Source organism: Nicotiana sylvestris, chromosome 12, assembly GCF_000393655.2.
Source record: "Nicotiana sylvestris chromosome 12, ASM39365v2, whole genome shotgun sequence".
Classification (NCBI taxonomy): Eukaryota; Viridiplantae; Streptophyta; class Magnoliopsida; order Solanales; family Solanaceae; genus Nicotiana; species Nicotiana sylvestris.
Window position 1 is genome coordinate 80,619,417 of NC_091068.1, and position 72,089 is coordinate 80,691,505.

Consider the following 72,089-nt stretch of genomic DNA (forward strand, 5'->3'; position numbering starts at 1 on the left):
CGTTTAGGAATCACCTATGTAAGTGTGAAGTGTTAGCCACTTCAAGGAGAATTTTGCAAAGCCAATTCTCTACGCAATTATGAAACCAGGCAGTGTTCATGGATGAAACGAACACAACAATGAGAACCAAAGACGGTTAAGGGATTGATTGTGTGACTTATGGTTGTCTAGGTATACACTAAAGTTCGACGGTTCAAAGATATCAAATCTACCAATTGACTGAGTATATCCGACATAAGTTCACTACGGAAAGTTCAAAGGGAAACCTACTTATCCAGATGCAATTAATTCTTGCTTGCAAATCACACAAGTTTTTCATGCATACTTCCATGATATAGCCATTCCCCATTCATGTGGGGGGTTGTTGAGTTTTTGTTTAAGATGAAATAGTCTTAAAATGAGAGTGAATGGGAAATGGGATTTGGATTTGGATTTGGATTCGGATTTGATCAAATGATCGATTGATTGATTAATTATTTGGGCCAAATTTATTTGTTAATAGTGAATATTAACGTGATACAATCTGTGTTTGTAACAGATGTTTTCCAATCCGTGTATTGTGTTGCACCAAGAAAGCAACAAGATGCCTAGTGCACCTCCCACCAAGTAAGTGTTCATTCCACCATGTAAGTGCTTCCTCCATGATATCCTAATGCTTGTTCCACCATGGAGGGGGCAGATTTCTCTCACATGACTGCTATAAATAGAGCAGAAGTTGTAGAGAAAGAAGAACACACCGGAAAAAACACTCAAAACACTCAGTATACAATTGATATACACTCTGTATATAATTGATATACACTCTGTATACTCAAACTACACTCTGTATACACTGTGTATACACTGGAAAAACGAATTGCAATTTGATATCCTCTTCAGTAAGAATTCAACATCGGCTATACATTGCATTCCTTCCTCTCAGAATTTCCATTCGACTTCTGAGTTCTCCTCCCTTGTTCTGCATTGTTTTAAAACTACAAACAAAGCAACTGTAAGTGTGATTTGCTGCCGAACTTTGCGTTCGCTGAAATACTAGGGTTTGAAGTACCGCTACACCAGTGTGTAATTCGTTCTATCCTGGGAGGAAATAATCCATAACCTTGGGTACTAGGAGGGGATTAAATTCCTTAAGGAAACACTGTGAATTCAGTGGGCTCGAATTAATTTTTGTTTCAGTTATATCATTTATATTTACGTATGTTACTGCTGTAGGTAGCTGATAAAGAGGATAATATATATCTAGGAGTGGAAAAGTTAAAACTTGATCTTCCATCATTCCATATTTATACCAGATAAGAAGTACTATAAGAATTCAACAACAACAGTAAATTCATATCCTTGAACAGATTAAAACATATATTTTTTAGAGGAGAGGCTTCACATCGGTGGTTTTCCGGCACGTGCGTCTCCTCCCAATAATCGAGGCTCAAAAACGACTGGCCCAAGTTTCTTGGATTGTCCCTCTCAGCCAGCTCATCACAATCCATCACCACCAGCCAGATTTCCATTAACTTTAAGGGCTGCAGTATAATCAAGGTTCTATTGTTCCTCTCTTATTTTGATATTTTAATAGTTTGATATTTTAGCATAATTGTAGCTCATTTTCTGCCTATTTGTTCTTGAATCTTTAATTAGTATTTGCCCTAGCATACTCAAATTAATTGCATTAGTGATAGTCTTGCCTACACTTTTATATTGTTATATACCTGTTTACATCTTTATTTTGAATCTTTATTTAATATATCCCCTAGTAGTTCTGCTCTAGTTTTGCACATTTCCTTTTGACCTTTAGTTGTATATTATACATCCTTTAGCTTTTTTATTGTATTTCTTCATCTGTTTTTCTGACCTTTAGTTGTAGATCAGAGTTCCCTTTAGTGTCTTTATTTTATTTCTTCACCTGTTTCTCTGACCTTTAGTTGTAGATTATAGTTTTCGTTACGTCCTTTATTTTAGTTCTTCACCTGTTTTGTGACCTTAGTGTTATATTATATTTCGGTTATTCATTTTATTTTTGTTGCTTGTTTTCGGGATAGTGCTTCCGTAGTGACTCCTAGATTATAGTGGCTTTGATGAATTATGGTAGGGTAAGGTCTTGTCCTCGGGGGTGTCATCGCGGGGGAGGGGGTGTGGGTGGTAAGGGGGTAAGAGGGCTGAGGGAGCTACTAGGCTGAGAGTGGGGTCTTGAAACATAGGAACTTTGACTAAAAAATCTGTAGAGTTAGCAACGATTCTCGAGAAAGGAAGATTAATATAGCTTGTGTACATGAGACTAGGTGGGTAGGAGATAAGGTGCAGGATGTGGACAGGTTAAAACTATGGCATTCTGGGAGGGTTGGGGACATGAACGGGGTAGGTATCTTGGTTGATAAGGACCTCCATGAACTAGTGGTGGAGGTTAGGAGGGTAAATGATAGGTTGATGACTATTAAGCTAGTTGTTGGAGGTTTTACTTTGAACATAATCAGTGCGCACGCACCCTAAGCATGTTTGGATGAGGAAGTTAAGAGACATTTCTGGAAGGATTTGAATGAAATGGTGCGTGATATTCCGTATACCGAGAAGCTTTTCGTATGAGGAGATTTCAACGGCCACATTGGAGCGACGTCTGGGGGGTATGATGATGTGCATGGTGGCTTTGGTATTGGAGATAGAAACAGAGGAGAAACGTCTCTGCTGGACTTTGCTAGAGCATTTTATTTGGCGATAGCTGATCGGCTCCAACCCTACACTACTATATAATGGCAAGGAGTGGTCGATGCAGCTTTTACCCGAAGGGTCGGGATCGATTTCTACAAGGAGTTAATATTGGTTGGGAGTTGGGTTTCTATCTAATCTAGCTATGGGTGTTGCTTTTAGTTGCACTTCTAACCATGTTTGGATTTGTTACTATTCTGCTTGTAATGCTATTGATTGTTGAAAATAAACTAAGTACAATATTTTTGTAAGAGTTTTCTCAATTGATAAAAGGCACTAGGGAAGTGACTGACACCTAGTTGAGTATCTAATGGGATCTAAACTTTAGGACAAACTTGTTATATTAGGGGTCGTGACATAACCATTACACATAATTACTCACTCTATACCTCTCAGTAGTTTGAGTGACTTTGTCCTAATTGGCTTTCTCAAGCCCAATTGGGTGTTCAAACAATACGAGTAAAATTGGCAAAGTCGGGTATTACTATCTCTAGGTTTAACCCTTTAATTGGGGCTATCAATCTCTTGAATTCACCCCAATTCCTTGTTAGCCTGAATTTCCTAGACTTAGTCCCTCTTTCTCAAGAAGAGTCTGAGTTATAAAGGCATGAATCAGTGTTTGCAACCACCAATTCTACAATTAAAGCATGAATCGAACTAAATAGCACTAACCCATAAACAATTAAGCCCTAAAATTGAAGACCCATTAAATACCCACACTAGGGTTGGGTCACAACTCTAGCTAATGGGTTTAGCTACTCATAATAAAGGTAGAAATCAAATATGAAGATGAAATATATGCCATAAAAGTTGATTACAAGAACAAAATCTAAGAAAATAGGCTAAAACTACTATAAAATTACTCAAAGTAGTAAAATATGGTTGTTCACGAGCTCCTCAAAGCAAAAGATGACCTAAAAATGTGAAAAAGATCTATTTACACATAGCTGAAATTACTGGACAAAAATACCCCTATGGATGTTCCGCTGCTAGCGCAATACTGAGCGCCTCAGCCTTGAACATTCGCGGCCGTGCAAAAGCAAGCGCGGACCGTGTTTCTTCCATTTTAGATTGGGGCTGGCTTGATTTCGTTGGGCGTGTAAAAGAGACTGCCTCAGCGTTGTCTTCAACCGCGACTGCGTAAAATGTTCGCAGACTGCGCTCTTCATTTAAGCTCAAATTTTCAGGCATCTGAATCTCTATTTCGCCCTCAGCGGAATTAGTACTGCGGCCGCGTTAGGTATTCCACGGCCGTGCTATTTCATCGCAATCAACAGTCCCTGTCTGCATCCAAAACACCTTCTCTGAACCTCAATTCCGCTGTCAGCGTAATTGTGGCCACCTCAGCGGTGAACCTTCCGTGGCCGCTCTTTTCCTTCACTGTCAGCGCTTTTATCTCTTCTTTGAACTTGTACAGGTTTAACTCCTTTATGAGCTGGTTATGAATTTCTTGCTTCATTTTGACCAAACCCTGCAAACAAGTACAATAAATTAGTTTTCGGGAATACTTTTACACATTTTTGGTCCAAAACCTAAGCAAAAGAGAGCATAAGATAGGCTAGAATCCGTAGTTATCAATAGCAAACTCGAGTTTCCCGAAGAAGAGAGAGCACTTGGTCACCTTCCGGAGTTCGGTGGTCGAGACTCAAATTGATTATTTACTCTGCAGGAAGTCAGATAGAGGAAGAAGATGACATCTAATGCTATTCAATATCTGATACCTCTAACATATTATTACATTTGATGCATTTAATGCTGGCGCATTAAATCCGTTTCTTCACTGCCCACTTTTTTTCATACCATTAATCTAAGATCTGTAGTTATTAACTTTAATTAGGATTAACTCCCCTTAATAACTGATTAATTAGTTTAACCAAAGATTATCATTTTCTGGTCAAACAAATATGAGCTATTATTTTGATTCCTCACTATTTTTAGAATCCAATGACACCAACGAGAATGGTACAAAAAAAATAGAATTACAACTGGGAGATTTGAGAAATCTTTTTCATGTAGTGTTTCTTAATTAATGTCCAATGATTATCTATATTTATCGAGAAGGTTTAAATCTAAAGATTATTTACAAAGCACGAAGGCCCTTAGCGAAATGTCGTTCGCCTTTTTTACCCTTTAAAAATAGAGGTTACACGGGATAATATAGTCATTTAATTATTCCCCTAATATTTAGCACTTTCAAGTTAACTAAAATTTTGCTTATTAAAGTTTACCTTATTTAAACTACTACATAGGAAATCCAAATATTTAGGATATCAAAATAAATGAAATTGAACAAATTATTAATAGAAACTAATTAGAAATGTACATAGTATCAGATTTCATTAAACATTTTATGGTTCCATGAAATGCATACGTTTCTCCCAAATTAAAGTATAGTCTATATAATTATTTTCTTGAAAAATATACTTATGTTATTAAAGTGTAATGTCACGTCCTTAGTCTTAAACTAAGCGCACGTGCGGCACTTGACAGCTTGCTCACGATCTTGCACAACTTGCTCACGTTCTTGCTATGCCAAGTCAGCCTTACTACACTCAAGATCGCCAAGAAATGTTAGAACACTTGAGAATTGCCAAAGGAAGCTTTTGTATTAGGGGGAACTTGATTGTTTTGCTTGGTTGATGAATTACAAATGAATGCCCCCTATTTATACTAATCACCTAGGGGCTAGTATGTAAATTATAATTGTTCTACAAGTTCTTTCATATTTACAACTAAGTCCCTTCTCTAGAATATTCTACACAGCTAGATTCTTCTAAGGACTTTCCTAACAATTCTATATGGTTTTAGGGTTTTCCTAAGGAAACCTCTATATTTCTCTAGAACCTTCCTACAAATGCATAAATATCTAGAACTTTTCTAAGGAAATTCTCCATAGTTCTAGAATATTCCACCAAGATTTTTTTCCCTAACTTATGTGACCCTTCCATATGGCAAAAATATATGCCAAGTGGCACCTATGTGGTATGATGATGTGGCGGGTCATGACACTCTCCCCCACCCAATTTTTTGCCGCCCTCGGCACAAAGCATCGACACATATGCGCACCTTGCCTTGACGTCGTCGGAGATCTTTGTCCATTACCCATGATGCTCTATGAAGCGGTTCGCTATCCCATTTCACAAGGTACTGGCTAGTAGCTACCTTTCTTCTTATGTGGTTGTACTTTGGATGGCTAGCAATGATGGCCTCCATCCTCCGCCCATCGGATGCCCCTCCTTGCTCTTGGCCTGAATCTTCCCATCACTCAACCAAGTCTAGCAGCTTCTTAAGCATCGAGTCCATGCTTCCACTCCCTATTTGGCTGCCCTGCGTGGTCCAGCCTTACTAGCAAACTTGAACCCTCTGCTTGGTGCATCGTCTGAGTCCGATAGTATGCCATCACTTTGTAACTCGTCATCCTCTTCAACTATGTCCGTCCAACTTTTCTTGCTGCCATTATGCTCCATTTGCATGGTGCCAAGATAGGCTTTGGAATCCTCTGCTTTCGGTTTAGATTCCAAGCGCATCCCTCCAATACAGGCGGTTCCCCCTGTGTCATCCTTATATGCTTGAGCAAAGTTCCCTATCATTGCTGCAAGCTTCCCAAGCTCTGAGCATTCACTTGCCCAATGTTATCTTTCACAGAAGTAGCACCCTCCCTTAGGCATGTACTCCCTACCATTTTCCGGCCCCTTGCCATTTCTCTTGGACCCATATCCGTTATGGGATGGCCCCTTACCATTACCCTTGTATACCTCGGCTATGCATTTCCCGTTGTCCTCATCATGATCTCCCTCATCCCTCTCGGCGTTGCCTTCTTTGGACTTGACAGGCTTTATCTTGAAGTCAACAAGTGACTAGGCTACTCCGATGGCCCCGTTCATGTTGGCTATTTGATGTCTTCTTAACTTATGCTTTGCCCAATTTTGCAACCCATCCATGAAGTAGAAGAGGAAATCTTCCTCGGACAATGACGAGATTTGCAACATTAAGGTAGTGAACTCGCGTACATACTCCCAAATTGTGGCCTCTATCGGAGCTCCCTTAGCTTCCGCCAATCTGCCACCTCGCGTGCAGCCCGTGCACCACCATACTGCTTTCGCTTAGGGACCTTCGCGTTGATCCCTTCTGCAAGTACCAAGCCCTTGGTAATTCCGGCCATGGTTCCCTACAAAACTTCCTTCTAGCAATCTCTTGTATTCTTTCTAACATTCCTTAGTCATAACCTTTGCTCTGATACCACGTTGTCACGTCCTTAGTTGTTAACTAAGTATACGTGCGGCACTTGACAACTCGCTCACGATCTTGCACAACTTGCTCACGTTCTTGCTATGCCAAGTCAGCCTTACTACCTTCAAGATCGCTAAGAGAATGAAAAAAAGAACACACGAGAATTGTTCAAGGTTTGTATTAGAGAAAACTTAATTGTTTTCTTGGTTGATGAATTACAAATGAATGCCCCTATTTATACTAATCACCTAGGGGCTAGTATGTAAATTATAATTGTTCTACAAGTTCTTTCATATTTACAACTAAATCCCTTCTCTAGAATATTCTACACATCTAGATTCTTCTAAGGACTTTCCTAACAATTCTAGGGTTCTAGGGTCTTCCTAAGGAAACCTCTATATTTCTCTAGAACCTTCCTACAAATACATAAATATCTAGAACTTTTCTAAGGAAATTCTCCATAGTTCTAGAATATTCCACCAAGATCTTTTCCCTAACTTATGTGACCCTTCCATATGACAAAAATATATGCCAAGTGACACCTAAGTGGCATGATGATGTGGCGGGTCATGACAGTAATCTATATTTTGACTACCTATAATCTTTAACCCATTCTGACCATCTAAAGTTATGAAAACCACAAAAAACTTAACAATCAAATTTTAACATAATGCGGGTGAAATATATAAAAAAGTAAAAAAAACATAAATATATAGCTCTTTATAGTTTGGAAACAACATAAACATAATCATTGGAAACAATTACTGTACTATTAAAATATGTAGAATTTTAAATTAGTTAAAACTTTGATTATTAAATATTTTTTATTTGAATTATGTAAAAAAATCTAATAATTAAAAGTTTAAATCAATAAAGATTTTACCTTCATTGCCAAAAAAAAAAGATTTTACCTTAAATAAAATTTTCCTTATTTGGAATATGAAACATAACTATAACATATTGCATGTTAATCTTAATAACAAAACTTTAAAATTCACTTAAACTGTATCTATTGAATTTTTGTATAATATTTAAAAATTACGATCAGTAATTATTTCAACTTGCAGAATCATAAAGAAAAATGTATTCTAAATGAATAGAATTTACACAATAATGGCTGAATATCATATACTCAATAATTATTTTTCTATTAATATTTGCAGACTTGAAGCAATAAGAATGAAATAGTAAAACAAAAAATATATTCTAAATGAGTTGTCATTAATTATTTTCTTTTTTTCATAAATATTCCAACAAAGGACAACTCCCTATATTATTATATATTATGTTATTTGTTATAAATTATTAATTAAATATTAGTCAACTTTTAAGTTTATAATGCCATTTATCAATTTGTATTATTTGAAAATTTATAGTAATAAAAGTATTTTTACTTGTTTGTTTCTATATTAGGATAAGAATTAACAATAATTTTTATAAGTTATTCTTATTATTCTTTGAAGACTTCTTTTTACAGGGTTTCATCCTATATTTTGCCTAGTAAATAGGATCGACATTTATATTTTTAGAAATTTATCTATTTCTTTTAAAATTCAATTATATTATTTAATAATATTGATTTATGTAATTTTAAAAAAAATATTTATTCATTAACATGGGAAAACGCCTAAAGCACCTATGGTAAGACTAGTATAATCCAAATAACTTAATGGCTAGTAGTAAAAAATAAAAAACCTGATTCGTCGTAATCGCAGTTCGACTAATATTTAGTAGGATGCGACTTATAATACGATAATGAGAGCTTGCATAGTTCCGAGGCCTCAACCCTATTTCGTTTCTGCCGCCATTCTGAGGCTCATTGGTCAGCTAGCTGCTCCGCTCTCCGCCACCGTCCACTTGCTCCCCCTCCGTTACCGCCGCCGCCGCCGCACTCTCTTCCTCTTTGCGTGATCCGAGTGATTCTCTCTCTTCCATCCCCTTTTTCTTACATTTTCTACCATTCTCTTTTTTTTAGCTTATTTTCTTGTCGAATATCTTTGTATTTTTTATTCACAGTAGTTCCTCAATAGTTGAGCTGGAACTATTTATTTGGTCGATGCTTTTATGTTATAAAGATCTTATCTTTGGTGTACAACTCTCCAGTTTTGCTTGTTAAATCACTTTGTCCTTGTTAGTTTCATGGTTTTTATTTAATATTACATTGTTATATTACAGAGAGAATCAGGGCAGCTTAACAGGAGAACACAATGAGATTGGAGAAATGTTGGTTTTGTTCCTCAACTATATATCCAGGCCATGGTATTCAGTTTGTTCGAAATGATGCAAAGGTTGGATATTAATCTTTCCTCCATTTTTACTTACTTTATGATATGCATACCTTAGTAATGGTTTTTAAAAAATTGGTTATTTGCTGGACTCAATATGTTTTCCGCTGGGAAATCATAGGATAAAGTGGAGCCCCAGATGCTCCGGTCTAGTGGTAAGAGTGCGATGCTGAATGTGGGGGTTAGGCGCACGTGATGGGTTCAACACTTACCATAGACAAACCCTAGTATTTAAGTGGAGAAGAGTAGAGGGGCGGCCCATTATCTAACGAGTTTTGAACCTATGCTGGCCCTTGGGAATATTTGGTTATGAAAAGATATCATAGATTACTTAGATTTTAAGTTTTGAGTATTGCTAAGGATCTTTGACTTAATATCGAGCTATAATGCATACTGCTTTACAGTCCGATTGCTGATTATCTGGTCTGAGACTAGCTTTGAGTTTGTAGAAGGTATACTCTAACTGTTCTGTGGCTATAAATTTAACTACTTTCATGTTTGAGCTGGGGTAAGGATGAACTTTCAGGCAGACCTGCACTAGGACCAAGAGTTCCAAATGTGCATCGCTAAATTGAGCTAAGCATTTCAATGTGCTATTACTATGCCCGAGCTCTTGTTTAGGAAAGCTTGAAAAACCGAAAAAAAAGTTAAATCTTCTTTGTGCTAAATCTAGGGGGAAATCCTAATTTAAAGTCTTGACCTTTTTATTCATGAAAAGGACACTAATTTAAATTGTACTCTCATGAAGCCAATTGAAACTCATTCATATAGGTCTCCAGTAAGAACGGTTCACTCCATCTAGCCTAACAGCAACAGGTTTTATTCCACATCACTATAGATCAGACATAAGTACCATTAACATTTAGATTTTTGTGACGAAGTAATAATTTATCGAATAAACAATTGAACTCTATAAAGGAAAAGAGGCAAACTAAGATTTAGGCATGTCTTATGAGCCAAGGGCATATTGGAAACAACCTCTCTACCGCTACAAGGTAGGGGTAAGGTCTGCGTATACACTACTCTTCCCATAACCCACCCATGGAATTATACTGGGTATGTTGTTATTGTTGTCGCATGTCTTATGAGAAGCTTAACATTCACACGCTGTAATCATCAACAATATAACATAATCTATAAATATTACATAAGGATCGTGGAACTATATGATTTTCATTGCCTGGGCACATAATCGGGAACTTAATCAAGAAAACATAGCTGACCAGCCTTGTTGGTCAAGTTCACTTCATTTCTCATTCAAAAAGTCACAAAAGGCTTCTTAGGGATGTAGGCGATATATTGGCCAATGCCGGATGTGAAGTAAGTATTTGTTGAAAAAGAGAATAGCATTCATGCTTTTTTCTCATGGATTCGAGATCCCTATTCTCGAACTCGATCAATTTGTTATATTCCTTTTGTGAAGAGCAATTGTTGAGGGAATATTTTACTTCTACCCAATAGACGTGCCTATATCCATCAAAAAATGCTATTGATATTTTTCATTGCCAATATTCTTTTTATCATCATTGACTCCAAAGCTATACTGTGAATCGGGGGTCAAGGCTCCAACAAGACCTGGAGACCAATAATCTTCCGACCACTAGTTTTCCTTGAGTTTTAATGATCCTAGATGCCTTTATTCTTTAAGTTGTGAGGAATTCTGGTTTCTCTTCCTTTCTGTTTTCTCTTACAATTAGCATTCAATGGCGCACAATAACCTGCTTTCTGGGCAACAAGAAGACTTTTTTTTCCAAAATTCCTTTTATTTCTCACATTCCATCACGTCAGAAAACACTTAAATATTATTTCAGAAAATAACCGCTCTAGGTTTAAGAATGAGCTTTTATTTGTTAATGCCAACTTCTGATCAGATTAAGATAGATTTAGTCCCACATGCCTTCTATAAAACTCATTACTTCATCAAAAAAAGAAGAAAATAGATTTAGTCCGAAAATAACTATCACGTCATGTGGGCTGCATCTTACGTGTTATTCCGTTAGTTATGCAGATTTTTCTTCTTCTTGAGCTTTTGCTATGGTAGCAGCCCTGCAATTTTTTCATTGTCATGGGTTTGATGGTGTTTCTCTAGTTTCTACCCAAGAAATAGAGTAGCAGGTGGCAGTGTTTTTAAAGGCAATCATGGGGCGAGTCTTAGAGCGCGCATCAGGGCGGGGCGGTCAAAAATCGCCTCGGAAGCGGAAATGGAAAGCGTAGTTCCATTAGGCGTACGTCTCAAATGATTAGGCATTCGCCCAGGCGCGCCTTGCGCCTTAAGAGAGAGACGCACGCCCAGGAGTTCAAGCAAATCTAGTGAGAAATCTAAAGAAGAAGAAGAATACCGCAACAGGGATCTATTTCTTCACCATAAACATACAAATATAACAATTTCAAAACTTGGAGACTGCCTGTTGCTGTTTAACAAATAATATAACTTGCTTTCTTGGTTGCTTGAGTGGAGTGGGCATGAACAGCGGGTAGCAGAGAAATAAGGGAAAAATAGGTACCATTGCTTCTTCATTCTCGGTTTCAGAAACTTGGATCTGGGTTTGGAACACAATTTAGGATAGAGGATTAATTCTCAAATGTTGGGGGTGGGTGGTGGGTGGAGGGAATTTAGGGGAAAATGGCAGGGGAGAGTAGCAAAGAAGATAATGGATTATTCTTGAACAATACCTTTTCTCTTCTTTCCAAAATAAGCTGACGGAGAATTCTGTGAAACACCGTTTGTTTCTCCTATTACGTATAAGATACAGAGTAAGTTCCTTTTTAAGTTCTTTTTTTTTCAACCTTGTTTAATTTCATAATTGGTTTTAAGTTTTTAACAGCATTTTCATTTATATTCCCAAAAGAGGTTTTTCTTTTTTCTTTTTAGTTTCTTAATTGGTACTGTTATTTTAAACTTTGCCAGATTATTTTCATCTCCTTACTAATTCATAATGCAAGATATTGATATATAAAGTTGTTTAAAGATATGAACAAAAACATTTAGCAACTCATTACAAATATGGATGTTGATGTATACGAGGATGAACATTGACACTGATTAACTTTATAAATTTGTAATTTGTATTGTCTAAATTTGTGTTAGAATGTTGATTTATATTAATTCTTTCTATAATACTTTTTGCAATTTTTTTTTTTTTAATAATTTCTATTATATTTTACATATTTTGAATAATTTATGATATTTTTAATGATTTAAAAGATAATTAAAATTAAGATCCATGAGGCTTACACCCCGTGTCTCGGGACTTAAGCCTCGCCCTGTCTTAGGTAAAACGCCTTGTCTCATCTCATGCCCCTGCCTTTCAAAAAACTGGCGGGTGGAGCTTCCCTCCGTTCTCCCTTGCTGAAGATCCTCGAGTTTAGCATTAATATGGCTCCAAATTAGGGTTTTGGAAAATTGTCTCCCTCATTTTCTTCCAATCTTAATTTTTGTAGCTGTTTAAAAGCTTAATGAGGGGTTTTCTGTGAGTATTACAGCCCTTGGCTTCATAGCCACAATTGGGTGGAACAGAGAGAAGTGTGAGGAGCAAAGCCTAGAACAAGAGAGGAAATATTGGTTGCAAGCTTCCACACCAACTGCTGAAGTGGGAGGGGCTGCAAAATATTCCACCTTTGAGAATAACCTGCTATGGGTCCTTTAATGATTCTTTTCCACTGGCCCTATAATGATTTGAGCGATTATTTTTGGACAATACTCTATTTAACCTTGAATAAAGTGCTGTACTGCATTCAAAGCTAACTAAATAGCTGTTCAATCACAAATTGAGTCGCATGCAAGAATAGTAGTTAAACTCTTTCACCTAAATTGCAGTTGAGTCGAAGAGTGTTTTAGGACTAGTCATTGATTTATGATCTTTCTGGTTGTCTCTTTTATGGCACACCATATTTTCCTCATTGCTTTTCTTTCCAGTTTCATGCGGTTCTCGTGAAAAGGGGTGGGGGGGGGGGTGGGGGGGCTGAATCGTTGCTAGGAAATGAGTTGTTCTGAATTCTAGGCCGTTCATCAAGTAAAAGAAAAGCTTTTCTCTGTTTTCTCTCTGTGCAGATCTTTCGGTTCTGTAGATCTAAGTGTCACAAGAACTTTAAGATGAAGAGGAATCCACGTAAAGTAAAATGGACAAAAGCATATAGGCGGCTGCATGGAAAGGACATGACTCAGGTAAACGATGCCACTCTTTTTGTGATACGATGTATATGCTCTTTGTTGAATTAAACTTCATTTACTTATTTGTTTTTTTCGGTTACTGAAATTTCTTTTCCTGCTGCTAATTCCTATTTGAAGGACTCGACATTTGAATTCGAGAGGAAGCGTAATAGGCCGGAAAGATATGACAGGAATCTAACTGAGAACACTTTGAAGGCCATCAAGAAAATTGATAAAATCAGAGTCGATAGGGAGGATAGACATATCGCAAAGAGGTTCCTTAGATTGTGCTTCATTAATTTCCATCACTTTTTATTTGTCATATGCCTTTAGTTGCTATTAACATTAGTTGGCAAATCGGACAGGATGAAAGGAAAGAAAGCCAAGGAGCAGAGAGAAGCAGCGAAGGAGCTCGAGCAGAGTATTCACATGGTCAAAGCGCCTGCTGCGCTCGACAAAGAGCCATCCCTTACACTGCCGATCAAGGTCAAGGTTTCGCAAAAGCAGTCAGAGGAAAATCGCATGGAGGAATGAACAATTCACTCCCTTTATTCTATATTCTCAAACTAAAACATAAAATGCATTCTCATTTCAGTATGTATAACTTTTTTGTTACATTTAACTCTCTTAATCTTGTATCCATCAAAAAAGAAAACTGCCTTGAAATATTAGAAAACTTTTCTGACTAGATACAGACACACACACAGAGACTCTTGAATTTGGGTTGATCACAACTAGGATAGGTCCATCTTTTAATCCAAGTTCTCACAGTTTTTTTTATAGATGATGCTTGTCATATTAATATCGGCTAGATGATCTTTTTAGATTCATTTACAGCTTTGGGGTACAATATCTAAGTACTCATGAAATTAACATAAAAGATCTCCCTTACTTTTCGATTTCGTAATGGTTTGGCAACTTGTCGAGTGAGGATATTACATTCTGTACCCCAAGGAAAACTCAAAAACTTTTCATAACAGCATTACTTTTTTCCTCTCTTTTTACTTGGATGCAAGCCTATTAATAAACAATCATAAATGCTATGCTTTTGCTCGTTTACAAGCTTACCTAAGAGGTTAGGCAACGGAACAGAAGAACAATACAAGCACTTATGACAGAATAAAAGATCACACTACTAGTAATGTGTTGGGAGAAAAAGGGACCACTTTGTTCCTACTAGTTTCACCAATAATAAGCAGTTTGTACTCCACTAACTTTACTAGTGGAGGTTGCAGGTATCCGTGAAATTAGTCAAGGTGCGAGAATTAGTCAAGGTGCGAGCAAGCTGGTCTAGATACCACGGTCATAAAAAAACTTTAGACTAATGGAAGTAAAAAAAGAAGAAGTAGATTTTCATAATCATGGAGTGTTTCTAGTTCTCATCATGAATTATGGGAGAAAGAAGCTCAATGATATTGAATCTATTAGTTACCATCTTGTCTGAAATCAGGCAAGTACAAATGACTTATTATTTTTAACAATGTTCTTAGTTTGTCTTGACCATGGAATTATTGTCTTGGAGCATTTTGTTACCCTTCTCCTCAGTCATCAAAATCTCTTTCTTGTCTTTGATTTGATCAAGAACTATGTTGTGTTGTGGTGGTTTAGTTTCTACTATCGGCCTTGGCGGCTTCCTTGCAGTTGTGTTTATGCATCTTCTGCAAATCAGACAACATAAAATCAACAATTCCAAAGAAGTATCAATAAGAAATAACTCATAAATTTAAGGAAATGATAGAATCTTGCTTGTCTGCATGCATGTCAAATAAGAATTTAACTTATACAAACTGACAGTGTAAATAGCTTTTGCATCTTCTACATTATCAAATCAGTGCTACTATATGCAGTTACATTTTGTTCTAAGTTACTTTAACTTGACGGTATAAAAATTCTTTACACCGTTGACAGTGTAAGAAGTTAAACTCAATAAGAATAAGTGACATGCACAATTACATATTGATGTGAAAGATAAAGCAGGTAGTTGTTAACTCACATGGTAATAGTCTTAAGCAGACAAGCCTGGGAGCTTGGAAATATTTCCATGGTTTTGGGCACTATGCGCCTGAAGAAGAAAGCCATTAGCAAATTATGGATTAATTACTTGAGAAAATGAGATGAAGCTATAGCTAGTCTTAATTTTATTAGAATGTGCGCTGACTGAGGAAAGAAGATGTGGTATATAAAGAGCAATCAGGCAATATAATAATTGTAGACAACTGTTGACTACAAAAATCAAAGTAGAATTTGAAAGGAAGATTATTTTTTCCATCCGGGGTGTCTGGTATATTCACATTAGAATATCCGACTAAATTCGAATTCGCGTCGTAAAATCTCAATATAGAGTAAAGCGCTTCCTAACAAAAATGACTTTATATCCAAAACTCGAACCCGAAACCTGTATTTAATGATGAAAACCAGTACTCCATCACGATTGTTGTTGGTAGAAAGAGTTTAATCTACTGAAAGATGACAATAGTCTTCAGTTCACATTCTAAAACATTGTTTTCTTCTTGTTTTTACATGCTTATGAATATTCTTGTTTTCACGATTCCTTATCCATCTATTGTCTTTTTTCTTTTTAAACTTTTTCTCCAAATAATTTTGGTCAACGCTACCTTTTTCACACATGGCTGACTTATTGGAAGACAAGACAAATGAGATTTTTTTTTTCCAATTATGTGTAAGGAGAGGACTTTGAATATTCAATGAGAATAGTCAATTAACTATGAAAGATTAAATTAAGGGAATCTTGTGTTGGTTTTCCACTAATTTTTTTTTTCATATATAGAAAGGGATAAATAAATCAATTAAATTTGATTCATGAAGTGATTCTTTCGGAGTTAAATTTTTATGTCCATATTTGAGAAAAATTAAAATCTTTTAGGATTTTTTGTGTGTTTAAATTTCCATTTCTATGACTTCTTATTGTTTTATCCAAATTCTGTGTTATGATCATCTTACAACTTTTTGCGTTGTCTAAACTATATAATTTTGTCTCTCTTTCTTTTTCCGTTACATGAATATCTTGTTTCCACACTCGACCAAGCAAGTTGTTTGGACTGAAAAATCCCTCCTTTGACTTAGTACTACTCCCCCCATTTAAAAAAGATTTACAATATTTCTTTATTAATCCGTTTAAAAGAGATTGACACGTTTTAATATTTCCTTAATAAAAAGTATTTATAGCCACACAAATGCTCTAGCAGGTTTAAGACCATAAATTTTAAAAGTTTTACTACCACACAATTGCTATGACTTATTTAAGACCATATATCTCAAAAGTCTTTCTTTCTTTATTAAAGTTTGTACCAAGTAAATTAAAATTAAGACAATTTTTTTGAAACGTATGAAGTAATATATACTCTATAATTGGTTGACAATGAAATATTATATTTGCATCGACATTCAGCAGGAGATCTAGAAGGAGTTGTATCGATTCAATCGAACCCCTTTGTTTTTTGATCGAACTATGTAAATATTTGTAAAAAAGCGAAAATTAGTAAGATAATAACAAACCGGCTATATACTGATTATATATTTTGAATTTGCTTTTTCCGACGTCAACGTCGTATATGATATACGAGTTTTTTTGGGCTTTATTTATTTTTGTCCCGCTCTAAAAACTATTTACATTCGGTAAACAAAAAAGTGTATAAAATTTAATTTGTATAATTTAGGCGTAATGTCTTCCTGGCTACTTAAACTTGTATCGGTTTGTAAAGCTGATATATAAACTTATATTTTTCCCATTTGAACACTTCAACTTCACATAATGAATACTAATAAACACATTTGACCATTGATCAAGCCTATGTGGAAGTGGCATAGCTGACATGACTAAATTGTGTGCAAATCACGCTGCCAAGACGCGTGAATAGTTTTATTTTTATTAAAAAAATATTAGAAATAGAATAAAATATAAATAAAAAAGAAAAAGAAAAAAAGACCTTTCTCTCTCCCCTTCTTTTTTCTCCTCCCTCCCCACCTCTCTCATCTTTCCAAGCAACTCCCCCGTCCTGTATTTTTTTTTCATTTTCTATCCTACTTTCCCTTCCCTTCCCCGTTTCTTTTTCCCTTTCTCTTCCCCATTCACTAAATGGCTCTTGCACAAGGATGACAAGCACAAATCTAAAAATAATCCAAATTATTATGTGTTGATCTATTAGAAAAAGAAATGCAAGACCGGATATCCGATTCATTAGCATCATCATCATCATCATCATCATCATCTGGTTCTTCTTGGCCGTCACTGAGCTCTTCCAGATCAGACTAGAGCTGTTTTGGGGAAATCTAGGGTTTGCAAGTGGGGCTTAGCGAAGAAGCCGTCAATATGAGGAGGGCAAGGTTTGGAATCAAAGTCGAGTAGTTCTCGGGAGGGACTATCCCTGTTCCATTCCCTTTTGTGAATCTCGTCATCGGTTAAATACCAGAGAGAACTCAAATTGTGGAGGAGGGCACCGTCGCCGTCGCCGTCGAAGTTAGAGAGCCGACGACCTTGTCCACCCATACTCTGAAGCTGTTGCTACCTTGTGAACAATATATATATACCACAGGCTATATACACAGGCTGTCAAAGCAGAAAAGAGCAGTAGGCTATATTATTGTTTGGACGAAGCTTTCATATAAGAGGAAGAAGATGATGGTGGTTGAAAATGGCTGATGTTTGGAGTTGTTGGTGAACTATTGGCTGTGTATGGTGGAGAACAAAGAGAAAGAAAAAAAATTAAAACTTTTAAAGATTAACTATTTTCTAATAATATAGGACTCACAAATTCACATGTCATATAATAAAGACCAAACATATGACCTGACATTCATGTTAGAGCGATTGACGAACACGTTCAACAGAAAGTGTTTATTAGTATTCATTCCGTCAAGTTGAAGTATTCAAATAGGAAAAATATAAGTTCATGTATCGGCTTTACAAACCGATACAAGTTTAAGTGACCAGGAAGCCATTACACCTATAATTTATGTATATAACATACAATATATATATATAAAATACAAAATTATATTTTTTTTTTGACTATTATTTTGAGAATGACTATACAATCTCATTTTTTTTCCTTCCGCGTAGCACGCCTAATATACTTTTGTCTGTTCCTGCAACATCCTACACCTAATGTATTTTTGTCCGTTGTTGCTGTTGGGTGACAACCCACCAACTTGAATTTTATCTCTTCTCCTTCTTATGCTGCTTCTACTTCTTCTTCTATACCTCACCCTTATTATTTTTGTTTTTAGTTTCTTTTATACATTCATATATGAATCCTTTCTTTTCTTGTATTATCTTGCTGCATCTTCCAATTGATTGGAAATTTGCAAGTACACTAAACGTGAAACGTCTTTTTTGCTAATAACAAGCTAATCTTCGTTCAAACAAGATGATTTCATGTGCGGGATATGTTATTCAAAGTAATTATTTGTAGAATAAAATAAGACAAAACTAAAGCAACTAACGGCTAATCCTCTTTTATAACAACTATATTTTGTAAATGCAAAGGGGAGCCTTAAAGCAATGATAAAGTTGTTTTCGTTTGATCTATAAATTACGGGTTTAGATTATAGAATCAGCCACTGATGCTATTAGGCAGGGGCGGATTTAGGGGGGCGCAAGGGGGTTCACCCGAACCCCCTTCGCCAAAAAAATACACTGTATATATATAAGGCAAAATCTATTTTTTACCTCTATATATTAAGTTTTGAACCCCATTAACACAATCCAAAAGTGTAGTTTAGTGGTCAAGGGAGTTCAAAATCTACATAAGGTCATAAGTTCAATTCCCACTAGATACAATTTTTTTTTGAACCCCCTTCGTGGAGATTCTGCCTCCGCCACTATTAGGATAAACTGTCTATATTGCTATTTAAATTTATGAAAGATGCGTAAACTAAAATATTTTTGTAATTTTTATTTTTTGTGACGAAATAAAGTATAAAAAGTCAAAATTAGTTGAAATAACTATATTAGGCCTAAACTAAATATTTACGTGCTAAGATATGGAAAATCTTGGGGAGGGTCAAAAATCACATGTCTACAGCCGACTCTCTATCTCTTAGGTACGAACCTTCTCCGAAATCTGCATGAATGTGAAATGTGCACTGCGCTTTAAATGCCGGTCGTCGCAAAAAGTAGCACTAAGATTTTACCGCGAATTGACACTACTACACAACCAACGGATTCTGATGGCTCATCAATAGTAACCAGTGGCGGACGGACGTGGTGACAAGCGGGTTCAACTGAATCCGCTTCATCAAAAAATAATACTGTATATATGTATAAATTAATTAAAGTTGTGTAAATTTTGTATAAATATTTTATTTGAACCCACTTGGCTACTACTACTATTTGATGACTAAAGTTATGTACTTCTAAGATTGAACCCATTTACACAAAATCCTGGGTGTGCCACTTAGTAACGTAGCATTTGCTATTGCAAAAGGTCTGCCATTCTAAATATATGTCAATATTCCGATGGATTTTCTTACGTAGGAAATTGCTGCAAAAGATCTGAGGTAATTCTAGTAGTTTCTTAATTTGGGTCGTACTCGTTGGTTGTTCTTTTCTTCAATTCCTACTAGCGTTGATGCTTAAGAACATTTTTATCATTGCGATTAATTTCGCCATTACATACATAAGGATAATCTGCCAAGGTTACCATATACCCTTTCAACGATATTACAAGGTTACAAAATACCTGAACTTTTAGATCAGTCACAGTGTTACGTACAATTCATATATATTAGTAATCCATGCATTATTATCCGTATATTACAATTTCTGCATTACAGCTCTTATATTACAACTTTTGCATTATTACGAATATCCATGCATAACAAACCCTATATTACAATCCGGACAATACAAGCACCTACTACAGAATAACTTTAGACTAAGTACGAATGACTTATTAGCTTTAAGAAACAAGATTCCTAGTTTGATTTGACCATGGAATTATCGTCTTGGAGCTTTCTGTTACTGTTCTCCTCTGTCATCAGAGTCTCTTTCTTGTCTTTGTAATTGTTGTTTTGTGGTGGTTTAGTTTTTACGGGTGGCCTTGGCGGCCTCCTTGTTGTATTTAGGCATCTTCTGCAAATCAAACACGAACAATCCAACAAATCAAGAAGAAATGTCAGCCAAAAGTAATTCATGAATTTAAATATCTTCCATAAATTTGAGATCATTCATTCTGTTAACATATTGTCTCGTTTCATCCCTTGCCTTGTATCATGGATTCCACGCGTGTCAAAATACTTACCTTGTATCTTTACTTTTGACTTATGGCTTAAAATTGTCCTCGGTTAAACTTCAGTTTGGAACTCCTTAATGATTAATTAGGGAAAGTATGAGATGATTTTCTAACAGAAAGGGTATTATGATTTATGACTACAAAGTTTAATGAAGATATTTCTATAGTAGAGGAGTATTTAATTTTACAGCTTTTTCCTTTAAATAAAGATGATATAATCTTGCTTGTTGGCATGCATTTTTGGAAGAGAAAAAACCTAGGATATTAGCTGTTAACTCACATGGCTATTATTGTCTTGAGTAGACACGGCTTGAAGCTGGGAAATATTACCATGGATTTGGACACTATGCTACACGAAAAAGCCATTAGCAAAGAGTTTCTGAAATTTGCTTGGAGAATTACTGAGAGGAAGCAGTAATCTTGTTATATATGGTGTTCTGCACAAGGCAAGAAGATTGTGATATATAAAGAGCAATATTTCACACTGTGTGATCAATGTAGAAGCAATCATTCTCCACTAAAAAAGAAAAGAAAAAATTACTCCATAAAGAAAGACTTTACTTTTGGTGAAAGAGACATTCGTCTTTAGTGGGTTTCATTTTCGAAAGACTTTAAATTTTGGACAGCTATAATGTACAGATTTCTTACGCCATCAAGATATAATAACAACAGGCAACTTTTCACATAACCTCATATGGTACACTAAAAAATGAAAGAATAACTTGTTATATACAACGAATGTTAAATCAAACTGATGGTATAAAAAAGATCTACATTGTTTCGATATATATAACAAATTATTTTTCGACTACTTTCCCTTTGTTTTTTTTTTCTATGTCCACAGAGCACAATTTAGGATAAGCATGTTTCACGATTCTCCTATCCTTCTTTTCTTTTTGATTTCCTCCAAATAATTATGGTCCCATGCAGCTTTTTCCAGACATAGCTGGCTTATAGGAAGACAAGAAATTGCGGCATTTGGTCAAGGGATAAGGTTTCATGTTTGGCCAAACGTGTCTTTTTTTCTTTTCCTAAAAAAGGCACTAGTACTTGTTTTCTGACAATATATAGTGGGTTCGATTGCTGTAGCTGGTTTTAGTTTTTAAATTTTTGGGGAACACTCTCCAAACACAATTATTTTCAAATGAAGGAAATCGTCTAATTTCAAATAACTCAAAAGAAAAGTATTTTTAAAAGCTTCTCCAAAAGTTATTCTTAAAATTCTGTCAAAACGACATAGAATACAAGATGACATCATGAGAAATAAATCTACATATTAATTAGATATTCAATAAAATGAATCTTTTTTATAGTATATAAGGTAAACGAAGAAGAGAAACATGTAAATTTCTCACTCTTATATTACTGATTTTAGTCTCAAACCACCAGATGTGCTAATTAAAATCTAATTTTCATCTTTGGACAGTAAGTTTGGACACATGTATCGGTATTTTTCAAAATGTTAGATCTTTAATTCTAATACCTAAAACCATAAATAAAAGAAAAAAGAATACCATCTAATTTTCAGGAAAGGATCAATTGAAATCCTTGAATTGTTTCTGCTAGACCAACAAATTTTTATGGAGAACCGATAAATATTTCAGCTACGAAAAAGGATTGTGATAAGGAAAGCTTCATTTTCGCGCTCTTGCTACGAGTAAATGATTCTCTTCGAATAATTAGTTCAATCCAAGAATAGCTATAATGTCCTGAAGTTCTTTGTAATGTTGCAAAGATTGCTTAACTCTTTGGGCGATTTTGTGTAATGGTCCTCACCCACGATTCGAGGTTAAAGCATGGTCGATATTGAATCTAAAGGATCTGCTGGATAAATACCATTAAAGGAGTTAAGGAAATGATATATAAATTGGGGTCAAATAAAATATACTATAAGGAAATTGATAAAGAAGAACACATGCGCAATAATCTGCTATATGAATGCACAAACTTCACATCGAATTTTTATCTTTCCTTAATTTACTACTAATTTTTTTTTTTGGGATCTGAAAATGAGATTAAAGTTCCTTTTTCGTCATTCAAATATTTGCAAAATGAAAACGTTCTATCAAGACTTTGATTAAACAACTAAACGAGCTTAAGACTTCAGCAGCGTTATTTTGAAGGTTGACTAAGTCAACTAAACGAAAGTTAAGACTTCAACAGTATCAATAATGGAAGGCAATCGATTATTAAAGGTTGCAAAGTACCGACACTTGGGATAATTATAACCCTAACATACGTTTAGAATTGGTTGTTTGGCCTCACTTAAATTAATTAGGAAAATTACCAGCTACGTCCATTTATAAGTAGCTCATTACAAAAATTGGCCAATTGATAAAATATTAATAATATTAGCCAAATTAGCCAATTAGCTATTTGTAGCAAAAAAATATCAAATTTTTGCTTTGTTTTGAGTGAGTGTTATTAGAATAGATTGGACACAACTTAAGGAGCTTGAATCTCAGTTTTGGGATGATTTAGTGAAGTTTTGAGGTGTTTGATTGAAAATTCGAAGTAAAAGCTGAACATAAAAAAAATGATATGTGTATCACACTGTGTATGTATCACATATGTATCATATTTGTATCAATTGTGTATCACATATATATCCATGTATACCTGTGTATGAGATACATGCGTGATACATGTTTGATACATATGTCGCAGAAGACTTTTTTGAACTCGATTTAATTACGAATTTTGATACAAAACCAGTCCAAATCACTTCCAATCTTCCTCAAATTTTGTATATTGACTTATCTATATATTTTCAATGAATTTTAACTATACCCATTGAAAAAGTTCCTTTTTCTTTTAGATTTTTGGAATATTGTATAGATTTTTGTATTTCATCACCTTATTTGCTACCTCGTCCATGAAATTTCCTTTCCGTCTTGTATCTAATGTTGCTAATCACGCTTAAAAAATATGGAAGGTGATTTTAGCATGTGATTCTTTGAGAGAAAGAACCCTATTATTTGGTTTTTCAATTTTTGCTGACAAGTTTTGGTAAGTCTATGACTAATGGCTAGAGGTTGGTAAGTTGAGAATTATTTGGGACATTTGTGTAAGTTTTCCAATTAATTATTTGTCATAGTGTTCCTCGTAAGTTTTCTTTAATTAAATTGATAGTTTTATTCAATTAAACTTTAGTTAATTCACTACTAAAAAATGGCCCATTTCCGATTGAAATATTCCGACAGAAAAAAATAGTCGTAAATTGCCTAAAAATATATTTTTCAAATTTTAATAATAATTACGACTGATATTTTGTTCATATCCGTCGTAAATTTTAGCGGAAAATACCCGCGTAACTGTTAACGACCAATTCGGTCGGAAACAATTAAAAAAAAATAAAAAATTGTGATTGATTCTATCACGACCCGAATTTCTCACCTTGGGGACGGTGATGACGCCTAACATTGCACTCGCTAGGCAAGCCAACACTACAAAATATTTTAGCCTTTTCCTTTATCCTTTTAAAATTAAAATTTAACAAACTAAGTCAGCGCAAATAAAAGCGGAAGTACATAATTTAACTGATTACCATTATACTATTAACCAAAAGCCGAAATAGATACCACCCAGAAACTGGTGTCATATCTCATGAACATTCTACGAATACTACAAGTAATGATTTGAAAAAAAAAATACATCTGTCTTGAAGAAAGTAAAACAGAAATAAAGTAAAGATAGGAGGGGACGCTAGGGCCTGCGGACGCCTGCGGTGTGCAACCCGATCCTACTATATCAGTACCAATCATAAAATAAAAACAATTATATCACAAATTAATTCAAATCCTCCACAACACTTACACCTCAAATAAACACAATGGAAGATCACTACAATTATGAAACTTCATCAGTCATTACTACACCACGAGACTAACCAAAGGGTACCATGAATAACCAATAAACCAATGTAAATCAACAATGAGATATAATGAAACTACGGAACAATTAATAACATCAATAGAGAAATAACATTTAACAAGAAGCAATGAGACATGGAAGCATCAATAAGCAAGTACCAACTAAGAGAGGAAAGCAATATATAGGGAAACATGGAAAGGGAACATGCTAAACAGGTAATTTGGCAACGCATAGGTGCTCTCACCACACCTATACGCCACACACATAGTATTTCACATAGCAAGCAAGTTGGGGATCCCTAATCCCTCAAGTCAAGATTAGACCAAATACTTACCTCAAGCCAACGGGTAATTCACAGCTCAAATACCGCTTTGCCTCTCGATTCCACCATCAATCTACTCGTATCTAGCCATAATTAACTTGATAACATCAATAACTCCTAAAGAAACCAATTCCAATGCATAATTATGGATTTCCCAACATTTTTCCCAAATGTCAAAAATCGACCCTAGGCTCGCTTGGTCAAAACTCAAAATTCGAATGAAAAACCGATTACCCATTCACCCCCGAGCCCGGATATACAATTGATTTTGGAATTCGACCTCAAATTAGGGTCCAAATCCACAAATTTCAAAATTCTACCCAAGAACACCCAATTCCATCATGAAAAACCCTAGATATTAGGATGAAATCTTGTAAAAAGATGAAATAGATTGAAAGAAATGAGTTAAAAATAATTTACCTATGATTTGAGGAAGAACTTGCCCTAGGAAAATCGCCTCTTGAAGTTTAGGTTTTGAAAAATGGGAGAATGAATGAAAAATCCCGTTTAAGTTATGTTTTGAACAGCTGCAAATGTCGCATTTGCGACCTGAGCTTCGCAAATGTGAAGCTCGCAAATGCAAAGAACTATCGCAAATGGGAAGTTCTCCATATTTTTGCTGCCTTCGCAATTGCGAAGGTAATGATCGCAATTGCGATCAGGGACCTCCACAAATGTGACAAAAAGATCGTATTTGTGATCACACCCCTTCCCAGACTCTCTTTGAAATTGCGAAGATATGTTCGCATTTGCGAACTCTGCTGGCCCAGGCCTTCTTCGCAATTGCGATAAAGACCTCACAATTGCCATGCCTGCTTTGCTCGCATTTGCGAAGCCTGATCTCGCATAGGCCTGCAACAGATACTAGATACACCAGCAACATTTTCCTAAGTCCAAATCACCACGTAGCCTATCCAAAACTTACCCGAGCCCTCAGGATTCCAAATCAAACATGCGCACAAGTCTTAAAACATCATAAGAACTTGCTCATGCGATCAAATCACTAAAATAACACATAGAACCATGAATTCAACACCAAAACACATGAAATTTTCAAGATAATTTTAAACTTTCTATTTTCTCTACCAAAGGTCTGAGTCACGTCAAATTGCTTCAGTTTTTTACCAAATTTCACAGATAGGGTTTAAATATCATAACGGACCTGTACCGGACTCCAGAACAAAAAATGGACCCGATACCAACAAGATCAAATATTTTAAATTATTACATTTTCAGTCTTATCAATTTTCTTCAAAAATTCATTTCTCGGGCTAGGGACCTCGGAATTCGATTTCGGGCATACGCCCAGGTCCCTACGGACCGTCGAAATACGGGTACGAATCCGTTTACCTAAAATATTGACCAAAGTCAACTAAAATCAACTTTTAAAGGCAAAATTATTATTTTCTCGAATTTTCACATAAAGGTTTTCCGGAATCACGCCCGGAATGTGCATGCAAATCGAGGAGAGATAAAAGGAGTTTTTAAGGCCTCAAAATACAGATTCGACTTCTAAAACAAAAGATGACCCTTGGGTCATCACATTCTCCACCTCTAAAACAACAGTTCGTCCTCGAACGAACATAGAAAATGTTACACCCCACAATATTATGTTGATATTACATCCTGCAGTATTATATTACGATGATGTTACACTTCGTAGTACTAAATTACGACGATGTCGCACCCTGTAGTATTGTACATTGAATTTGTCATAAGGTAATTGACATCAGTCCAAGTAAAAGATTATTTGGAGATTATAAGGATTATGCTATTTCACAGGTGATGAGTAAATTCGTGAAGGTGAAAGGGGAAGCAAATCAAAGAAAATAAATTTTCGTCAAAGTTGGCATTTTGGGATAAAATACGGCCCAAGCTAAAATATCCGGTATTTATGGACTAGTACCATAGAAGGTACAACATGGCCATGATAGTAAGGTGTATAAGGTGTGTTAAAAGTAAGTAGTAATTTAAGTAAGTTGAGATAATCCTTAATTATGTGGATAATTGAATAATTAATAATTTTTGGTAGGAGATTAGCTAATTAATTACAACAATTGGATAAGTCTACCCTCCACCCTTAACGTGGCTGCTCAAAGGGGCCTTGATGATGAGTATTAACTCACACAAAAAGTGGCAAATTTTGGAAAGGGGTCTTTGCTAAGTCATCACCTACTGGGGCCCACACCCACTAAGGTAAGACTTCCTAAAATTCAACTAAATTCATTCAAGAATATGATTATTTTCCCAAAAAAAGTGTACTGCAATTCCACAAGAATAATTAAGTCACCATTTTCAAATCTAATTCACAAGAAACGTGAATTAAAGCTAAGGTGCAATTTCACAAGAATGATTAAGTCACAATCTTCAAATCTAATTCACAAGAAACGTGAATTAAAGCTAAGGTGATAGATTTAGGGCAAAATTTTCATACAAAGTTATACTGCGTAACAGAAACGGGATTTGCAGTTTTAAGAGAGCACAGTACAATCTTTCCCAAGAACAGCATACAGATTTTCTCCTACTTCGATCCGCCATTATGTGTTATCGCAATCAACGAGTATTAAAGGGATTGTCAAGAGTATCAGTTTAGGTATGTTAAAGCTATCCCTTCTTTCTTTTTGGCATGCTCTATACGACACGAACGAAAAGAGCAAATGCACAACTTCCATAAATTACTCTATTTGTAGAAATGCTAGAGATGTGTATATTCTTATTCTCCCATGTGTCATATTATTCTATCATCTATTCATGGGTCTAAAAAAATACGTAAGTTGGTAAAGTTTATTTCATGATATGAATCAGAGGCATAATGGTCTTATGACAGACCGAGAGATTTTATTAACGTATTTCACATGCATTTCATGCATTTATACATGCACATTGACCCATGATCGGATGACATTATATACGAGTATATATATATGTATGTATGTATGTATGTATGTATGTATGTATGTATGTATGTATGTATGTATGTATGTATGTATGTATGTATGTATGTATGTATGTATGTATGTATGTATGTATGTATGTATGTATGTATGTATGTATGTATGTATGTATGTATGTATGTATGTATGTATGTATGTATGTATGTATGTATGTATGTATGTATGTATGTATGTATGTATGTATGTATGTATGTATGTATGTATGTATGTATGTATGTATGTATGTATGTATGTATGTATGTGTGTATGTATGTATGTATGTATGTATGTATGTGTGTATGTATGTATGTATGTATGTATGTATGTATGTGTGTATGTATGTATGTATGTATGTATGTATGTATGTATGTATGTATGTATGTATGTATGTATGTATGTATGTATGTATGTATGTATGTATGTATGTATGTATGTATGTATGTATGTATGTATGTATGTATGTATGTATGTATGTATGTATGTATGTATGTATGTATGTATGTATGTATGTATGTATGTATGTATGTATGTATGTATGTATGTATGTATGTATGTATGTATGTATGTATGTATGTATGTATGTATGTATGTATGTATGTATGTATGTATGTATGTATGTATGTATGTATGTATGTATGTATGTATGTATGTATGTATGTATGTATGTATGTATGTATGTATGTATGTATGTATGTATGTATGTATGTATGTATGTATGTATGTATGTATGTATGTATGTATGTATGTATGTATGTATGTATGTATGTATGTATGTATGTATGTATGTATGTATGTATGTATGTATGTATGTATGTATGTATGTATGTATGTATGTATGTATGTATGTATGTATGTATGTATGTATGTATGTATGTATGTATGTATGTATGTATGTATGTATGTATGTATGTATGTATGTATGTATGTATGTATGTATGTATGTATGTATGTATGTATGTATGTATGAGAATGGTTATGGCGTTATATATGTACCACCACCTGATCAGCTGGTATACGTTGATGATTTGCCTACAGTGGCCGAGATGATATGATGGGATGCCCTCAGGGGCTTGATAATGTTATGAACACATGTGCCTATACACAACATTACATTCATACGCATATGCATGACACTATAGGTATTTCATGATTTACAGAATTATCCAGACTTACAGGTTGAGTCATTTGCTCTATATTTTTTCCATGTTTGCTATGCACTTATTTATGTGCCTTACATACTCGATACATTATTCGTACTGACGTCCCTTTTTCCTGGGGATGCTGTGTTTCATTCCCGCAGGTCCTGGTAAACAGGTCGACAGCCCTCCAAGTAGGCTATCAGCTCAGTGGAAGATGTTGGTGCGCTCCATTTGCTTCGGAGTTGCTTGTTTGGTTGGTATGATTTAGACATGTATTCTTTGGTATGGCAGGACTCTGTCCCGACCTTTATGAAAATTATGTATTCTTAGAGGCTTGTAGACAGATGTCATGTACGTAAAAGATTGTATGGCGTTGTCAGCCTATGTTCAGTATACGAGTGGTTATTTTGGCCTTATAGACCCGTATGTCTTATGTATAAGTTGGTATCACATATTGTATTCTACTTATCTCACAACAGCCTCCTGGCTCAGTTATCTATGATAGTATGACATGAAAAGATACGTTTTGTTGGTACTCGGTTGAGTAAGGTATCGGGTGCCCGTCGCGGCCCAACAGTTTGGGTCGTGACAAAAAAGTACCTAAGTCAGTGAAAAGATGGGGATATCTGCTCAGCATATCAGACTCGGACTCCCAGGTAGCTGCCTCAACAGGCCGACCTCTCCACTGCACACGAACTGAAGAGTAACACTTCGATCTCAACTGTCGAACCTGCTGGTCTAGAATAGCTGCCGGCTCCTCCTCGTTGGTCAAATCCTTGTCCAACTGGACAATGCTGAAATCTAACACGTGGGATGGATCGCCATGATACTTCCGAAGCATGGACACATGTAACACTGGATGCACAGCTGATAAACCTGGCGATAACACAAGTCACAATCCACCTCTCCCACTTGATCAAGGATCTCAAAAGGCCCGATGAATCTAGGGCTTAGCTTGGCCTTCTTCCCAAATCTCATCACGCCCTTCATGGGCGATACCCGAAGTAACACTCTCTCTCCGACCATGAATGCCACATCATGAACCTTAAGGTCGGGGTAACTCTTTTGCCTGGACTGAGCTGTACGAAGTCTTTCCTGAATGATCTTAACCTTATCCAAGGTATCCTGTACTAAATCTCTACCCAACAATCGAGCCTCTCCCAGCTCAAACCACCCAACTGGCGATCGATACCGTCTACCATATAATGCCTCATAGGGAGCCATCTGGATGCTCGACTAATAGCTGTTATTATAGGCAAACTCCGCTAATGGCAAGAACTGATCCCAAGAACCTCAAAAATCTATAACACAGGCGCAGAGCATATCCTCCAAAATCTGAATAGTACGCTCGGACTGTCTGTCCATCTGAGGATGGAATGCTGTGCTCAACTCGACCCACATACCCAACTCATGTTGTACTACCCTCCAGAAATATGAGGTAAACTGCATACCTCGATCAAAAATGATAGACACAGGCACACCATAAAGACGAATGATCTCACGGATATAGATCTCTGCCAACCGCTCCGAAGAATAGGAAACTGCCACAGGAATGAAATGCACTGACTTAGTTAGCCTATCCACAATAACCCATACTGCATCGAACTTCTTCTGAGTCCGTGGGAGTCCAACAACGAAATCCATAGTGATATGCTCCCACTTCCACTCAGGAATCTAAATCTTCTGAAGCAAACCACCAGGTCTCTGATGCTTGTACTTTACCTGCTGATATTACATATGCAACAATATCCTTCTTCATCCTCCTCCACCAATAATGCTGCCGCAAGTCCTCATACATCTTGGCGGCGCCCCGGATCAATAAAATACCGAGAAATATGGGCCTCCTCTAGAATCAACTCACGAAGTTCATCAATATTAGGCACACAAAATCGACCCTACATCTTCAAAACTCCGTCATCTCCAACTATAACCTGCTTGGCATCTCCGTGCCGTACTATGTCCCTAAGGACAAACAAATGAGGATCATTATACTGTCGATCTCTGATACGCTCAAATAATGAAGACCAAGCGAGTGTATAAGCTAGAACACAACTGGGCTCAGAAACATCCATCCTCACGAACTGATTGGCCAAAGCCTAAACATCCAAAGCAAGCGGTCTCTCACCGACTGGAATATACACAAGGCTACCCATACTAGCCGACTTCCGACTCAAAGTATCATCCACCACATTGGCCTTCCCGGGATAATACAAGATGGAAATATCATAGTCTTTTAATATCTCCAACCACCTTCTCTGCCTCAAATTGAGCTCCTTCTGCTTGAACAAATACTACAAACTCTTATGATCCGTGAACACCTCACACGACACGCCATATAAATAATACCTCCAAATCTTTAGCGCGTGAACAATGGCTGCTAGCTCCAAGTTATGAACTGGATAATTCTTCCCGTTAATCTTCAACTGCCGTAAAGCATATTCAATAACCTTGCCATTCTGTATCAACACCGCACCAAATCCAATACGATATGCGTCACAATACACTATATATGGCCCTGAACCTATAGGCAACACCAACACCGGCACCGTAGCCAAAACTATCTTGAACTTCTGAAAGCTCGCCTCACACTCATCTGACCACCTGAACAGGGCACCCTTCTGGGTTAACCTGGTAATCGGGGATGCTATGGACAAAAACCCCTCCATAAACCGACAGTAATAACTCGCCAAACCCAAGAAACTCCAGATCTCTGTAGCTGATGTGGGTCTAGGCCAGTCCTTGACTGCCTCAATCTTCTTAGAATCCACTTGAATACCCTCTGCTGATACAACGTGACCTAAGAAAGCAACTGAACTCAACAAAAACTCACATTTCAAAAACTTAGCATATAACTGACTGTCTCTTAGAGTCTGAAGAACGACTCGAAGATGCTGCTCATGCTTCTCTCGACTGTAGGAATAGATCAAGATATCATCAATGAAAACAATCATAAAGGAATCTAGATAAAGCTTGAACACCCAATTCATCAAATCCATAAATGCTGCTGGGGCATTTTTCAACCCAAATGACATCACTAGAAACTCATAATGCCCGTACCGAGTCTGAAAAATTGTCTTAAGGACATCGGATGCCCTAATCCCCAACTGATGGTAGCCAGATCTCAAATCAATCTTCGAAAACACTTTGGCACCCTGAAGCTGATCAAATAAATCATCAATCCTCGGCAATGGATACTTGTTCTTGATGTTGACTTTGTTCAACTGCCGATAGTCTATGCACATCCTCATCGATCCATCCTTTTTCTTTACAAACAACATTGGCGCACCCCAAGGCGAGATGCTGGGCCTAAGCCCTTATCAAGCAAAATCTTGCAACTGCTCCTTCAATTCCTTTAACTCTGGCAGGGCCATGCAGTACAATGGAATATAAATGGGTTGAGTGCCTGGAGCCAAATCAATGCAAAAGTCAATATTCCTATTGGGTGGCATCCCCTGCAGGTCTACAGGAATTACCTTTGGAAACTCTCGAACAACTGGCACGGAATCCATAGAAGGAACCTCAACACTAGAATCACGTGCATAATCCAAATAAGCCAAACACCCCTTCTCGACCATACGCCGAGCCTTCATATAAGAAATAACCCTGCTGATAGAATGAACATGAGTACCTCTCCACTCCAATCGAGGCAACCCCAGCAAGGCTAAGGTCACAGTCTTGGGGAATATAGCATGATAAGGCGACAACTAATTCATCCCCGAAATAACATTGAAGTCAACCATATCAAGAAGTAGGAGACCTACACTAGTCTCAAGACCCCCAATAACAACCTCATATAAAAGATAGACATGGTCTACAATAATAGAATCCCCTACTGGCATGGACACATACACGGGAACGCTCAAAGGATCACGAGGCACAACCAAATATGAAGCAAAATAAGATGACACATAGGAGCATGTAGACCCTAGATCAAATAGAACTGAAGCATCTCTACTGCAAACTGAAACCGTACCTATGATAACTGCATCGGAGGACTGAACCTCAGGCCTAACTGGAATAGTATAAGATCGGGGCTGGGCCCTACTACCTTGAACCATATCCCTAGGACGATCTCTTACAGGCTGGCCTCCACCTCTAGCAGCCTAGCCTTCACCTTTAACGGCCTAACCTCCACCTCTAGTGGGCTGACCCCTACCTCTAGCTCCTTGACCTCTTCCCCTAGCTGGCTGGACAGGCGGTGCGGGAATCATGGAACGAGAACTCTGCTGATGTGACTGAATTCCCACTAACCTCGGACAGGTCCTCCGGACATGCCCATACTCACCACACTCAAAACATCCATCTGAATACTGTAGCTGAGAAAACTTAGACTGACCCTGATGGGCCGGCTGACCGCGATAATAACTCTAAAGAGGATGTGCTCTAATGGGAGCTGGTGGTGCACTATAAGCTGGCTGCCCTAAAGGAGGTATATAAGGACCACGACCCCCGAAGCTCCATAGGGTGTTTGAAGTGCTAAATGAAATGGCCTAGGGTGATCGCCTCTACCAAAAGTACCTCGACCTCCAGATGAGGTCCCACTGAATCCACCGGAGTGACGAGGCCTCTTGTCATACCCCTGACCACTCCCCTGAGCTAAAACCATCTCAACTCGTTTGGCTGTATTGGCTGCATCCTGAAAAGAAATCTCACTCCCTATCTCTTTAGCCATTTGCAATCTGATAGGCTGAGCAAGTCCCTCAATAAACCTTCTCACCCTCTCTCTCTCCGTGGAAAGTATAAGAAGAGCATTATGGGAGAAATACACAAATTTGGTCTCATACTAAGTGACGGTCATAGAACCCCACTGAAGGCACTCAAACTGCCTCCGATAGTCCTCTCTCTAAGTGATAGGAGATACTTCTCCAAGAATAGCTGAGAAAACTGGTCCCAAGTGAGAGATGGTAATCCAACTGCCTGGCCAAACAATAATCCCTCCACCATTTCTTGGCGAAACCTTACAGACGGATAACAGTAAAGTCGACCCCATTGTTCTCCACTATCCCCATGTTCCGTAGAACCTCATCACAACTATCCAAATAGTCTTGGGAATCCTATGAAGACGTACCGCCATATGTAGTAGTGAAATTCTTGGTAAACCTATCCAACCTTTACAAAGTGTTAGAAGACATAGCTGATCCGTCACTGGTCTGTGCTACAACACCTGGCAAAACTACCCCAACTGGCTGAGCTACTAGAGTCTGAAACTGGGGAGCCATCTGCTCCGGAGTGTGAGTAGCAAGAGTCTGTGCTCCTCCCCCAGCCCGAGAGATGGTTGGTGCTACAGGAAGTATGCCGGCCTGAGTAACACTCTCCATAAGGCCCACTAGACGGACTAAAGCATCCTGAAGTACCGGAGTAGCGATGAACCCCTCTGGAACTTGAGCTGGCCCTACTGGAATGGTCTGGGCCGGAGCCTCTTCATCGAACTCTACCTGAGGCTCCGCCGCTGGTGCTGCTGCTCGAGCTCTAGGTTATGCCTTGCCCCTGCCTCGGCCTTTAGCACAACCTCGGCCTCGTCCTCTGCCCCTCGTAGGAGCTGCCACTAGGGGCTCGGACTGCTGATCAGCTGATGAAGCAGTACATGTTCTTGCCATCTACGAAAGAGCATAGTAGAGATTTCAATTATCATGGAGAGATCAAACCGCACGACATAGATGAATAGAAGTGAAATTGTTCCTAACTATGTAGCCTCTAGGGGATAAGTACAGATGTCTCCATACCGATTCCTCAGACTCTACCAAGCTAGTCCGTAAATTGTGAGACTTAGGAAACATAGTGCTTTGATACCAACTTGTCATGACCCAAATTTTCTACTTTCAAGACCGTGATGGCACCTAACATTGCACTCACAAGGCAAACCAACGTTATAGAATATTTAACCTTTTTCCTTTTAAAATTAAAATTTAACAAACTAAGTCAGCGAAAATAAAAGAGGAAGTACATAATTTAACTGATTACCATTATACTATTAACCAAGAGCCGAAATAGATACCACCCAGAAATTGGTGTCACAACTTATGAACATTCTACAAATACTACAAGTAATGGTTTGAAAGAATATACATCTGTCTCAAAGAAAGTAAAACAAAAATGCTGTAAAGATAGGAGGGGACGCTAGGGCCTGCGGACGCCTGCAGGACTACCTTGGGTCTTCTGAGTGCAATATCAGCAACCGACCTCTCGATCAGCCAATACTAGCTCCAAAATCTGCATAGAAATTGTAGAGTGCAGTATCAATACAGCCGACCCCATGTACTGGTAAATGTCAAGCCTAACCTCGACGAAGTAGTGACTAGGCTATGGCGAGGCATAACAATATATATGCTGCAACAGTTTATACTAAGACAGAAAGAAAATACAGAATGAAATATAACATTAACTTGAATTAAATAAATAAGGAACCTAGTCTTTCTACCATTACTCAGCTATAACCAATCCTTAAGAGAGTTTCAACACCACAATAATGAATCTCAGTAGAATAGAATACATAAATAACAATTGATGCATCGTGCATCTCAATCCCGCCATATAATCAATAACAGAATGAACATTCACCCTTATTACTCCTTGTTGCGGTGCGCCACCCGATCCCACCAGACAATCACATTTCACCCTTATTCCTCCTGTTACGGCGTGCAACCCGATCCCACTATATCAATACCAATCATAAAATAAGAACAAGCATTTCACAAATTAATTCAAATCCTCCACAACACTTATACCTCAAACCAACACAACGGAAGATCACTATAATTATGAAACTTCTTCAGTCATTACTACACAACGAGACCAACCAAAGGGTACCACGAATCACCAATAAACCGACATAAACCAACAATGAGATATAATGATACTTTGAACAATTAATACCGTCAATAGAGAAACAACATCTAACAAGAAGAAATTAGACATGGAAGTATCAATAAGCAAGTAGCAACTAAGGCAAGAAAGCAATATATAGGGAAACAGGGAAAGGGAATAGGCTAAACAGGTAATTTGGCTATGCATAGGTGCTCGTCACCACACCTATATGCCACACACGTGGTCTTTCACATAGCAAGAAAGTTGGGGATCCTATCCCTCAAGTCAAGGTTAGACCAAACACTTACCTCAAGCCAATGGATAATTCACAGCTCAAATACCGCTTTACTTCTCGATTCCACCACTAATCCACTCGTATCTAGCCATAATTAGCTTAATAACGTCATTTTTGATTGTAACCCATTAATTAAGCTTAAATTCATCATTAAATTTCAGAATTGGGGTGAAAAATTGGGAAAAATAGAGAAAAGTTCATAGGTCAAAATTTGGGATTTTGATCGAGATTTTGGTATCAGATTTGGGTGATTTTTGGTATGGTTAGACTCGTGAGTGAATGGGTATTCATAATCCATAATTTTTACCCGGTTCCGAGACGTGGGCCGGGGGAGGATTTTTGGGCGTTTTTCTAATTTCTCGCCGTAGCTTTAAATTCATTAGTTAAATTAGTTGTTTGTAGTTTTATTTACGTTATGTAATTGATTTGATTAGATTTGGGCCACTCGGAGTTGGATACTCGTGGTAAGAGCATGAGATTGGATTGATTTGAGCTGGTTCGAGGTAAGTGGTTTGCCTAACCTTGTGTGGGGGAACTTCCCTTAGGATTTGGTATTGTTGTTATATGAATGTCATGTACGTGAGGTGATGAGTGCGTACACGTGCTAATTGTTAGAAAATCTCGTTTTCATTAAGTAATTATCTGTGTTTCCTTTTTGTTGAACACTAATTGTATTTTAAAGCCTACTATTTAGCTTAAGAAAGCATGCTTAAGTGACTTAACTGTTCTATCTGCTTAAACTGTTTACTTGAATTCCGTGCAGCATGTTTAGGATAGAAATATCTGCTTTCTTGGTATGAAATTGGATAGAACTGTAGATTCTTTCTTGAGACTGTTGTGTGCTTACTTTGGGACTATGGGATGATATCCCGAGAGATCCCTCTGCATGTTTACTTTGGGACTACGGATTGGTATTCCGGGAGAACCCCATGCACATTTATATTTGGGACTACGGGATGACATCCCGGGAGATTTCCCTTGTACTAGATAATTACTTTGGGAATACGGATCGGTATTCCAGGAGATTCCCCTACATATTTATGATTTGGACTTCGGGATGATATCCCGGGAGATCCTTTGCACATTTATGTTTGGGACTACGGGACGATATCCTAGGAGATCCTTGTTGCTATCTTTATATTCTGAGTTGTTTCTTTCTGTGACTTTATTCTTTATCGACTGTTAATATCTTAATTATAATGTCACATTTCATATTATATATATAGACATACATATATAACAGTAGAGCCCTGACCTTCCTCGTCACTACTCGACCGAGGTTAGGCTTGGCACTTACTAGGTACCGCTGTGGTGTACTCATGCCCTTTCCTGCACACGTTTTTTGTGTGCAGATCCAGGTTCATCTGCTCAACCGTTCTATCAGTGAGGCGGGCGATATCAGAGACTTCAAGGTTTACCTGCCGCGTCCGCAGACCTAGAAGTCCCTCTCTATTCTCTCCTTTAGCTTTAGACTTCCTGTATTTACTTTTGATTAGACATTCTAGAGTTAGAACACTATGTAGTTTTCTATAGCTTGTGATTTTATGAGATTACGGGTTTTGAGAGTTTTGATTTAGTTTTGAGAGTGTGTATTGTATATTCCGAGCGACATTTTAAACTTTTTATTATGTTTTACCCACAACTTGCTACTTTGTATTTCATTTTCTTTTTTCTTAATTTGTTAGTATTACCTAGTCGTAGAGACTAGGTTCCATCATGACAGTTCACGGAGGGAGAACTTGGGTCGTGACAAGTTGGTATCAGAGCTCTAGGTTCATAGGAGTCATGAATCATAAGCTGGTTTATTAGAGTCTCGCGGATCGGTACGAAGACATCTGTACTTATCTACCAGAGGCTATGTAACTGTTAGAAAAATTCCACTTCGTTTCATTTCCTTGTCATGCGAGATTTTGATATAAAAAAAATTCTACACCTCTGTCTTCTATTCTCTCGCAGATGGTGAGGACACGTGCTACCGGAGATGATCAGGCACCCGCGCCCCCTGCTAGAGATATTAAAGGTCGGGGCCAGGGTAGAGGCTGGGGAAGCGCACGTGGTGCAGCCAAAGCACCCGTGCGAGCTACCACAGAGGATACATCAGTAGCTCCAGCTGGAGCCCAGGCACCTAATACGCCTACTGCTACTACTACCCAACTCTTCAGGAGACCCTTGCACAGTTCATGAGCATGTACATCACTCGAGCTCAGGTAGGGTTTATCCCCTTGTTGTAGCCACATCCTAGGCCAGGGGAGGAGCACAGGCTCCCGCTGCCCAAACCCTGGAGCAGCGGGTCTAGGTTGATCAGATCCCAGAGGTTATACCGGTACCGCCTGTAGCCCCAGTTCAGCTTGAGAGTAGGGTAGCATCTTCAAAGGATGAGCAGCGGAGGCTTGAGAGGTTCAAGAAGTACATGCCTCCTACATTCAGTGGTCTAGCATCAGATAATGCTTTGGGATTTCTAGAGGAGTGCTACTGTATCCTCCGTAGTATGGGTATATCAGGATCGAGTGAGGTTTCTTTCACTGTCTTCCAGCTTCAAGGAGCAGCCTATCAGTGGTGGCGTACTTTTGAGTTGGACAGTCCAGCTGAGGCAGCTTCCCTTACATGGACCCAGTTTTCAGATATGTTCTTGAGGGAGTATGTTCCTTAGAGTCTCAAGGACGCATGGCGCACAGAGTTTGAGCATTTGCGCCAGGGTACTATGACTGTTTGGGAGTATACTGTCCGTTTCACTGACTTGGCTAGGCATGCACTGACCTTGGTTTCTATAGTTCGTAAGAGAGTTCGCTGGTTTATTGAGGGGCTTATTCCTAGCATCAGGTCCAACATGGTCTGGGAGTTGGAGATGGATATATCTTATCAGCATGTGGTAAGTATTGCTAGTAGAGTAGAGGGAATGCATGCTCGGGATAGAGAGGAGAGAGATGCATCAGTTTTATTCGATCCAGGCTCCACTTATTCTTATGTGTCCTCTTATTTTGCCCCGCATTTGGGAGTGTCTCGGGATTCTTTGAGTTCCCCTATTTATGTTTCTACTCCTGTGGGAGATTCTCTAGTTGTGGACCGCGTTCATCAATCGTGTTTGATTGCTCTTAGTGGTTCTGAGACCAAAGCCGATTTATTATTGCTCAACATGGTAGATTTTGATGTTATCTTAGGCATGGACTGGTTGTCGCCCCATTATGCTATTCTTGATTGTCAAGCCAAAACTATGACGCTGGCTATGCTGGGTGTACCATGAGTAGAGTGGAGGGGTACTTTAGATCACACTACCAATAGATTTATTTTATTTATTAAGGCTCCGCGAATGGTTAATAAGGGATGTGATGCATATCTAGCTTATGTGAGAGATATCAGTATCAATACTCCTACAGTTGATTCAGTCCCAATAGTGAAGGATTTTTTTGATATGTTTCTAGCTGATCTTCCGGGTATGCCACCTGATAGAGATATTTATTTCGGCATTGATTTGTTGCCGGGCACTCAGCCCATTTCTATTCCTCCTTATCGTATGGCTCCTCCTGAGTTGAAGGACCAATTACAAGAATTGCTTGATAAGGGTTTTATTCAGCCTAGTGTATCACCTTGGGGTGCTCTTGTCTTTTTTGTAAAGAAAAAGGATGGTTCTATGCATATGTGCATTGATTATCGTTAGTTGAACAAAGTTACGATGAAGAACTGGTATCCCTTGCCTCGTATTGATGACCTGTTTGATCAGTTACAGGGTGCTCATGTGTTTTCTAAGATTGACTTACATTCAGGTTATCATCAGTTGAAGATTCGGGAGCTAGATATCCCGAAGACTGCCTTCAGGACTCGGTATGGTCATTACGAGTTTCTTGTTATGTCATTTAGGCTGACCAACGCCCCACCAACCTTCATGCATTTGATGCACAATGTATTTCGGCCATATCTTGACTCATTCGTCATTATCTTTATTGATAACATTCTGGTATACTCCCGAAGTCGGGAAGATCATGAGCAACACCTGAGGATAGCGCTTCAGACTTTGAGAGAAAAGAAATTATGTGTGAAGTTCTCTAAATGTGAGTTCTAGTTGAATTCTGTGGCATTCTTGGGTCACGTGGTGTCGAGTGAAGGGATCAAGGTGGATCCGAAGAAAGTGAAAGCAGTGTAGAGTTGGCCCAGACCATCCTTAGCTACAGAGATCCGTAGTTTTCTTGGCTTGGCGGGTTATTACCATTGATTTGTTAAGGGATTTTCCTCTATTGCAGCACCTATGACCAGGTTGACCTAGAAGGGTGCTCCGTTAAAGTGGATGAATGAGTGTGAGGAGAGATTCTAGAAGCTCAAAACAACTTTGACTACAACCCCAATATTGATATTGCCTATAGGTTCGGGGTCTTATGCAGTCTATTGTGATGCCTCGAGGATTGCCCTTGGAGCGATATTGATGCAGGACAGTAGGGTGATTGCCTACACGTCTAAACAGCTGAAGGTGCATGAGAAGAATTATCCTGTCCATGATCTTGAGTTAGCTGCTATTGTTCACGCCTTGAAGATCTGGCGTCATTATTTGTACGGTGTTCCTTGTGAGATCTATAGTGATCACTGAAGTTTGCAGCATCTGTTCAGGCAGAAAGACCTTAATTTGCGCTATAGGAGAGCTGCCGAAGGACTATGATATCACTATCTTGTATCACCTGGGCAAGGCCAATGTGGTGACCGATACTTTGAGTCGCCGGACAAAGAGTTTGGGGAGTTTGGCTTATCTACCAGCAGTAGAGAGGCCCATGGCGATGGATGTTCAAGCCTTAGCCAGTCAGTTTGTGAGATTGGATATTTCAGAGCCTAGTAAGGTCCTTGCTTGTGTGGTTTCTCGGTCTGCCTTGTTTGATTGTATCCGAGAGCGTCAGTATGATGGCCCTCATTTGCTTGTCCTCAAGGACAAGGTTCTACATGGCGACGCCAGAGATGTGATATTGGTGATGACGGGGTATTGAGGATGTGGGGTCGGGTATGTGTACCTAATATTGATGGGATTCAGGAGTTGATTCTAGAGGAGGCCCACAGTTTGCAGTATTCCATCCATCCGGGTACCGCAAAGATGTACCAGGATTTGAGGCAGCACTATTGGTGGAGGTAGATTAAGAAAGATATAGTTGGATTTGTAGCTCGGTGCCTCAATTGTCAGCAGGTAAAGTATGAGCACCAGAGACCTGGTGGCTTGCTTTAGCAGATAGCGATTCCGGAGTGGAAGTGGGAGCGTATCACCATGGACTTTGTAGTTTGGTTTCCACGAACTTTGAGGAAGTTCGATGCCGTTTGGGTGATTGTGGATCGGCTGACCAAGTCCGCACACTTCATTCCTGTGTGCAATACCTATTCTTCGGAGCGGTTGGCGGAGATTTATATCCGGGAGATTATTTGTCTACACGGTATTCCAGTTTCTATCATTTCAAATAGGGGTACTTAGTTCACTTCACGATTCTACAGGGCCGTACAACATAAGTTGGGTACTCGAGTGGAGTTGACCACAACATTTTACCCCCAAACGGACGGACATTCAACAAAATCCATAATACAGGTGCAGAGCATATCCTCTAAAATCTGAATAGTACGCTCAGACTGTCCGTCCATCTGAGGATGAAATGCTGTGCTCAACTCTACCCGTGTACCCAACTTACGCTGTATTGACCTCCAGAAATGGGAGGTAAATTGCGTACTTCGGTAAGAAATTATAGACACAGGAACACCATGAAGATGGACGATCTCACAGGTATAGATCTCTGCCAACCGCTCCGAAGAATAGGAAACTGCCACAGGAATGAAATGCACTGACTTAGTCAGCCTATCCACAATAACCCATACTGCATCGAACTTCCTCTGAGTCCATGGGAGTCCAACAATGAAATCCATAGTGATACACTCCCACTTCCACTCAGTAATCTCAATCTTCTGAAGCAAACCACCAGGTCTCTGATGCTCATATTTTACCTGCGGATAATTCAAACACTATGCTACATATGCAACAATATCCTTCTTCATCCTTCTCCACCAATAATGTTGCCGCAAGTCCTGATACATCTTGGCGGCGCCCGGCTGAATAAAATACCAAAAACTATAGGACTCCTCTAGAATCAACTCATGAAGTCCAACAATATTAAGCACACAAACTTCACCATGCATCCTTAAAACCCCGTCATCTCCCACTATAACCTGCTTGGTATCTCCGTGCCACACACTGTGTCCCTAAGGACAAGCAAATGAGGATCATCATACTACCGATCTCTGATACTCTCAAATAATGAAGACCGAGCGAGTGTACAAGCTAGAACATGGCTGGGCTCAGAAACATCCAACCTCACGAGCTGATTGGCCAAAGCCTGAACATCCAAAGCAAGCGGTCTCTCACTGACTGGAATATACGCAAGGCTACCTATACTAGTCGACTTCCGACTTAAAGCAACAACCACCACATTGGCCTTCCCGGGATAATACAAGATGGAGATATCATAGTCTTTCAATAGCTCCAACCACTTTCTCTGCCTCAAATTGAACTCCTTATGCTTGAATAAATACTGCAAACTCTTATGATCCGTGAACACCTCACACGACACGCCATATAAATAATGCCTCCAAATCTTCAGCACATGAACAATGGCTGCTAGCTCCAAGTCATGAACTGGATAATTCTTCTCGTGAATCTTCAACTTCCGCGAAACATATGCAATAACCTTTCCATTCTGTATCAACATCGTACCAAGTCCAATACGAGATGCGTCACAATATACTACATATGGCCCTGAACCTATGGGCAACACCAACACCGGCGTCGTATTCAAAGCTGTCTTGAGCTTTTGAAAGCTCGCCTCACACTCGTCTGACCACCTGAATGGGGCACCCTTCTGGGTCAACCTGGTCATCGGGGCTGCTATGGACGAAAACCCCTCCACAAACCGAAACCCACCAAACCCAAGAAACTCTAGATCTCTATAGCTGATGTGGGTCTAGGCCAGTCCTAGACTGCCTAAATCTTCTTAGGATCCACCTGATTACCCTTTACTAATACCATGTGACCCAAGAAAGTAACTGAACTCAACCAAAACTCACATTTTGAAAACTTAGCATATAACTGGCTATCTCTCTAAGTCTAAAGAATGTATGGAAGATGCTGCTCATGCTCCTCTCGGCTGCAGGAGTAGGTTAAGATATCATCAATGAAAACAATCACAAAGGAATCCATATAAGGCTTGAACACCCGGTTCATCAAATCCATAAATGCTGCTGAGAAATTTGTCAACCCAAATGACATCACTAGAAACTCATAATGCCTGTATCGAGTCCGAAAAGCTGTCTTAGGGACATCAGATGCCCTAATCCTCAACTGATGGTAGCCAGATCTCAAATCAATCTTTGAATAAACTTTGGTACCCTGAAGCTGATCAAATAAATCATCAATCCTCGGCAATGGATACTTGTTCTTGATGGTGACTTTGTTCAACTACCGATAGTCTATGCATATCCTCGTCGATCCGTCCTTTTTCTTTACAAACAACATTGGCACAACCCAAGGTGAACGCTGGGCCTTATGAAACCCTTATTAAGCAAATCTTGCAACTGCTCCTTCAATTCCTTCAACTCTGGCTGGGCCATGTGGTACGACAGAATAGAAATGGGTTGAGTGCCCGGAGCCAAATCAATGCAAAAGTCAATATCTCTATCGGGTGTCATTCCCGGCAGGTCGGCAGGAAATATCTCTAGAAACTCTCGAATAACTGGCACAGAATCTATAGAAGGAATCTCAGCACTAGAATTATGAACATAAGCCAAATAAGCAAAACACCCCTTCTCGACCATATGTCGAGCCTTCATATAAGAAATAACCCCGCTGATAGAATGGCCAATAGTCCCTCTCTACTCCAATCGAGGAAACCCCGACAAGGCTAAGGTCACGGTCTTGGGGTGACATTCCAATATAGCATGATAAGGTGACAACCAATCCATCCCCAAAATAACATTGAAGTCAACCATATTGAGAAGTATGCGATCTACACTAGTCTTAAGACCCCATTAACAACCTCACACGAACAATAGACACGATCTACAAAAATAGAATCCCGTACTGGCGTGGACACATACACGGGAGCACTCAAAGGATCACGAGGCACAACCAAATATTAAGCAAAATAAGATGACACATAGGAGTATGTAGACTTTGGATCAAATATAACTGAAACATTTCTACTACAAACTGAAACCGTACCTGTGATAACTACATCGGAGGACTCAGCCTCAAGCCTGGTTGGAATAGCATAACATCGTGGCTGGGCCCCACTACCCTAAACCATATCCCTCAGACGACCTCCTACTGGCTGGCCTCCACCTCTAGCAGCCTGGCCTCAACCTTTAACGACCTGACCTCCACCTCTAGCGGGCTGACCCCAACCTCTGGCTCCCTGAACCCTATGCCTAGCTGGCTGGGCAGGCGGTGCTGGAATCATGGCATGAGAACTCTACTGATGTGACTGAATTCCCACTAACCTCGGACAGGTCCTCCGAACATGCCCATACTCACCACTGCTAGCTCCAAAATTTGCACAGAAAGTGCAGAGTGCAGTATCAGTGCAACTGACCCCATGTACTGGTAAGTGCCATGCCTAACCTTGACGAAGTAGTGACGAGACTACAGCGAGGCATAATTTCCCCGTTATGTATGCGGTAAAACTGGGGGCCCAATTTCCCCGTCATTAGGTTGCCTCACGAGCATGTTTCTTGAGGATCGAAGCCGAGGTCGAGACCCACCCTCGAGAGCTATCGGGTACCGGCCCCAGGGGGCATTGCGTACTAATGGCTATAATACGGGAGAGGGGAGTTCCCAAGGCACATAGCTGATATTGACAGAGCCTGATGCTATCTGGTTGTCCCATCCCTCTACTTTTATGACCAATGCATTATGTACTATGTTGGGATTTACCCTCATATATAAGGGGAATCCTTGTCACTTTGTAAACCTTGTTGCTCCAACCATTCTACACAAAATATAACAACTCTCTCTCTTTTCTCTCTAACATATTTTCTCGACGCTATTGCTTATTATTCTCATATTCGTTCTTTATTTATTGCTTGTTATTGGTCATATAGAGCCTCCCTTGCTTATATCCTAACTGTTAGCCCTTCCCCGCTTACCCCCGATAGCTCGAGCCCGAGCCCAGACATCAACCTCGAGGCCCCTCATAGGTCAGCCCGAGACCCGAATAGCTAGCCCCTCGGTTTGATTATAACTCTACTTTAGTTCGTATTTCGCGTTAAGCTTCACACATCTAGCATCAAATGCTTTAACAACTAGCATAAAAATAGATCACGTATTTTTAGAGTCCCATTAATAATTTTAATTGTTATTACCATTTTCACAGTAAATAGTTTGGCACCCACCGTGGGGCTAAAAATAATAATGATTATTTTCTTGCTGATTTCATTACACAACGCAAGTTGCCTTTCACACTTTTTCTTGTCCAAGATCTTCGATTTCAGAACAAAATATCTGGCTCGGTGAACAGAGTGGGAAACAACAACCTTGAAAACAGCAAAGAGAAGGACATGACTACTCTAGATGTCGGTACACCATCGAACTCAACCTAGGCGAAAGGGGAGACTCTCCGACATGACGTCCACATGGTTATTAGACGAACCAACGTTCCCCTAGGACCCGTGTTCAAACTAATGAGAACGTCCACCACGGAAGATGGACCGACCCAAAATTGCGTGCCTGAAGACACCCTCGCATTCAGCGATGAGGACCTCGAGGCCATGATAGAACCGCACAAAGACGCACTGGTGATCTCGTTTCTTTTAAACAATACCAGGATAAAGCGCGTGCTCGTGGATCCAGCCAGCTCAGCCAACATAATTAGATCAGAAGTAGTCGGACAACCAGGGCTGCTTGTACAAGTCGCCCCTATCCCTCAAGTCCTCCATGGCTTCAACATGACCCGTGAACTAACGAAAGGAGAGATCACCCACCCAATTGACACGTCCAACGTAATCCAAAACACCGAGTTCCAAGTCATCGACGACGATATGAGGTACAATGCATTACTCGACAGGCCTTGGATACACAACATGAGGGCAGTACCGTCAACGTTACACCAGGTGATAAAGTTTCCCATGAAAGACGACATCACGACCATATATGGAGAACAGCGGGCGGCGAAAGAAGTGTTTGCAGTCTACCATAAAGTGCCGATCCCCATGTGCCCGATCTCGGATGAGGTTAGGAATGCACAGACCCCTGAGGATGATAAAGAAGATTTCTTTGCTCCTCAGACCTTCGTCGCCCCTGAAGAATCGGACGTGACTAAATCGATAGTCGAAGAGCTAGAGCAGACCATTTTAATCGAACACCTCCCGGATAGTAAGGTATACCTGGGAATGGGGTTAACCCCCGAGCTCAGGAAAGGGTTCATTCAATTTCTTAGTAACAATATTGACTATTTCGCTTGGTACCACTTAGATATGACAGGAATTCCGCTGGAAATAACCTCCCACAGACTGAGCGTCGATCCCAAATTTAAGCCCCTAAAGAAGAAGAAAAGGCCACAGTCCGAGGTAAAACATGCCTTCATCAAAGAAGAGGTAGCGGAACTTCTTAAAATTGGATCCATTAGAGAGGTAAAGTACCCCGAATGGCTGGCCAACATAGTAGTAGTGCCTAAAAAGGGAAACAAGCTAAGAATATACGTAGATTATAAAGGCTTGAATAAGGCGTGCCCCAAGGATTCCTTCCCATTGCCTAATATCGATCGTCTGATCGATGTTACGGCCGACCACAAGACCCTTACCTTTCTTGATGCCTACTCGGGGTATAATCAAATCCAGATAAACCCCAAGGATAGGGAAAAAACCTCGTTCATTACAAAGTATGGTACCTACTGCTATAACGTAATTCCCTTCGGGCTAAAAAACGCAGGGGCAACATACCAACGCCTAGTTAATAAAATATTCGAGCATCAAGTAGGTAAATCAATGGAGGTATATATTGATGATATGCTAGTTAAGTCCCTGTGCGCAGAGGACCATTTGACTCATTTGCAGGAAACTTTTGATATCCTCAGAAGTTACAACATGAAGCTCAACCCCGAGAAGTGCGCCTTCGGAGTGGGTTCAGGCAAATTCCTAAGCTTCATGGTATCAAACAGGGAGATCGAGATCAATCATAACAAAATAAGGGCCATCGAAGAAATCAAAGTAGTGAACAATGTAAAGGCCATCCAATGGCTAACAGGGTGGATAACGGCCCTGGGTAGATTCATATCAAGGTCATCAGATAAGAACCATCATTTCTTCTCCTTACTCAAAAGAAAGAGCAACTTCGAATGGACTCCAGAATGCCAACACGCCTTAGAGGAACTAAAACGATACCTGACTAGTCCACCTTTGCTGCACACGCCAAAGGAGGATGAAACACTATACCTATACCTGGCCGTGTCTGAAATAGCGGTAAGCGGCGTACTGGTTCGAGAGGAGCAAGGTACATAATTTTCTGTTTATTATGTAAGCCAAACCCTGGGGGATGTCGAAACCTGATACCCCCATCTAGAAAAATTGGCTCTCGCACTGATAAGTGCCTTGCAAAAGTTGAAGCCCTATTTTCAATGTCACCGTATCTGCATTCTATCGACATACCCCCTCTGGAGCATACTGCATAAACCCGAGCTATCGGACCGATTTGTCAAATGGGCCATTGAACTCGGAGGGTATTATATCCAGTATCAACCTTGAACGACCATCAAGTCCCAAATTCTAGCAGACTTCGTGGCCGATTTCTCGCCCTCCCTCGTACCCGAGGTAGAGAGGGAACTTTTATTAAAATCAGATACGCCTTTAGAGGTATAGACCCTGTTCACAGATGGCGCCACAAACATAAGAGGATCCGGGCTCGGTATAGTCCTAAAGTCGCTCATTGGTGGCATAATCAGACAATCCATAAAAACCGCAAAATTGACTAACAATGAAGCCGAGTACGAGGCTATGATTGCAGGTTTAGAACTGGCCAAAAGCTTGGGAGCCGAGACCGTCGAGGCGAAATGTGATTCGCTCCTCATCGTAACCTAGGTGAATGGGAGCTACGAAGCTTGAGAATACAGGATGCAGAGGTACCTGGACAAAATCCAAATCGAACTGCTTCGCTTCAAAGAATGGACCTTAGTCCATGTACCTCGAGAGCAGAACAGCGAGACCGATGCCCTCGCGAATCTGGGATCTTCTGTTAAAGAAGAGGACCTACTCCTCAGGGCTATTGTCCAGTTGTTTAAAGCAGTGGTCGAGGAAGGTCACGCAGAGATTAGTTCCACCAGTCTAACATGGGATTGGAGAAATATGTATATTGATTATTTAAAAGTGGGGAAGCTGCCCGTAGATCCAAAAGAATCGAGGGCCCTGCGAACCAAAGCAGCCCGATTCTCGCTCGATGAAAATGAGACTCTATACAAGAGAACTTTTGATGGCCCCCTGGCGGTATGCCTAGGGCCAGGTGACATATATTACGTACTTCGAGAAACTCATGAGGGTACTTGTGGAAATCATTCCGGCGCCGACTCCTTGGTTCGGAAGGTGATCAGAGCAGACTACTATTGGGACAACATGGAAAAAGACACTAGAGAATTTTTCCGAAAATACAACAAATGCCAGAGATTCGCTCCCATGATCCACCAACCCGGCAAGCAACTACATTCCGTTTTATCACCATGGCTATTCATGCAATGGGGAATGGACATCGTCGGCCCTTTGCCGACGGCACCAGGTAAGGCTAGATTCATTTTATTTATGACTGACTACTTTTCAAAATGGGTGGAAGCGCAGGCCTTCGAAAAAATAAGAGAAAAGGAAGTCATCAATTTTATATGGGATCACATCATATACCGATTCTGAATCCTATCCGAAATAACGTGCGATAACGGGAGGCAGTTCATTAGGAGCAATGTACACAATTCCTTGAAGATCACTAAATCAGGAGAGTCCTGTCGATGCTTTACCACCCATGTGAAAATGGTCAGGACAAATCCACAAATAAAACCATCATCCAGAACTTAAAGAAGAAATTGGAGAGAGCCAAGAGAAAAATGGAGAGAAACGCTGCCTGAGGTGCTCTAGGTATATCTAACAACTTCAAAATCAAGCACTGGGGAAACACCTTTCTCTCTAGTTTACGTCGCCGAGGCTTTGATACCAGTAGAAGTCAGGGAGCTGAGCGCCAGATTCTATCACACTAATGAGGGCTTGAACAATGAGGCCATGAAAATGGCCCTCGAACTACTCGATGAAAAATGATAAGCCTCGCTGATCCGGATGGCCGCCCAGAAGCAGAGAATCGAAAGATACTATAACAGAAGAACAAATCTTCGGTATTTCGGGATCGAGGACTTAGTCCTAAGGAAGGTGACTCTCAACACTCGAAACCTTAATGAAGGGAAGCTTGGCCAGAACTGGAAAGGACCGTACCGTGTTCTTGGAATAGTCGGTAAGGGATCTTATAAGCTCGACACCATGGAGGGAGAACAACGTCCGAGCAGCTGGAATATATTGATGCTAAAATGGTATCACTGCTAGGGCATCCGATCGAAGAATTCCGCAAATACCCTCGAGCAAATGTTGCGCTCTTTTCCTTCGACCGTATTTTGTCCCAAAAAGGGTTTTAACGACAAGGTTTTTAACGAGGCAACACCTACTTTCCATCTAAGGTAAATAAAACAAGTGTTTGAGGCTTCATTTGCAATCAACCCCGAACACTGGAGGGCATCCCTTGAAAGGTCACCTACTCAGAAGAACCGATGAGTGCCAAACAGGGTTCAACTAAGAAAATGATGTACCGGATCAAACGATCAAATGAACCGTGCCCGTATGAGCCGGATCCACATCAACAAAATGACATGTACTTATGCCAAGCAATCAGAGAATGTCTTCTTCCAAATCACCTTATACTCTAAAGAAAACTCAATGTTTTCTCAACAAGGATTCCTCCACCAAAAGCGCCCCGAGTACTTGGAGACTGGCGTCAATAACTCGGCACTTGCATGGCCTTAGGGTCGGAACCTCCAAAATCGTAAGCGCTCGATGAGGTAATTTCAAGCTCTCAAGTAATGGCTCTAGAGCCAAAATAAACTCGGTGACTCAGAGACTGTCATGAATTGCCATTCGTTAAAATACCCGAGGCCGTAAGACCCCAAGGGGACAGACTCAGTCTCAAAAAACTTGTGCCCAGTATCAACGGCATGAAAAGACTGTAAGACCTCAATAGGTATGAAAAAACTGTAAGACCTCCACGTCATGAAAAAACTGTAAGACCTCAACGGCATGAAAAGACTGTAAGACCTCAATAGGCATGAAAAACTGTAAGACCTCAACGACATGCAAAAACTATAAGACCTCAACGGCATGAAAAAACTATAAGACCTCAAAGGTATGAAAACACTGTAAGACCTCAATGGCATGAACAACCTGTAAGACCTCAACGGCATGAAAAAACTGTTAGACCTCAACAAGCATGAAAATTTTGTAAGACCTTACTATAGGCATAAAACTTGATCCTGAAGTTTAAGCTATATATCGAATTTGTAAGACCCCTAAAAAGGCATAACCTCGATATAGACGCCCAAACTACTATGCCCGGGGACCAAAAATGGCTCTGGCCAAACACAAATGACTCGGTCATACGGTTGTACTAGCCGAATTAATGCGACTCGGGGATGCTCAACCGTCGCTACAAAACCATAGGCCAGTACTTCGAATCTACTTCGAAAAGAACCGGTTAAACAGGCTACCCTCGACAGGCAAAACAACTTCGACCATGTTAGCTCCAAATCACAAGGCTTCGAGCTACTCAGCCTATGAGCTAAACCTTCCAAGGTGCTCGAATATCGCCGCAAATGACTTAAAATCAAGGTTCTCCCCGAACCGACGACGGGTCAGGCAAAATTACTTCAAAAGTCCTTAACGAGAGGAAAACAAAGTCTACATATGCCTACGGGCAAAGCGTAAGAGCCATTGTCGCCAGCCTAACGAGCCTTAGGGCCACACACTAAAAGGTCGCAACGATCGAAAGCGTAAGAGCCACTGTCGCCAGCTTAAATTTTGAAAGCTTGAGGGTCAAAATGAGCTCGAGTCGTAACCTGATTCGGAGACCGAACCCAAAATAGTTAACTATACATGCCTAAGGGCAAAGCATAAGAGCCGTTGTCGCCAACTTAGTACGCTCGAGTCGAAACCCGACTCAAAGATAGAATCCAAAATAGTTAAAATACAAATTCCCAAGGGCAAAGTGCAAGAGCCATTGTCGCCCATGCAAACACGGAAGCTTGAGGGTTGAATGAGCTCGAGTCGAAGCCCGACTCGGAGACTAAACCCAAAATAGTTGAAAGAAGCATAAGAGCTCTAACGCCAACTTATATTAAAGGTCACATAGACCAGGCCCGTAAAAGCCCCCGAGCCTGTCTAACGAGCCCTAGGGCCATATCATGAATCTAAAGATTCTTTCCAACTCTAAAACTAGGAGCACCCGGCCAAATTTCGGACAAAAAGGGGAGTGGAAGAAACAAAGCCACGGGGTTTACTTAATACATATGCTAGTATGAAAGTACTATATACAAATAGGAAAATCAACAGGATCCTAATCTATCACCGAGCCTACATTCTTAACGGCATCTTCCCTCTCCGGGGATCCACCCTTATTTTTAGCATCATCCGAGCTGCCATCCGGCACACCTCCAACAATCTGCTTTTGGGAAACTGGCCAGGCACGATCCATGGCTCGAGGTAAATTGGGGCTAGCCCCCTCAGACGCCCTCTCAACATGAGAATTTACGACAGTAGCTTTCTTCCCGTGCGAGGATACAAGCGCCTCGGCTTCGGCTTTGATCTGAGATAGTGCAACCACCAACTCGGAATGGAGACCTCTGTACTTGCCACTATCCTCCTTCGCACCCTGGAGCTGGCGCTCGACTAAGGTTATCCTCCCCTGGAGGGTGTCCCTCTATGAAGACATTTCCCTTATGTACCGGCTGAGCTCAGAAATTTCAGCATCTCTAGCTCGAAGCTCCTCTCTCAGCAGGGCGTTTTCCTTCTCAAACTCCACAAATCAAGTCCGAGATGTTAAAAGCAATAGAATATCACAAAGATCCAAATAATAGCAAACATGGGATGAGTAACCTGCTCGGTAAGGTAGGCTTTCTCATGCTCGCGATGGTTCACCTCATCCTGGTATTGGGTGAAAGCCTGGCTGTAAAGCGCTTTAGCCTGAAGCCATGAAAGAGGACAAGTAAGAAAAATAAAGATCGGAGCAGCCCAGAGCAGTGGACGGGGTTAGCAAAAATTACCCACTCGCAAAGTCTATCCATCTCGCCAAAAATGAATGAAGCATCAACCTCGGGACTTCCCTCGAGAACGGTCGGTGACTTCTCGAGCGCATTTCCACCCTCGACTAGTGCCCCTGCATCAGAAGGCTCTTCACGCAGAGCATCTTACACTCCATGAGGCGGTAGGAGAAGTCCCTGAGGGTAATCAATAATGATCACAGAGTTGATAGGATCAGTCAAAGCCTCCGTCCCTTGTTCACCCTGGACCCCAGAGCCGGGCCCCTCCGAACTGCCCACCAAGGGCACCTTAACTCGGGGAGAACTCTGGCCACCAGCCAACTCGGTGGTAGTACTCGATACCCCATCCGTTACCTCCCCACCACAAAGATAGGCCATATCGGCATTAGGCTCCGGTTCGGAAGCCTCCATCCTTACGACCCGAGGATCGGCCGAGTCTATACACTTCTCGGGGGCTGTTGGGAAGCTACTTTCCCCCTCACCTTCAGCTCGAGGGTTTCCCGCTGTCTCTGAGGCCAGAGCTGCCGGGTCAACCTTGGATCCTTCCACCTTAACCCTCTTGAACTCCGGTGGGCCGACCAGTAGACCCCCTGCCTTCTCTTCTTTTCGCCAGGCACTAGGGCGTCATTATCAATGGGTGATGTCTCCTTCGTCAAAGGGACTTCCCCCAGACCTACACAAACACAGAAGTCAAACACAAAGAATGAAGAACGCTACTAATAGCAATTTGCATCGAAGTATGAGGATGCAACAAGGTTCAGAGCTTACCATGATCATTGGCTTCCCACCGGGCTCAGGATAAATCTCGCCACACTCGTTTGGCATATGGGCAAATCGAGTATAAGCGACTGACCCAGTCATAGAGGTTTGAAACCACACCAGGATAGGTTGCTATGGCTAAAAAAGCAAGAGAAATAGAGTTATATGCTTGGGGAAACATCGACAAAAAGAAACAAAGGAAAACCTGACAACACGTTTACTTACACCCAGCGTTCCACTTCTATGGGAACAACATCTTTTCTGCCAGAATCAAGTTAGAAGTCCTCACTTGGACGAATTGGCTCACCCATCCTTTGTTCCCGAGCTCCTCGGTGCAGGCAAAAAGGGACCTCGGGGCTCGATAGCGGAGTTTGATTAAAACCCCTCGAGGAGACGGGGACTATACATCCAGATCAGTTGGTTGAGGGTGAAGGGCATCTCCTCTATTATGTTTCAGTAATGCCTGATCATATAAACAATGCACCAGAACGAAGGATGAATTTGACCTAGGTTTACCTAATAATGTCGATAGAAGTCAAGAATCATGGGGTCGATCGGGGGCGAGGATGGCCCCACCGGCCCCAAGGTGAATGGATAGGTGTACACACTTAGAAAGCTGGTTTTATGAGCCATAATATCTTCTTCCCGAGCAGGAATCTCCACAAGCACAGTATCCCTCCAGTGGCAGTCGGCCCTCACTCTCCCGACATCTGTTACCGAGCTGATATACCGAGTCGTGGGCTCGCGATGCTCTGGCTTCGAGAAAGGTCTCTCGACCTTGAAATTGGAGGTCATCGCAAAAGATCATGGGACGTATTCCTCATCAAGACGAGGTATAGCCACCTAGCCTTGGGAAAGAAGTGAAGAGGATAAGCCCGCAACCTCCTGGGAAGCAGAGGTGGAAGTTTTTGCCATCCCTAGAAGATTCTGAAGAGAGAAAAAGAGTTGCGTTCTTGAGAAAAAAACTAGAGCAAAGGAAATGCGAACCTTTTCAGAGATTTGGACACGAAATGGGTTATAGAAAAGAAGAAGAGGAGTATTTATAAAAGCACCGTGTGTTCATTGAAGGAGGCCAAGAGGTAGCCAACTGCCATAGTCAATGCGGGAACCTATAGGAGCAGCGTGCGTGTCGTATCTTGACATCTTGTGGCCGTTGCCGATTGCAAGAACATCGAAGGAGGAAGAAATTCAAGGTCGTTTCTTATCGTTTCTTATCACTTCCACTCTAAGAAACACAGAGACTATCTGTATGCGGTAAAACCGGGGGCCCGATTTCCCTGTCCTTAGGTTGCCTCGCGGGCATGTTTCTCGAGGCTCGAAGCCGAGGTCGAGACCCACCCTCGGGAGCCATCGGGTACCGGCCCCCGGGGGGGGGGGCATTGCGTACTAATGGCTATAATACGGGAGATGGGAGTTCCCAAGGCACGCAACTGGTGTTGACAGAGCCTGATGCTATCTGGTTGTCCCATCCCTCTACTTTTATGACCAATGCATTATGTACTATGTTGGAATTATTCCTCCTATATAAGGGGAATCCTTGGTACTTTGTAAACCCTGTTGCTCCAACCATTCTACACGAAATATAACAACTCTTTCTCTTTTCTCTCTAACATATTTTCCCGACGCTATTGCTTATTATTCTCATATTTGTTCTTCATTTATTGCTTGTTATTGTCCATATAGAGCCTCCCTTGCTTATATCCTAACTATTAGCCCTTCCCCGTTTACCCTCGATATCTCGAGCCCGAGCTCAAGCATCGACCTTGAGGCCCCTCATCGGTCAGTCCGAGGCCCGAATAGCTAGCCCCTCGGGTTGATTATAACTCTGCTTTAGTTCGTATTTCGCTGTTAAGCTTCACACATCTAGTATCAATTGCTTTAACAATTAGCATAAAAATAGATCACGTATTTTTAGAGTCCCATTAATAAATCTAATTGTTATTACCATTTTCACGGTAAACACACCATATAATCAATAACAGAATGAACATTCACCCTTATTACTCCTTGTTGTGGCGCGCAACCCAATCCCACTAGACAATTACATTTCACCCTTATTCCTCGTGTTGCGGCGTGCAACCCGATCCCACTATATCAGTAACAATCATAAAATAAGAACAAGTATTTCACAAATAAATTCAAATCCTCCACAACACTTATACCTCAAACCAACACAACAGAAGATCACTACAATTATGAAACTTCATCAGTCATTACTACACAACGAGACCAACCAAAGGATACCATGAATCACCAATAAACCAACAGTGAGATATAATGAAACTACAGAACAATTAATAACGTCAATAGAGAAACAACATTTAAAAAGAAGCAATTAGACATGGAAACATCAATAAGCAAGTAGCAACTACGACAAGAAAGCAATATATAGGGAAACGGGGAAAGGGAACAGGCTAAACAGGTAATTTAGCAACGCATAGGTGCTCGTCACCACACCTATACGCCACACACATGGTATTTCACATACCAAGCAAGTTGGGGATCCCTAATCCCTCAAGTCAAGGTTAGACCAAACACTTACCTTAAGCCAACGGGTAATCACAGCTCAAATACTGCTTTATCTCTCGATTCCACCACCAATCCACTCGTATCTAGCCATAATTAACTTAATAACATCAATAAATTCTGAAAAAATCAATTCCAATGCATAATCAAAATCGACCACGGGCCCGCTTGGTCAAAACTTAAAATTCGAACTAAAATCTGATTACCTATTCAACCCCGAGCCCGGATATACAATTGGTTTGGGAATCTGACCTCAAATTATGGTCCAAATCCTCAAATTTTGGAATTCCTAAGTTCTACCCAAAAACACCCAATTGCACCATGAAAAACACTAGATTCTAGGATAAAATCTTGTAAAAAGATGAAATAGATTGAAAGAAATGAGTTAAAAATCATTTACCTATGATTTGGGGAAGAACTTGCCCTAGGAAAATCACCTCTTGAAGTTTAGGTTTTGAAAAATGGGAGAATGAATGAAAAATTCCGTCTAAGTTATGTTTTGAACAATTGCAGATGTTGCGACCTGAGCTTCGCAAATGCGAAGAACCATCGCAAATGCGAAGTTTCCCACATTTCTGTTGCCTTCGCAATTGCGATTAGAGACCTCCCCAAATGCGACAAAAAGATCGCATTTGCGATCACACCCCTTCCCAGACTCTCTTCGCAATTGCGAAGATATGTTCGCATTTGCGAGCTCTGCTGGCCCATGCCTTCTTCGCAATTACGATAAAGGCCTCGCAATTGTCATGCCTGCTTTGCTCGCATTTGGCGAAGCTTGATCTCGTAATTGCGAGATCAGAGGCCTGCAACAGATACCAGATACACCAACAATATTTTCCTAAGTCCAAATCACCTCGTAGCCTATCCAAAACTTACTCGAGCCCTCGGGGCTCCAAACCAAACATGCACACAAGTCTTAAAATATCATACGAACTTGCTCATGCAATAAAATCACCAAAATAACACCTAAAACTATGAATTCAACACCAAAACACATGAAATTTTCAAGATAGTTTCAAACTTTCTATTTTCTCAACCAAAGGTCCGAATCACGTCAAATCGCTTCCGTTTTTTATCATATTTTATAGATAAGGATTAAATATCATAATGGACCTGTACCGAGATCCAGAACCAAAATACGAGCCCGATACCAACAAGATCAAATCTTTTAAATTATGATATTTTCAGTCTTATCAATTTTCTTCAAAAATTTATTTCTTGGGCTAGGGACCTCGAAATTCGATTTCGGGCATACGCCCAGGTCCCATATTTTACTACGGACCCTCCGGGACCGTCAGAATACGGGTTTGGGTCCGTTTACCTAAAATATTAATCAATATCAACTAAAATCAACTTTTAAAGGCAAAAATTATTATTTTCTCGAATTTTCACATAAAGGCATCCCGGAATCGCGTCCAGACCGCGGACACAAATTGAGGAGAGATACAGATTCGATTTCTAAAATAAAAGTGACCCTTTGGGTCATCACAGATTCGGGTCAGAATATTTTATTAAAATGTGGTTTTACTATTTTGACCAAATTTCCGATCGAATCGGTCGGAATATAATTTTAATATCCTATCCAACCCCTTTCTTTTTTATTTCCCTCTTTTCTTCCTTCTCTCTTCTCTCTCTCACACTCAAACCTCCCCTCTCCCTCCCCCCACCCAACCCGCCACTGCCATCACCACCGCCCCCACCCAACAACACTCACCGGCGATGTCGCCCCGCTGAAGCTTTGTCGACGACCCTCCATTGCCAGGTAAGTTTCCCTCGCCCTCCTTTGTTATTTGTTTTTAAAAAATACATTGATTTTGTTTAATTGCTCCTAGTTTGGTTTGTAAAAATTGATTGGTGTTATCTAAAGTAAATCTATGACTATTGTTAGTAGCTAAATTAAAGTTATATGTTGGTTATTTAGAGTTATATGTTAATGTTATATGTTGGTAATTTAGGGTTATATGTTGGAAATTTAGAGTCATATGTTGCTAAATTAAATTTATATATTAAAGTTATATGTTGGTAAATTACATACTAATTTGGGGATAACATTACCAAGCTAGGAATAATTTTACTAAATAATTTTGCTAACTAATTTGTAAAGTTGTTACATATATAGTAATTCATCTCATTTGATTATATTGGGGATTGTACTAATTTTAAGAGTAGAAAGTATGAAAAATGTATTAAAGCTCTTAGTGCTAGTTGACTACTTTTGACAATATGTCTTGCTCCTAACTTTTTTAATATCTTTTTACTTTCATGGAATTAAGCTTAATTGAAATCTATTATCATTTTCATCCATTAAATTTATTAAATTGTTGTTGTAGATTAGTCCATTTTTTTCATAATTGTTATTGTAGATCCCAAAATATTTGAATTCATCTTACTTTTTATTAAGAAATTATGCTCTTTAAATTAAACGCCTTAATTTTTATATTCTATTTGAGTTCTTTAATTTTTATATGTTGAAATAGTTTAAATAATTGTTCATTACAACTATTTCTTTTGTTTGAGAAATCATTAGTCAATTTGGATTATATGAATATTTAAGAAGCTATTCGAATTTAATTAGTATATTTAAACACTTATATTATTTAGAATAGGAATTAATGTGAAATTTTGAGTGTTAAAAAATATTAAAAATTAAAAAAATAAAATATATCAAAAATATTAAAATTTTCGAGTGTCAAAAAATATTAAAAATTTTGAATGTTAAAAAATATTAAAAATTTAAAAAATAAAATATATCAATTAAAGTGCTTTGACACAATGATATGTATATATCTAAAATGAACCTTTGAAAGAGTATAACTTTGTAACTAGTTTAAATAAATCAAATTGTTTTAAATATCTCATTTATAGATTTCTATTTGTGTAGATGTAATTTGTGCATCGTAGATGGATGTATATTAGGAATCATCCTAATCGTGCGGGGTTGTGGGATGAATTTATTGAAGGGATTACTGAATTTATTGCTAAACTCAAACACTTGATGATTTTCTTATTGGAGGAAGGATTGGGTGTCCATGTGTGAAATGTAAGTGTGCTAAGTTATAGAAATCAGACGAAGTTAAAGTTCATCACTACAAGAAAGGGTTTGTTGAAAATTATTATATATAGACTATTTACGGGGAGAGTCGTGCTAGTTTAGATAATATTAACTTTCATAATTTTGGTGTTGAGGATAGCCCCATTGCGGAGCATAATATTAAAAATTCCCCAATTTCATTACACAAAATACGAGGTTGAGTATACAAATAAAAATAAAGGAGCAAAATTCACAATAATATAAAGATAAACGGCTCGTAATACAAGCGTTTGTCATCTTTCCTCTTGCTTCCTTTCTTCTTTATTTGTATTTTCGCACAAGTCAAAAGGGTTATTGAATTTTGTTTATTTATTTGGAATCCTCTTACAGTTATATAATTCTATATATTGTATGCACACTTAATTATTGCCTCTATTAGCATAGATATCAAGTGATATTCCAGCTAACTTGCGGGCACAACATCTTTTTATTAATTACTAAGGTAGTAAATTACAGATCTTTGTTGTAGCTACCTCAATCAGCTATCTAAAGAAGCTTTATCAAACAAACTCCTCTATGACTTTACTGAGAAATACGAACAGTGCCGGCTCAATGGGAGGCCACTAAAGCAACTATTTTAGGCCCCAAAGTTGAAGGGGTATTATTATTTCTATATAGGTCAAAATTCGGTCTAGCGTGGCGAGTGCAAATGGACGAGCTGAGACTGAGGTCGAGATTATGCACGGTTTATTGGCGAGCAGTCGCTCAAAGGGGAAGATCAGTGCCGATGTCGGATACAGAGCAACGACTACAATTGTTAGGATGTCCAGTGACTATGAATAGGAATATTATGTTGAATATTCTGTCACATTGTACTTTTCTAGGGTTTTCTAGGAATATCCCTTATAAATAGGAAGAGAGAGGTAACAGGGGGGAGGGGGGTGGGGAGTCGAAACGTCTGTAAAAGAACATCTTGTAAAAGAGTTAACAATCAAGAATATACAAAAAGCTTGTCTTGTCTTTTTTGTTTGATTCCATCATACAACATTCTTCATTAGTTCACAAGATACGAGAGCACCTTATTCACTATCATTGCATGCTGTCACATGTTATCTCTGAAGAAGGAATTATCCACCTCACCGAACATTTGAGTGACTTGTTGCTTCTTATTACATTAAATACCATTTTACCACATTTATTGTATGCATTCACTCTCATATTTATATCTAACCATTAAGCATTAACTCGACATTTTATTGATTAGAACACGGTTCACACCATCTAAGTTGCTAAATTTCGGATCTAGGATTTATTACTTTTAACTTGGATTCACCCCTTATCCATTCATTAAAATCGGTTTAACTAAAAAGAGCTTAACACTTTTTGGTCAAATGATTTGGCGCCGTCTGTCACGACCCTAAACCCAGACCTGGTCGTGATGGCGCCTCTCATGAAGACAAGGCCAGCCGACACTTTTCCATTTCAGTTTTAAGCAATTAAACAATAAGAATTAAGTCTAAAACATAGTAAATAATCCAAAAGTAAGCAGTGAACATTACATTTTGCGGAAATAAAACCCAACACAGCCCGATACCGGGGTGTCACTAGTCATGAGCAACTACAAATTCGGATAATACAAGAAAGGTCCACATAGTCTAATACAAGTCTAAAATAGAGGAAGATAAGATAAAGGAAGAAGCTCTAGGTTGCGAACGCCGGTAGCTACCGAGAGAATCTTCGAATCCGCCTGAGCTAGAAGGATCAACACTCGCTAGCGGGACCTGATATGCCTGAATCTGCACACGGGGTGCAGGGAGTAAAGTGAGTACTCCAACTCAGTAAGTAATAATCATAAATAAAGACTGAAAGCAAGAAATCACGTAAAGCGCATTATAGGCTATAAGGAAACAGTAAAAGCCAGTAAAACAGTGAAGCAGTAAAGATGTATAAAATTACTGAGTTTAGTTTAAAACTTCATAAAATGCCTTTTTAACAATTAAGAAAGTAATTGACAGGCAAATAGGAAAGATAAACCTATAAAGGATCGCCCCTCGGGCAATATCATAGAACAACAACAGCCCCTCGGGCTATATCTCACATCACAATGGGTACCCGCACTCATTGGGGGTGTGCAGACTCCTGGAGGGGCCCCTCACAGCCCAAGCGCAATATCAAGCCATCTCGTGGCGTCATCATTAGGCTCTTGACGTCATATCAACAAGCCACCTCGTGGCGTACAAATCTCAGGCCCTCGGCCTCATAATAATAATCAGGTGTTCGTCACAACCTAGGCCCTCGGCCTTACTCTGTCAGAATCTCAAAAGCCACTCGGGCAATAATAAAACATGACGCTCAGCCCAAAATATCATTTTAGTGTTAAAGTAGAGTAAACATGGCTGAGTTTTGAAAATGGTACAATATATCATGACTGAGTTCAAATATAAAGTCAAAACATTGAGGAAATATCAATAAAAATCCCCTAAGGATTCAAATAGTTGGCACGAGGCCCAAATATGGCGTTCAACCCAAAACATGATGATAACAAATAGTTTTCAGCCAAATACGCGGTAAAACAGTCATTCGTGATGGACTAAGTCATAATTCCCAATTGTGCATGGCCCCATGCTCGTCATCTAGTGTGTGCGTCACCTCAATATAGCACAACGATGTGCAAATCTGGGGTTTCATACCCTTATTACTGTTTGAAAGAATATACATCAAGAAATAGATACCACCCAGAAATTGGTGTCACAACTTACGAACATTCTACAAATACTACAAGTAATGGTTTGAAAGAATATACATCTGTCTCAAAGAAAGTAAAACAAAAATGCTGTAAAGATAGGAGGGGACGCTAGGGCCTGCGGACGCCTGCAGGACTACCTTGGGTCTTCTGAGTGCAATATCAGCAACCGACCTCTCGATCAGCCAATACTAGCTCCAAAATCTGCATAGAAATTGTAGAGTGCAGTATCAATACAGCCGACCCCATGTACTGGTAAATGTCAAGCCTAACCTCGACGAAGTAGTGACTAGGCTACGGCGAGGCATAACAATATATATACTGCAACAGTTTATACTAAGACAGAAAGGAAATACAGAATGAAATATAACATTAACTTGAATTAAATAAATAAGGAACCTAGTCTTTCTACCATTACTCAGCTATAACCAATCCTTAAGAGAGTTTCAACACCACAATAATGAATCTCAGTAGAATAGAATACATAAATAACAATTGATGCAGCGTGCATCTCGATCCCGCCATATAATCAATAACAGAATGAACATTCACCCTTATTACTCCTTGTTGCGGTGCGCAACCCGATCCCACCAGACAATCACATTTCACCCTTATTCCTCCTGTTACAGCGTGCAACCTGATCCCACTATATCAATACCAATCATAAAATAAGAACAAGCATTTCACAAATTAATTCAAATCCTCCACAACACTTATACCTCAAACCAACACAACGGAAGATCACTATAATTATGAAACTTCTTCAGTCATTACTACACAACGAGACCAACCAAAGGGTACCACGAATCACCAATAAACCGACATAAACCAACAATGAGATATAATGATACTACGGAACAATTAATACCGTCAATAGAGAAACAACATTTAACAAGAAGAAATTAGACATGGAAGCATCAATAAGCAAGTAGCAACTAAGGCAAGAAAGCAATATATAGGGAAACAGGGAAAGGGAATAGGCTAAACAGGTAATTTGGCTATGCATAGGTGCTCGTCACCACACCTATATGCTACACACGTGGTCTTTCAGATAGCAAGAAAGTTGGGGATCCTATCCCTCAAGTCAAGGTTAGACCAAACACTTACCTCAAGCCAACGGGTAATTCACAGCTCAAATACCGCTTTACTTCTCGATTCCACCACTAATCCACTCGTATCTAGCCATAATTAGCTTAATAACGTCATTTTTGATTGTAACCCATTAGTTAAGCTTAAATTCATCATTAAATTTCAGAATTGGGGTGAAAAATTGGGAAAAATAGAGAAAAGTTCATAGGTCAAAATTTGGGATTTTGATCGAGATTTTGGTATCAGATTTGGGTGATTTTGGTATGGTTAGACTCGTGAGTGAATGGGTATTCATAATCCGTAATTTTTACCCGGTTCCGAGACGTGGACCGGGGGAGAATTTTTGGGCGTTTTTCTAATTTCTCGCCGTAGCTTTAAATTCATTAGTTAAATTAGTTGTTTGTAGTTTTATTTACGTTATGTAATTGATTTGATTAGATTTGGGCCACTCGGAGTTGGATACTCGTGGTAAGAGCGTGATATTGGATTGATTTGAGCTGGTTCGAGGTAAGTGGTTTGCCTAACCTTGTGTGGGGGAACTTCCCTTAGGATTTGGTATTGTTGTTATATGAATGTCATGTACGTGAGGTGATGAGTGCGTACACGTGCTAATTGTTAGAAAATCTCATTTTCATTAAGTAATTATCTGTGTTTCCTTTTTGTTGAACACTAATTGTATTTTAAAGCCTACTGTTTAGCTTAAGAAAGCATGCTTAAGTGACTTAACTGTTCTATCTGCTTAAACTGTTTACTTGAATTCCGTGCAGCATGTTTAGGATAGAAATATCTGCTTTCTTGGTATGAAATTGGATAGAACTGTAGATTCTTTCTTGAGACTGTTGTGTGCTTACTTTGGGACTATGGGATGATATCCCGGAAGATCCCTCTGCATGTTTACTTTGGGACTACGGATTGGTATTCCGGGAGAACCCCATGCACATTTATATTTGGGACTACGGGATGACATCCCGGGAGATTTCCCCTGTACTAGATAATTACTTTGGGAATACGGATCGGTATTCCTGGAGATTCCCCTACATATTTATGATTTGGACTTCGGGATGATATCCCGGGAGATCCTTTGCACATTTATGTTTGGGACTACGGGACGATATCCTAGGAGATCCTTGTTGCTATCTTTATATTCTGAGTTGTTTCTTTCTGTGACTTTATTCTTTATCGACTGTTAATATCTTAATTATAATGTCACATTTCATATTATATATATAGACATACATATATAACAGTAGAGCCCTGACCTTCCTCGTCACTACTCGACCGAGGTTAGGCTTGGCACTTACTAGGTACCGCTGTGGTGTACTCATGCCCTTTCCTGCACACGTTTTTTGTGTGCAGATCCAGGTTCATCTACTCAACCATTCTATCAGTGAGGCGGGCGATATCAGAGACTTCAAGGTTTACCTGCCGCGTCCGCAGACCTAGAAGTCCCTCTCTATTCTCTCCTTTAGCTTTAGACTTCCTGTATTTACTTTTGATTAGACATTCTAGAGTTAGAACACTATGTAGTTTTCTATAGCTTGTGATTTTATGAGATTACGGGTTTTGAGAGTTTTGATTTAGTTTTGAGAGTGTGTATTGTATATTCCGAGCGACATTTTAAACTTTTTATTATGTTTTACCGCAACTTGCTACTTTCGTATTTCATTTTCTTTTTTCTTAATTTGTTAGTATTACCTAGTCGTAGAGACTAAGTGCCGTCATGACAGTTCACAGAGGGAGAACTTGGGTCGTGACAAGTTGGTATCAGAGCTCTAGGTTCATAGGAGTCATGAATCATAAGCTGGTTTATTAGAGTCTCGCGGATCGGTACGAAGACATCTGTACTTATCTACGAGAGGCTATGTAACTGTTAGAAAAATTCCACTTCGTTTCATTTCCTTGTCATGCGAGATTTTGATATAAAAAAAATTCTACACCTCTGTCTTCTATTCTCTCGCAGATGGTGAGGACACGTTCTACCGGAGATGATCAGGCACCCGCGCCCCCTGCTAGAGATATTAAAGGTCGGGGCCAGGGTAGAGGCTGGGGAAGCGCACGTGGTGCAGCCAAAGCACCCGTGCGAGCTACCACAGAGGATACATCAGTAGCTCCAGCTGGAGCCCAGGCACCTAATACGCCTACTGCTACTACTACCCAACTCTTCAGGAGACCCTTGCATAGTTCATGAGCATGTACATCACTCGATCTCAGGTAGGGTTTATTCCCCTTGTTGCAGCCACATCCTAGGCCAGGGGAGGAGCACAGGCTCCCGTTGCCCAAACCCTGGAGCAGCGGGTCTAGGTTGATCAAATCCCAGAGGTTATACCGGTACCGCCTGTAGCCCCAGTTCAGCTTGAGGGTAGGGTAGCATCTTCAAAGGATGAGCAGCGGAGGCTTGAGAGGTTCAAGAAGTACATGCCTCCTACATTTAGTGGTCTAGCATCAGATAATGCTTTGGGATTTCTAGAGGAGTGCTACCGTATCCTCCGTAGTATGGGTATATCAGGATCGAGTGGGGTTTCTTTCACTGCCTTCCAGCTTCAAGGAGCAGCCTATCAGTGGTGGCGTACTTTTGAGTTGGACAGTCCAGCTGAGGCAGCTTCCCTTACATGGACCCAGTTTTCAGATATGTTCTTGAGGGAGTATGTTCCTTAGAGTCTCAAGGACGCATGGCGCACAGAGTTTGAGCATTTGCGCCAGGGTACTATGACTGTTTGGGAGTATACTGTCCGTTTCACTGACTTGGCTAGGCATGCACTGACCTTGGTTTCTATAGTTCGTAAGAGAGTTCGCTGGTTTATTGAGGGGCTTATTCCTAGCATCAGGTCCAACATGGTCCGGGAGTTGGAGATGGATATATCTTATCAGCAGGTGGTGAGTATTGCTAGTAGAGTAGAGGGAATGCATGCTCGGGATAGAGAGGAGAGAGATGCATCAGTTTTATTCGATCCAGGCTCCACTTATTCTTTGGGAGTATCTCGGGATTCTTTGAGTTCCCCTATTTATGTTTCTACTCCTGTGGGAGATTCTCTAGTTGTGGACCGCGTTCATCAATCGTGTTTGATTGCTCTTAGTGGTTCTGAGACCAAAGCCGATTTATTATTGCTCAACATGGTAGATTTTGATGTTATCTTAGGCATGGACTGGTTGTCGCCCCATTATGCTATTCTTGATTGTCAAGCCAAAACTATGACACTGGCTATGCTGGGTGTACCATGAGTAGAGTGGAGGGGTACTTTAGATCACACTACCAATAGATTTATTTTATTTATTAAGGCTCCGCGAATGGTTAATAAGGGATGTGATGCATATCTAGCTTATGTGAGAGATGTCAGTATCAATACTCCTACAGTTGATTCAGTCCCAATAGTGAAGGATTTTTTTGATATGTTTCTAGCTGATCTTCCGGGTATGCCACCTGATAGAGATATTTATTTCGGCATTGATTTGTTGCCGGGCACTCAGCCCATTTCTATTCCTCCTTATTGTATGGCTCCTCCTGAGTTGAAGGACCAATTACAAGAATTGCTTGATAAGGGTTTTATTCGGCCTAGTGTATCACCTTGGGGTGCTCTTGTCTTTTTTGTAAAGAAAAAGGATGGTTCTATGCATATGTGCATTGATTATCGTTAGTTGAACAAAGTTACGATGAAGAACTGGTATCCCTTGCCTCGTATTGATGACCTGTTTGATCAGTTACAGGGTGCTCATGTGTTTTCTAAGATTGACTTACATTCAGGTTATCATCAGTTGAAGATTCGGGAGCCAGATATCCCGAAGACTGCCTTCAGGACTCGGTATGGTCATTACGAGTTTCTTGTTTTGTCATTTAGGCTGACCAACGCCCCACCAACCTTCATGCATTTGATGCACAATGTATTTCGGCCATATCTTGACTCATTTGTCATTATCTTTATTGATGACATTCTGGTATACTCCCGAAGTCGGGAAGATCATGAGCAACACCTGAGGATAGCGCTTCAGACTTTGAGAGAAAAGAAATTATGTGTGAAGTTCTCTAAATGTGAGTTCTAGTTGAATTCTGTGGCATTCTTGGGTCACGTGGTATGGAGTGAAGGGATCAAGGTGGATCCGAAGAAAGTGAAAGCAGTGTAGAGTTGGCCCAGACCATCCTTAGCTACATAGATCCGTAGTTTTCTTGGCTTGGCGGGTTATTACCATTGATTTGTTAAGGGATTTTCCTCTATTGCAGCACCTATGACCAGGTTGACCTAGAAGGGTGCTCCGTTCAAGTGGATGAATGAGTGTGAGGAGAGATTCTAGAAGCTCAAAACAACTTTGACTACAACCCCAATATTGATATTGCCTATAGGTTCGGGGTCTTATGCAGTCTATTGTGATGCCTCGAGGATTGCCCTTGGAGCGGTATTGATGCAGGACAGTAGGGTGATTGCCTACACGTCTAAACAGCTGAAGGTGCATGAGAAGAATTATCCTGTCCATGATCTTGAGTTAGCTGCTATTGTTCACGCCTTGAAGATCTGGCGTCATTATTTGTACGGTGGTCCTTGTGAGATCTATAGTGATCACTGGAGTTTGCAGCATCTGTTCAGGCAGAAAGACCTTAATTTGCGCTATAGGAGAGCTGCCGAAGGACTATGATATCACTATCTTGTATCACCTGGGCAAGGCCAATGTGGTGACCGATACTTTGAGTCGCCGGGCAAAGAGTTTGGGGAGTTTGGCTTATCTACCAGCAGTAGAGAGGCCCATGGCGATGGATGTTCAAGCCTTAGCCAGTCAATTTGTGAGATTGGATATTTCAGAGCCTAGTAGGGTCCTTGCTTGTGTGGTTTCTCGGTCTGCCTTGTTTGATTGTATCCGAGAGCGTCAGTATGATGACCCACATTTGCTTGTCCTCAAGGACAAGGTTCTACATGGCGACGCCAGAGATGTGATATTGGTGATGACGGGGTATTGAGGATGTGGGGTCGGGTATGTGTACCTAATATTGATGGGATTCAGGAGTTGATTCTAGAGGAGGCCCACATTTTGCGGTATTCCATCCATCCGGGTACCGCAAAGATGTACCAGGATTTGAGGCAGCACTATTGGTGGAGGTAGATTAAGAAAGATATAGTTGGATTTGTAGCTCGGTGCCTCAATTGTCAGCAGGTAAAGTATGAGCACCAGAGACCTGGTGGCTTGCTTTAGCAGATAGCGATTCCGGAGTGGAAGTGAGAGCGTATCACCATGGACTTTGTAGTTTGGTTTCCACGAACTTTGAGGAAGTTCGATGCCGTTTGGGTGATTGTGGATCGGCTGACCAAGTCCACACACTTCATTCCTGTGTGCAATACCTATTCTTCGGAGCGGTTGGCAGAGATTTATATCCGGGAGATTATTTGTCTACACGGTATTCCAGTTTCTATCATTTCAAATAGGGGTACTTAGTTCACTTCACGATTCTACAGGGCCGTACAACATGAGTTGGGTACTCGAGTGGAGTTGACCACAACATTTTACCCCCATACGGACGGACATTCAACAAAATCCATAACACAGGTGCAGAGCATATCCTCTAAAATCTGAATAGTACGCTCAGACTGTCCGTCCATCTGAGGATGAAATGCTGTGCTCAACTCTACCCGTGTACCCAACTTACGCTGTATTGACCTCCAGAAATGGGAGGTAAATTGCGTACTTCGGTAAGAAATTATAGACACAGGAACACCATGAAGATGGACGATCTCACAGGTATAGATCTCTGCCAACCGCTCCGAAGAATAGGAAACTGCCACAGGAATGAAATGCACTGACTTAGTCAGCCTATCCACAATAACCCATACTGCATCGAACTTCCTCTGAGTCCGTGGGAGTTCAACAATGAAATCCATAGTGATACACTCCCACTTCCACTCAGTAATCTCAATCTTCTGAAGCAAACCACCAGGTCTCTGATGCTCGTATTTTACCTGCGGACAATTCAAACACTATGCTACATATGCAACAATATCCTTCTTCATCCTTCTCCACCAATAATGCTGCCGCAAGTCCTGATACATCTTGGCGGCGCCCGACTGAATAAAATACCAAAAACTATGGGACTCCTCTAGAATCAACTCATGAAGTCCAACAATATTAAGCACACAAACTTCACCATGCATCCTTAAAACCCCGTCATCTCCCACTATAACCTGCTTGGTATCTCCGTGCCACACACTGTGTCCCTAAGGACAAGCAAATGAGGATCATCATTCTACCGATCTGTGATACTCTCAAATAATGAAGACCGAGCGAGTGTACAAGCTAGAACATGGCTGGGCTCAGAAACATCCAACCTCACGAGCTGATTGGCCAAAGCCTGAACATCCAAAGCAAGCGGTCTCTCACTGACTGGAATATACGCAAGGCTACCTATACTAGTCGACTTCCGACTTAAAGCAACAACCACCACATTGGCCTTCCCGGGATAATACAAGATGGAGATATCATAGTCTTTCAATAGCTCCAACCACTTTCTCTGCCTCAAATTGAACTCCTTATGCTTGAACAAATACTGCAAACTCTTATGATCCGTGAACACCTCACACGACACGCCATATAAATAATGCCTCCAAATCTTCAGCACATGAACAATGGCTGCTAGCTCCAAGTCATGAACTGGATAATTCTTCTCGTGAATCTTCAACTTCAGCGAAGCATATGCAATAACCTTTCCATTCTATATCAACATCGTACCAAGTCCAATACGAGATGCGTCACAATATACTACATATGGCCCTGAACCTATGGGCAATACCAACACCAGCGTCGTATTCAAAGCTGTCTTGAGCTTTTGAAAGCTCGCCTCACACTCGTCTGACCACCTGAATGGGGCACCCTTCTGGGTCAACCTGGTCATCGGGGCTGCTATGGACGAAAACCCCTCCACAAACCGAAACCCACCAAACCCAAGAAACTCTAGATCTCAATAGCTGATGTGGGTCTAGGCCAGTCCTAGACTGCCTAAATCTTCTTAGGATCCACCTGATTACCCTTTACTAATACCATGTGACCCAAGAAAGTAACTGAACTCAACCAAAACTCACATTTTGAAAACTTAGCATATAACTGGCTATCTCTCTAAGTCTAAAGAACGTATGGAAGATGCTGCTCATGCTGCTCTCAGCTGCAGGAGTAGGTTAAGATATCATCAATGAAAACAATCACAAAGGAATCCATATAAGGCTTGAACACCCGGTTCATCAAATCCATAAATGCCGCTGAGAAATTTGTCAACCCAAATGACATCACTAGAAACTCATAATGCCTGTATCGAGTCCGAAAAGCTGTCTTAGGGACATCAGATGCCTAATCCTCAACTGATGGTAGCCAGATCTCAAATCAATCTTTGAATAAACTTTGGTACCCTGAAGTTGATCAAATAAATCATCAATCATCGGCAATGGATACTTGTTCTTGATGGTGACTTTGTTCAACTACCGATAGTCTATGCATATCCTCATCGATCTGTCCTTTTTCTTTACAAACAACATTGGCACAACCCAAGGTGAATGCTGGGCCTAATGAAACCCTTATTAAGCAAATCTTGCAACTGCTCCTTCAATTCCTTCAACTCTGGCTGGGCCATGTGGTACGACAGAATAGAAATCGGTTGAGTGCCCGGAGCCAAATCAATGCAAAAGTCAATATCTCTATCGGGTGTCATTCCCGGCAGGTCGGCAGGAAATACCTCTGGAAACTCTCGAATAACTGGCACAGAATCTATAGAAGGAATCTCAGCACTAGAATTATGAACATAAGCCAAATAAGCGAAACACCCCTTCTCGACCATATGTCGAGCCTTCATATAAGAAATAACCCTGCTGATAGAATGGCCAATAGTCCCTCTCTACTCCAATCGAGGAAACCCCGACAAGGCTAAGGTCACGGTCTTGGGGTGACATTCCAATATAGCATGATAAGGTGACAACCAATCCATCCCCAAAATAACATTGAAGTCAACCATATTGAGAAGTATGCGATCTACACTAGTCTTAAGACCCCATTAAAAACCTCACACGAACAATAGACACGGTCTACAAAAATAGAATCCTATACTGGCGTGGACACATACACGGGAGCACTCAAAGGATCACGAGGCACAACCAAATATGAAGCAAAATAAGATGACACATAGGAGTATGTAGACTTTGGATCAAATATAACTGAAGCATTTCTACTACAAACTGAAACCGTACCTGTGATAACTACATCGGAGGACTCAGCCCCAAGCCTGGTTGGAATAGCATAACATCGTGGCTGGGCCCCACTACCCTAAACCATATCCCTCAGACGACCTCCTACTGGCTGGCCTCCACCTCTAGCAGCCTGACCTCAACCTTTAACGACCTGACCTCCACCTCTAGCGGGCTGACCCCAACCTCTGGCTCCCTGAACCCTATGCCTAGCTGGCTGGGCAGGCGGTGCTGGAATCATGGCATGAGAACTCTACTGATGTGACTGAATTCCCACTAACCTCGGACAGGTCCTCCGAACATGCCCATACTCACCACTGCTAGCTCCAAAATTTGCACAGAAAGTGCAGAGTGCAGTATCAGTGCAACTGACCCCATGTACTGGTAAGTGCCATGCCTAACCTTGACGAAGTAGTGATGAGACTACAGCGAGGCATAACAATATATATACTGCAACAGTTTATACTAAGACAAAGGAAATACAGAATGAAATATAATAGTAACTTGCATTAACTAAATACAGAACCCAGTCTTTATACCATTACTCATTATAACCAATCCTTAAGAGAGTTTCAATATCACAATAATGAATCTTAACAGAAGAAGAATACATAAATAACAATTGATGTGGAGCACATCCTGATCCCACCATGTATGCGGTAAAACTAGGGGCCCAATTTCCCCGTCATTAGGTTGCCTCACGAGCATGTTTCTTGAGGATCGAAGCCGAGGTTGAGACCCACCCTCGAGAGCTATCGGGTACCGGCCCCAGGGGGCATTGCGTACTAATGGCTATAATCCGGGAGAGGGGAGTTCCCAAGGCACGTAGCTGATATTGACAGAGCCTGATGCTATCTGGTTGTCCCATCCCTCTACTTTTATGACCAATGCATTATGTACTATGTTGGGATTTACCCTCATATATAAGGGGAATCCTTGTCACTTTGTAAACCTTGTTGCTCCAACCATTCTACACGAAATATAACAACTCTCTCTCTTTTCTCTCTAACATATTTTCTCGACGCTATTGCTTATTATTCTCATATTCGTTCTTTATTTATTGCTTGTTATTGGTCATATAGAGCCTCCCTTGATTATATCCTAACTGTTAGCCCTTCCCCGCTTACCCCCGATAGCTCGAGCCCGAGCCCAGACATCAACCTCGTGGCCCCTCATAGGTCAGCCCGAGACCCGAATAGCTAGCCCCTCGGTTTGATTATAACTCTACTTTAGTTAGTATTTAGCGTTAAGCTTCACACATCTAGCATCAAATGCTTTAAAAACTAGCATAAAAATAGATCACGTATTTTTAGAGTCCCATTAATAATTTTAATTGTTATTACCATTTTCACAGTAAATAGTTTGGCACCCACCGTGAGGCTAAAAATAATAATGATTATTTTCTTGCTGATTTCATTACACAACGCAAGT

The 72,089-nt window shown here is 40.0% G+C and overlaps 1 protein-coding gene and 1 long non-coding RNA gene across 2 annotated transcripts; one reads left to right on the forward strand and one right to left on the reverse strand.

Annotated features, from left to right (window-relative positions):
- The first annotated feature begins 8,638 nt into the window (after positions 1-8,638).
- Positions 8,639-14,050, forward strand: LOC104218979 (probable ribosome biogenesis protein RLP24). Its single transcript, XM_009769609.2, has 5 exons — positions 8,639-8,843; positions 9,103-9,215; positions 13,264-13,377; positions 13,501-13,637; positions 13,728-14,050. Exons 2-5 carry the CDS (start codon positions 9,135-9,137, stop codon positions 13,894-13,896), a joined length of 501 nt encoding a protein of 166 aa, XP_009767911.1. The 5' UTR covers positions 8,639-8,843; positions 9,103-9,134; the 3' UTR covers positions 13,897-14,050.
- A 6,038-nt stretch (positions 14,051-20,088) lies between these two features.
- Positions 20,089-21,052, reverse strand: LOC104218981 (uncharacterized). Its single transcript, XR_709123.2, has 2 exons — positions 20,896-21,052; positions 20,089-20,455 (listed from the first exon to the last, which is right to left on the reverse strand). It is a non-coding gene; the product is annotated as an uncharacterized lncRNA (long non-coding RNA).
- Positions 21,053-72,089: the final 51,037 nt, after the last annotated feature.

Coding starts and splice junctions, on each gene's coding strand:
- LOC104218979 (XM_009769609.2), top strand. CDS start 9,135: ATGAGATTGGAGAAATGTTGGTTTTGTTCCTCAACTATATATCCAGGC. Junction 9,216..13,263: donor TTGTTCGAAATGATGCAAAG/GTTGGATATTAA, acceptor CTCTCTGTGCAG/ATCTTTCGGTTCTGTAGATC. Junction 13,638..13,727: donor GATAGACATATCGCAAAGAG/GTTCCTTAGATT, acceptor CAAATCGGACAG/GATGAAAGGAAAGAAAGCCA.